Source organism: Taudactylus pleione, unplaced genomic scaffold (assembly GCF_031769625.1).
Source record: "Taudactylus pleione unplaced genomic scaffold, aTauple2 ptg000662l, whole genome shotgun sequence".
Classification (NCBI taxonomy): Eukaryota; Metazoa; Chordata; class Amphibia; order Anura; family Myobatrachidae; genus Taudactylus; species Taudactylus pleione.
Genome location: NW_028285064.1, coordinates 1,642,274 through 1,700,012, shown reverse-complemented (window position 1 = coordinate 1,700,012; position 57,739 = coordinate 1,642,274). Strand labels below are relative to the sequence as shown.

At 45.8% G+C, this 57,739-nt stretch overlaps 2 protein-coding genes across 6 annotated transcripts; one reads left to right on the top strand and one right to left on the bottom strand.

The window, feature by feature from the left end:
* Positions 1-3,926: 3,926 nt before the first annotated feature.
* On the bottom strand, positions 3,927-7,009 carry TMEM69 (transmembrane protein 69). The gene is made up of 3 exons (XM_088455601.1): positions 6,934-7,009; positions 4,776-4,850; positions 3,927-4,634 (listed from the first exon to the last, which is right to left on the bottom strand). The coding sequence occupies exons 2-3, from the start codon at positions 4,833-4,835 to the stop codon at positions 3,948-3,950; spliced, it is 747 nt and encodes a 248-aa protein (XP_088311727.1). The 5' UTR covers positions 4,836-4,850; positions 6,934-7,009; the 3' UTR covers positions 3,927-3,947.
* A 7,203-nt stretch (positions 7,010-14,212) lies between these two features.
* Positions 14,213-51,472, top strand: GPBP1L1 (GC-rich promoter binding protein 1 like 1). 5 transcript variants are annotated; one of them, XM_088455607.1, is made up of 12 exons: positions 14,213-14,345; positions 38,180-39,051; positions 39,935-40,054; positions 40,302-40,431; positions 41,283-41,575; positions 43,207-43,279; positions 43,591-43,784; positions 45,613-45,732; positions 46,623-46,784; positions 48,215-48,351; positions 48,923-49,025; positions 50,461-51,472. In XM_088455607.1, the coding sequence occupies exons 3-12, from the start codon at positions 39,995-39,997 to the stop codon at positions 50,611-50,613; spliced, it is 1,425 nt and encodes a 474-aa protein (XP_088311733.1). In that variant the 5' UTR covers positions 14,213-14,345; positions 38,180-39,051; positions 39,935-39,994; the 3' UTR covers positions 50,614-51,472. The 5 variants fall into 5 exon arrangements, with proteins under 5 accessions (XP_088311733.1, XP_088311734.1, XP_088311732.1 ...); XM_088455608.1 differs by having other exon boundaries at positions 39,932-40,054; positions 46,626-46,784; XM_088455606.1 differs by having other exon boundaries at positions 39,932-40,054.
* Positions 51,473-57,739: the final 6,267 nt, after the last annotated feature.

Here is a 57,739-nt window from a genome sequence, read left to right as displayed (position 1 = left end):
GTGTAGGCCTTGCAGGGGATGGGGAACGACAATACAATTTTGATGTTGTAATCATATTGTCTTTCCCTAGTGGATGTGCGGCTTTATGCACTAAATAAGTCACCTGTGGCCAAGTATGGCTGTTCTTAAGGTGCCTTGAGGGCCAAGTTTGGCAACATCTGTACTAGGGGGTATATTTACTAAGTGTGGGATTTTAGAAGTGGAGATGTTGCCCATAGCAACCAATCAGATTCTACTTAACATTTACATAGCACCCTCTAGAAGATAATTGCTAGAATCTGATTGGTTGCTATGGGCAAAATCTCCACTTCTAAAAATGTACCCCCTAGGTGTTCAGCTTTATTCCTGTTACTTTCAACCCGCTGCAGCGTGTGTCCATGTTGGAAGAGAGGTGTTTCTCTAACTGCACAGACCATGAGTAACAGGATTGCAAATTTGATCTTCAGAAATGCACAATGTGAATTAGAAAATTCATACATAAGGGCATATCCAGCTATGTAAAAGCAGCTTAATTAACTGCAGTGTCATTTAATTATTATTATTTTTTTTAACCCACATCAGACTTACTAGATGGATGAGACGGTGTCAGCGGTCTATAATTATGGTGAGGTAATAGCAATGCATCAGTGGATATTTAGGGTAACATAATCTTTGTTTAGTAACTTCATGCTCCATATTTAAATGTTTACGCTCAGAAACACTGTTAAAAAGTTTCCCATCCATAGGATTATAGAAACTTCCATTACGATTATTGACAACAGAGTTTGTTTATATCAGGTCATTTTGAATATCAAAAGATACCTGAAATTTACAAAAACATTTCACTATTAAATTTAGGTTTGCTTTGGGGTGTATGCAGATCTAGCGCTGGACCAGACTATTGTTTAACTACTCTTAATATTGTAAGTGCTGCTATACCTAGAACCCTAAACACTTGTTTGCTCTTCTCCCCGATTTACTAATTAAATTGATTTCAAGAGATACTTGAGTGCCAAAAGGTCCTCATTTCTTTAGACAGCCATCTGATAAGAGAGCCCACCCTCCAAGTACATCATGGCAGAAGAATCAGGGAGAAGCACATGCTTATAAGAGCCGGCAACCACCGTCATGTGACTGGAGGCCATGGTAACAACATGTTAGAAAACTAAGTTTATTAATAGCAGCATCTGCTAATACTGTCTTCTCACAAAGCACTAGTTCTAAAGGTGCAAAGAATTCCAGTCCTGTCACATAGTGGGACTGGCTGAGTGACTCTCCGCACTGTGAGGAATACCCCTTCTACTCCTCTCATTTCAATAATTTGCCCCATAATAGCAAATATTATTCCTGCACTGCTGTTCAGTACTTTCCAAGAACACCCTTTGTGTGCCATCTCCTGCAACTCCAGAAATACCGCCATCTTGCTCCACAAACACGACGCCTTCACAGAAATCCGGGTACAATTGTGCAAATCAAGGGTCCAGCGAATGTTCTGCGCTTTGTAAATGACCTTTTATGTGTCTTTACAGATTACAAATCACTCAAGAAATTAAAGAAAAGAGTTTGTATATCTTAAATTTTTTACATAAAACACTGGATTCATGGGGGTAATAATGAAAAAGCAAAGGAAAAAGAATCATCATATGGGGCACTCTTATTTTCCTTATTACATTAAAACAAACTTTTAATAATGATTATGGTAATACCAAAATATTCAGGGGTCTGTGGCAGATCAGGACCCTGTTTGTGCACAACAGGGATTCCTGAATGATAGATGTGCATTTCTCCAGGGGTGGGGTTTGATCACAGCTAAATGCCTTACATTTTCTGGTCAAGCTAACCAGTGTTCAAGCCCCACTCCCAACGAAACGCGTGTCTGCACAAACGTGATCTGGATCTGCCACGGACTCCTGGAGGTTTGTTTACTAAAGCGAGAGTATTTAGAAGTTGCCCATAGCAACCAATCATATTCTAGCCATTATCTTTTAGAAAGTGCTAGTTAAATGTTAAGTAGAATCTGATTGGTTGCTATGGGCAACATCTCCACTTCTAAAAACGCTCACTTTCCTCTAAGGTACATACCTCTTGTGCTTTCCTCAATTTCTGTACTCTCATGGGTTGTGTAACTCAGTTGTATTCTGCACTGTTTTACAACAGGGTTTAACCTGTAGTGACTTCTTCTAAAGCAGATATCACTCTACTAATGTCTGTGTGCCAGTATCTGCACACACGAGACAGCCGTAGCACATCCCAAGTTATCAGACCTCAGTCTGCATTTTCAATTCTCATACTTGGAATATGCTTGAAATCTCTTACAGGATACCGATGCATTAAACTTTGGGATCGCTGCTTCCATGGGCCGAATTCAATTCAGTGCGATGATGAATAGCGCAGGAGGGAGCTCCCGCAACTATTCAATACAACGCTCTGTTTGCTGACTCAGGAATTGGTTACGTCAGAGAATGCAGGTTCTCGCAACTTAACCTGGGTGTTCAGGCTCGGTAATCAGCATTCTCTGACTAAAGGGCCGGGCCCACGGCTGTTAGGGCCTCGCCAAGCCGGCAAACAGCTGCGTGCTCGCCACTTTTGTCGGATTTCTCCTCGCATCCCCAGGGGAGGGCAAGAACAAATCCTTTAGCCACCCCAACATTATGGTGTATTGAGTAGCTTCGGGAGATCCCTCCAGCGGCTATTCATCATCGTACTGAATTGAATTCAACCCAATGAGGCTTAAAATATTTAGCCCATGCTATACCTTTGGTTAGTTACTAATACCCCTGTTACACTTAAAAAAAAAAAAAACCCAGGGCCAGTGACCCAGCAATCTAACCCGGGTAGCAAACAGGGCTGGACCCGGGTTACTGGGCAGTGTAAAATGTGTAACCTGGGTTCCTTTTACAGCATAGGAACAGCAGACTCACAGGCGCTTGGAGAGTATGTCATCTCCAAGCACCAGAGGAAAACCTAACACTAAACCCATCTGCAGTATAAACGGCCCGACCCGGGCTGGAGCCGCAATGTGAGCGGGGTCTGTCCCAGGTTGGACCGGTCTTCCAAATCCTGGGTCAGACCTGGGATTTTGGTGTAAAAGGGGTATATAGATCATCGCTATTTTAATCTGAGTAATGTTTCTATTTTTGTTTTCTTCACCACATAACTTATTTAAAATTATTTTTCTTGTTACTTACACATTTGCTAAACTAACCTAGGGCATTTTGCATCTGTCCATCCTAATAGGAGTCATAAGGAACTGGGTCTAGTTTGCGCAGAGGGAAAAAAAAAAAAAACTTTCAAAATCTTCAGGCGCCAAACCAGTGGCGTAAGTTCATCCCAGGTGCCCGGAGGCAAGTTATCATTTAGTGCCCCCCTATCCCCCATATTTACAGCCCTAAGTGGGGTGAATATATTGTGGGTGATGGAGGAGGTGCCCCTTCAGTGCTGGCGCCCGGCGGCAGGCGCCTCCATTGTCTCCCATACTTATGCCCCTGCGCCAAAACAATTCATATCGCACGGTGCACACAGTATGAAGCCCAGTCTGTTTCCGCTGTCAGAGCCGCAGAGTTAAGGGGCACATCCACTAGACGATCTACTCCCTGTACAATCTCTAAACGATTTTCCCTTGATTTTTTTCCCTTGAAATTTTATCTTTCAGTCTGAACGATTTGCAAACGCTCTTCAATAGATCAAGTGAAATTGACCTGCAGGTTTGGTCGACTGACGAGACGATCAAACGACCAGCGGAAGCGCGCATCGTTGATCGTTAACGACCAAACACTGCACGATTTATAAACGATTTTTAAACGATTTAACGATAACTACGTCGTTATCGTTCAATCGCCTGCTAAAATCGTGTAGTGGATGCCCCCCTTTAAACATTGCTGCCTCCATACCGTAGAGCTGAAAACCCCCAGCACAGATCAACAGAATTTTCTTACTGATCTACCACAAATACACCGGAATAGTTTCTGTTATTTTGCTTTCTTTAATGATTTTTCTGGATAAAAAGAGGACATCAACAAAGTGGCTGTGATAGAGAAGAAAGCTACAAAGGAGAAAACCGTTTTGAGAAAACTCAGCCAGAATGGATAAGGGGCAAGCATTCCAACACCCCCAAACTGAAGAATGATTAAGCCTCCGATCAGCATCAACGCAGACACCCCAACATCCTCACAGAGGAGTAGAGATACCCAGGCCGTGTAAGGGAGCACAGCACCGAGAACAAACCCCAACTTGGGCGGGCTGCTATCAGGAACCATTACACCCCACCGAACCCCACCAAAGAAGCACAATATGCAGTTGGCGCAGGCCAGCTGCATAAACGCCAGCTCCGGGTGGTAACACTTGGTGATGCTCATAGTTAGAGGTACACCCACGAGGGGGATCAGCCCAACCAGGCTTAGAGACATTGCAGATTTTGGTGCCTGTTTCAGTTCTTGGGCGTAACTGCCCAGCAGAGACCTAAAATCGTCTTCAGGGTCTTCTCTTTTCTTCAGGTGCTGGCTGGAGGTGTGTAGGGCGAGTCTCGAGCGGAGACTGGTGGCTGAGCACCGCAGTATGGGGAGAGGAGTGGTACCCGGGGGTCTTTTTGTATAAAAATGGCGGGTTCTTCTGGAAAATGAAATTTGACCACATATTGGTGCAGTTACCTTAGAGACCTGGAAGAAAGAAAAATTTATTATTCAACATATTTTCCTTACAATTCGGGAGTAATTAAGATCTACAATTTTTCCAGAGCATAATCATTCATCGTTACACCACAAGTCTTCTCAAACTGGCTCCGATTTGTTTCTACATACCAGAGTTCCTTTCAGATGTAAGGCCAGTGGGAAACACACTGCTCTAAGACGCGGCAACATTCTGGGATCAGGTGCCTGAAAAATAAAATTACTACTGGGTGAGCCTCATACCTATGCCACCATTAGAGACCCCATCCACACCTCCTGGATAATCTCTGCAAGACCACAAGGTTTTATCATTGTTAATTCCACAACCTGTGAACATGTTGATAAATAATGCGGTGTATCTGGCCAACGAAACCTGTGACGATCGGCTCTTGTGCTAAGCCTCATAATCTGTGACACAAAAACTTAAAAAATAAAATGCTCGCTCTTGAGAGATGGTAAGAAAACACTGTGTTATGTAACAAATTGCAATTAGGGGGATTTAGCACAATGTGATGCTGGGCACCACCACAACGCCCAGCTGCACACGTATCGGCCAATTCCAGTAGCCCCAGCATCGCAACTTTTCCTGTGCATCTCTAAGGGTGGGTACACACTAAAACGACCGGCAAACGCGCCAGTGTTCAGGGCGATTTGCCTTCACCCTGGACATCGCATGATTGCCGGTACACACTTAAAAGATTTAATGAAAGACGGAACAATCAATGTTCTGTCCTTCATTAATATGTGCAGCCTCACATGCGATATCGTGTGATTGGCTTTGCAGCACGGCCAATCACACAATATCTCATGCGACCGCGTGCAAATCGGGCATACACACTGCCCGATTTCTCGTTCCGATTTGGCCAAACCGCGTCGATATTGTCCTGGTGTGTATGCACCCTTATGGCGCATACACACAGTCAGACTTGCTAAATGAACGATGAACATTTTGCCAACGATTTCATGAACGATTTCTGACAGCATTTCAATGAATGAAATCATCCAAATCTGACTGCAAACAAAGTCGATGTCAGATATCGTTATCTAACATGCGGGCACGCGCACCGTTGGTCAATGCATGCCCTACATGTCAAAGATATGAACGATTTTTACAATCGTTATCGTTCATATCTGATAAGAAATCTGACCATGTGTATGCAGCATTAAGCCTGCGAGGTAAAACTTGCAATGTAAATAGACGCAATTTGGCGTTACACATCGGCAAATCACGCCCATCGACAAGAATTTAATTAATTCCCTTCCCCTCCTGAGTGAATCTCAAAAAAGCTAAAATAAAAATGCATTTAATTCATCAATTTTCTTCCACTATCACTGTAAGAAGTGGTCACATAAATGAGGCATCTGTTGACTTTCTATAGCTTAAATGTTACTTAGGTTACAATAGGGGGAGATTTATCAAATCTAAGAGATAAATTACCAACCAATTAGCTCCTAACTCACTTTACAGGCTGTGTTATAAAAGTGACAGAGGTTGATTGGTTGATACTGTATCGCTCTCCATTCATTTTATCTCTCTCCAAGATTTGATAAATCTCCCCGATTGTGGCATGACAAAACCGCTAATAAAGGCGCTGAAACGTTGCTCTAAGAAGGTCTCTGTGTACCAAGTTATTTCAGCCCGGAGTGCAGCTATTTGGATGATAAAGTATATATATTTAATTTATTTATTTTTGTATGTAGTATAGTAACATTTTTATTTTTATCTGTGTCTACTCTGAGATTTGAGGTTGCGTATCCTTTATATCCTTTCCACATTCACCTACACAGGCACTTGGCATACATGCACAGCGCCAGAGGGCAGAGTTACACACTATATATATTTTGTAGACGCAGAGTAAGGATTATCATACTTTCCAGATGTTCCATTCATAGTGGTGGCCATTAGATGCACTGCTCGGGGACTAGGGCAGAACAATCTTAATGAACAGAAATCATATTTATAAATAACTTGATAGAAGGCTCCTTGTGCCAAATAACAAATACTTATGTTTCACCAAACTTGACTACTGATCGCACTCTTAACCATAACCAGTGTAGACAAACTGTGATTTGACTGTCATTGTGGAACTACAAGTGCCAGCATAACTCACCACCAGACTGCACCTGCTAAAGGCAGACAGGAGAAACATTGTAACAGAATATACACCCTGAAGGAGGGGAGCATGGCAGAGAGACTGCCCCCTTCCCCAAATCCCACCTGTGAGACCCAGGACCCTCAGCCACCAGCATGAAGGCTGGATACACAGTGTAAACCAGTCACCCTGCTTACCTTTACCCTGCAGCAGCAACCACACTGACTACTGCATTCATCTGGGAAAAGGTCAGCCAGCAGGAAGTCTGACACTTTTTATCACATCCTGTGGGCAAAGAAGCCAGTTCATGTGTGGGCAAGTCCTACTGAGCATGCTCAGTTCCCATAGTCCTTTAACTAGCATTCTGCAATATATATACAGTATATATACTATAGTAAATTTTACTTACTACTAGTGTATTTTGGGCGGTTCACCCAGCATAGTGTAGAGGAGAAAGCATGATAGCAAATCACTAGCTCATAATATTTATCCAGGGCTAACTGCAAAATTACAAAGAGGTGTATTTTATTTTTTTCTTATTAGTATGCTCACTCTCACTTCCTACTATGTTTAAATCGTTAATATTATTATTAACATTTATTTATACAGTGCTAGCATGTTCCATTGCGCTATACAATTCATGATACATTGTTTCTTACATATCACCTGTACTTCATACATATGCTTTTGCAGAGCTAAAACCTATCATGCAACAAGCTTTAGTCACACTTGCCCCCACCTCTAGCTCCTGTCAAAAAAGCCTAAAGTATCAGTATATTTAATATAGAAGGCTGAAAATGGCACCCAGCATAGCAATATAATACCCCTTTTCCACCTAAATTCCGGGTCTGACCCGGAGTTGGAACAAAGTTCCTATCCGGATCAGACCCGGAATTTTGCCGGCGCTGACTCGGGATATTCCCGAGTCAGCACCGCTCACACCACAGTCGGGTCTGCATAGACCCGGCTTTTGCGGAGTGAAAGTGGACGCTTGGAGATGACGTCATCTCCAAGCACCACTGAAGCCGGACCAATCGGCCGGCTAGCAGCGCACTCCAGGTCATCGTGACCCGGAGTGCGCTGTTCCCATAGCAGGGTTTCACGGGCTACGCCCGTGTTAAACCCTGCTAGTTACCTGGGTTGGATTGCCGGGTCACTCGACCCGGCGATCCAACCCTCTGCCCTTTTACACCAGGGAGCTGCCCGGGTTAACCCTTCAAAAACCCGGGTTTTAGCTCCGGTGTAAAAGGGGTATAAGTGACACTGTATAGCTATCCATACATGCAGAGGAACCGGTACCATCATTTCTATACAGTTTACAGTACCCATACATGTATAGCAGGAGTGGGTGACCTTTTTTCTGCCAAGGACCATTTGGATTTTTAGAAAATCATTCAGGGGGCCATACAAAATTATCTACTTAAAAATTAGCCTGCTATCTTTGGTTAACATTTTCATTAACTCACCCTCAATGCGATGGCTGGAACTGCTTCTCTTTGGTGAGGTGTGTGATGTTAGCTGGTATGGGCCATCATCAAATTAAAGGTGCCCATCCACCAGGCCATTAAGTTGAGCGATTGAACGATAACGATCGTTCAATTGTTTGCAAAAATATTTTTTTAAAAACAGTGATGCGCGTGCTCGCTGGTCGTTTAGACATCTATCATCGTGCAAACATGCTGGTCAACCTGAAGATAACAAGGTTCAGCATGTTTGCAGATGACTGATGAGCCTCAGTGCAGGCTCATCACAGACTGACAAATGACTGCACGATTACAATGTCGTAATCGTGCAGTCGTTTTCATGCTAGTGGAGTATAAAACCCCTTCAGAAGCTGTACCTGGAAGTGATGTTACTGAGGGCGGAAGTAGATGTTTTTGCCCACATTTTCCAGGAAAATGAGTGTAGCGAGCCTTGCGGGCTCGCTACACTCATCACGTTGCAGGCACAGTGGCTCACTTCGCTCGCCATAGGAATATATTCACCCTCTGTGCCCACTTGGATGGTAGGGAATGACGTTGGACACTGGCTGATGACGTCATTGTACACAAACGGAAGGGGATCTATCTCATTCCGTACTTTTCTTTGTGGGTTCCAGAAGCCAAGAGAGGAGGGTGAGGCTGTCTGTATGTTGCCAGGCAGAGTCTGGAGGGGCAGTCCCTACGGATGTGTGACTGGCAGATTGATAAGGCAGCCCTGGGGTCCTCCCAGTTATAACCAGCCTGATGACAGCACTGACTTTACACCCCAGCTGCCGTGCCACCACTGCTGCCGTTGATAGGGTGAGAGTCTTGCACGCCGCTGCACTAACAAGTCCAACGACAGCCCTGACACCCCCCCTGCGCTGCCTGCCGCGGACGCCGCTGAAAAACCTGCACTAATCAGCCCGATGACAGCCCTCACGCACACATCCCCGCCTGCTCTGCTGCCTGCCACCGCTGATTGGGAGAGAGCCCTGCTCGCCGCTGCGCAAACTCTGCTGCTGTTACTGAGGTGGACAGAGCCACAGCCGCCGGGCCGGATGATATCACCTTGCGGGCCGTATACGGCCCACAGGCCGGAGGTTCCCCATCCCTGATGTAGAGGAACAGATATCGAGATTTATGTAGTTTACATCTATTCATACATGCAGGGGAACATATACTTAGATTTATATACAGCGTACCGCACCCCCCACCTATGCCGCTGCTACGCCCCTTGCTGTGCCAACCGAGCTGCTGTATTTACTACATACTTGCCTACCCTCCCGAAAATCAGGAGTCGCACCCGGCCCCCCGGAAAGGCAGGCAAGCCTCCTGAAACGCCGACCCCTCCTGTCCCCCCCCTTCCCCGCGATTGTATGAGAATCCCCCACAGCGAGGGGCCGGTGAATCATGTCATTTTAGCCCCGCCCCCTGCTGCACAATGCATGTGTGATCTGTGCAGTGCTTCTGTGTATCTAAGTTAAAAGAAAGGGTTAAAAAATAAATGGCATGGGGTCTTCTCCCCCCAAAAGCATAACCAACCCTGGACCTCTGAGCCCGTTCTGAAGGAAAAACGGATGTAGGGTTCGCCCTATTATCCTATAACCAGCATTGGGCTGAACCAGTTGGGTGCTTACACTATAGCAGGGAGACATACAGCGTGGGGTCCCCTTGCCATAATATAAACCAGTCCCAAACTGGTCAGCCCAGGGCTGGCAATCCTCGGAAAGTGGGGACCCCGAAAATAAAATGGGGTCTCCCCTTCCCAAGGACCCAATTTAAAAAAAAAAAAAAAAGACAGGACACACTTGTTTTAACACTTTATTACACATTCACTCACCCACACTCACAATACATACTTACCTACTACCTGGTGCTGGTAGGCAGTGGCGTCACAAGGGGGGTGCGGGGGGTGCGGGCCGCACCCGGGTGTCACCCGCCGAGGGGTGACACCAAAGTGCAGACTCCCCCTCTGGTGACAGGAGCCGGGTGCTGCACTGTAGAATTACGTGCAGCACTCGGCTCCTGTCACAGTGAAGGAGCCAGCACTACAAACACACTGGTCCCCGGGGGCAGCCCGCACCTCCTGGACCCCCCGGAGACACTAAAACCAGGATTTGGGAGCGCGGCCCCGCCCCCACATGTGAGGCCCCGCCCACTTGTCCTGAGGCCTCGCCCCTTTCCCCGGCGCGCGTGGCTACGCCGCACTCCTGCTTTTACACCCGCACCGGGTGCAACTAAAGGTGAGGACGCCACTGCTGGTAGGTCCTCTTACCCATGTAGGCATCCTGGGGCTTGGCAAAAAAAAAAACATTACCTGATCCCAGCGGACACAAAAGTGGTGTATATACAGTCAGGTGCATAAATATTGGGACATTGACAGAATTTTCATATTTTGGCCTCTATTCACCACCACAATGGCTTTGAAATGAAACAAACAAGATGTGCTTGAACTGCAGACTTTCAGATTTAATTTGAGGGTAATTACATCCAAATCAGGTGAACGGTGTAGGAATTACAACGGTTTCTATATGTGCCTCCCACTTTTTAAGGGGCCAAAAGTAATGGGACAAACTAAACAATCCTAAATCTAAATTTCACTTTTTAATACTTTGTTGCAAATCCTTTGCAGGCAATTACAGCCTGAAGTCTGGAACGCATAGACATCACCAGACGCTGGGTTTCATCCCTGGTGATGCTCTGCCAGGCCTCTACTGCAAATGTCTTCAGTTCCTGCTTGTTCTTGGGGCATTTTCCCTTCAGTTTTGTCTTCATCAAGTGAAATGCATGCTCAATCGGATTCAGGTCAGGGGATTGACTTGGCCATTGCATAACATTCCACTTTTTAGCCTTAAAAAACTCTTTGGTTGCTTTTGCAGTATGCTTCGGGTCATTGTCCATCTGCACTGTGAGGCACCGTCCAATGAGTTCTGAAGCATTTGACTGAATATGAGCATATAATATTGCCCGAAACACTTCAGAATTCATTCTGCTGCTTTTGTCAGCAGTCACATCATCAATAAATACAAGGGAACCAGTTCCATTGGCAGCCATACATGCCCACACCATGACACTACCACCACCATGCTTCACTGATGAAGTGGTATGTTTTGGATCATGAGCAGTTCCTTTCCTTCTCCATACTCTTCTCTTCCCATCACTCTGGTACAAGTTGATCTTTGTCTCCTCTGTCCATAGGATGTTGTTCCAGAACTGTAATGGCTTTTTTAGATGTTGTTTGGCAAACTCTAATCTGGTCTTCCTGTTTTTGTGGCTCACCAATGGTTTACATCTTGTGGTGAACCCTCTATATTCACTCTTGTGAAGTCTTCTCTTGATTGTTGACTTTGACACATATACACCTACCTCCTGGAGAGTGTTCTTGATTTGGCCAACTGTTGTAAAGGGGTTTTTCTTCAACAGGGAAATAATTATTCTGTCATCCACCACAGTTGTTTTCCGTGGTCTTACGGGTCTTTTGGTGTTGCTGAGCTCTCCGGTGCGTTCTTTCTTTTTAAGAATGTTCCAAACAGTTGATTTGGCCATGCCTAATGTTTTTGCTATCCCTCTGATGGGTTTGTTTTGAGTTTTCATCCTAATGATGGCTTGCTTCACTGATAGTGACAGCTCTTTGGATCTCATATTGAGAGTCGACAGCAACTGATTCCAAATGCAAATGTCACACCTAGAATCAACTCCAGACTTTTTACCTGCTTAATTGATAATGAAATAACGAGGGAATAGCCCACACCTGTCCATGAAATAGCTTTTGAGTTGATAGCCCCTTAAAAAGTAGGAGGCACATATAGAAACCGTTGTAATTCCTACACCGTTCACCTGATTTGGATGTAATTACCCTCAAATTAAATCTGAAAGTCTGCAGTTCAAGCACGTCTTGTTTGATTCATTTCAAAGCCATTGTGGTGGTGAATATAGGCCAAAATATGAAAATTCTGTCAATGTCCCAATATTTATGCACCTGACTGTACATTGCAGTATATACACAGATTCCCTGGAGTCTTACAGGTCACCCATGAGGTCTTCTGCATCTTATCCATTAATGCATGCCCTTTCCTAGGCAGAAACAGCAACCATCCTAATATACAGCAACTCTGCCAAATGTAATTCTCATATCCAAGGTCCGTCCATCTTACATGCTGGCAACTTTCTCCGGACATTTAACATGAATCTTACTGCTGGTCTCCTCCCAAATAAGTATTTGGTTACCTGTTATGATGGCTGCCAGGGGAAGTGCTGGAGAAGAAGTGGTAGCCTGGGGTGGGTTCTGGACTATAGATAGACAGTAAAAAGGTTGACAATGTCTAGATAGACACCAGATGTTAGACAGTCAATAAGTCGACAGGAACAAAAGGTCGACACACTAAAGGTCAACATGTAAGAAGGTCAACATGTAAAAATTATCGACAGATTCAAATGGCCGACACAAAAATGGTCGACACATTTTTTTATTTTTATTTTTAATGTAGGGTTAGGCACCTGGAGGGAGGGTTAGGCACTAGAAGGGACGGTTAGTCAGGCACCTACCTCGATGGTTAGGCACCAGGAGGGAAGGTTAGGCACCAAGGGGAGGGTAAGGGTGAAGATTAGGGCTAGAAAACAAAAAAAATCACGTGTCGACCATTTTTTTTGTTTCAATCTTTTGACCCTGTCGACTGTTTGTACCTGTCGACCTTCTTACATGTCGACCTTTTGTCACAGCCGACCTATTGACAGTCTAACATCTGGTGTCTATCTAGACCATACATGCCTATTTTCCCAGGAGTCACGGGAGGCTTCCGAATTTTCAGGTAACCCCCAGCAGCCCTGGAAGAGTAGGCATATCTCCCACATCCCGCCCACTTCCTAGTAAAATGGGCAGGATGGGGAGATTTTACGTGGAATTTTCGGATCCGTTGGGAAGAGGCGGGACTAAATGATGCAAATGTCGTCATTTAGCCCCACCCCCTTCTAACGGACCCGCGAATCGCGTGGGATTTCTGTTAGGGCCTAATGACGACTATAGTCTGGCCCCGCCCCCTGAAGATGAGAGCAGCAGGTTCCCTCCAGCTGCTCCTGGAAAGGTTCCTGGAATGTCGATAAGTATAATCTAGACCAGTGGCATACCTCCCAACATTTGCAGGCTGCAAATAGGGACACCCGCGCGCCGAAGACGCGCGCGCTCCCGAAAAGGGCCGTGGCTACCTGTAAAAGGGGCGTGGCCTATCGGCATGCCCCGTTTACATCACTAAGGGGCGTGCCCAGCATCTTCGGGATGCTGGGCTGCCCCCGGGCTTCCCCTCCGTGCTGTGAATAGATGCTGTGCGCATAGCATCTATTCACGCTCTGCATACACGCTGCTTTGCATAGCAGAGCAGCGGTGTATGCTTCTCCCAACTTCCCCCCCATCGCGGGACACTGCGGCCCTCAGGCGGGACAACGGGACAGACCCAAAAAACGGGACTGTCCCGCTGAATGCGGGACAGTTGGGAGGTATGCACTGGTGTCAAACTTGGGCCCTTCAGCTTTTGTGGGACTACATATCCCAGCATGCCATGCCACAGTTTTAGCATGCCCTAATAGCAAAACTGTGGCACTGCATGCTGGGATGTGTAGTTCCACTGCAGCTGGAGGGCCCAAGTTTGACACCACTGATCTAGACACTGTCGACCTTTTCACTGTCTATCTCTTAAACCACACCCACCTGGGGTATATGCTCATTCAATCATATGAATAACATGGCATATTATACTAAAACAATATATATTGTACGGGAGCTAGGCAACATTAATTCTGACAGTTTGGCGCCGCAAATCAAAATAATCAGTCACAAGATGGAGTACGCGGCACCCTGGTGCCAACCATAAGATGGCGTGGAGTGTGTGGACGTTCAAGGGCCGTCTATACGGTATCACATGCATTACCCGTTGCTGCCGACGGAGGGCGCTGCGCGCGGAGACAGCATGAGAGAGGCGGGTCCCCGGACGCTCTGGACTCGGCGGCCGTCTCTATGGTCAGGCTCCGGGGGACGCCATTTTGGTGCGCGCTTTGTTATGGTTTGTGCAGAGAGCAGGAAGCGGGTAACGGCCTGAAGGGAGAGCAGCTGTTCCCGGTGTGACAGAGGCCCCGAGCGTCCAGAGCAGTGATAGGTCAGTGCACGGGCTGCCAGGTGGCTGGGCTGCGCCGACCGGTGCCCACGGGGGCTGGCTGTAGGGGGGGCAGTCACGTGGCACTGGTTGGGGACACTACCTCCCCCCCTCTCCGTTCCGTCCCTCCTTGTGGCCTGGCTATGGTGTGTAGCTGCTTACGTACAGCTAGGTGGTCTGTGTATACTGAGGTGTGACGTCACTGCTCCTATGCCCCCCAGCTAGGTCTGGGTATCTGTGATATATCCACACATGGGGGGCAGTGGCTGCCATATAGAGACCCCTTACATGATCCACATGGGGTGGGGGATGGTCAGGGAAAGAGTACCCGAGCCCCCCCCCCCCCCACTAGAACAGTGGGCACAATAGAGAGGGCAGGTTATCCCCCCGACCCATTCCAATGCTGGAGGTAGCAGAAGATATAATAGAGGGGGGCAGGTTACAGCTCCCAAGACATGGAGTTAACAGGTACACTATAGGGGGATAGGTTACAGACTCCCCAGCTTTTGAGATGGCAACAGGTACAACAGATGGGACAGGTGAAAGATCCCATAGCTCTGGAGGCTGTTAAAACAATATGAGGGGTTCTTATCAGTAAGATACCCCAGCTCTGGACACAGTGGTTGTAATAGACAGGGGCAGGTTGGAGCCCCCAGCTCTGGAGACAGCGGCAGGTTAGAGCCCCCTAGCTCTGGAGACAACGGCTGTAAAAGACAGCAGCAGGTTAGAGACCCCTAGCTCTGGAGGCAACGGCTGTAATAGGGGCAGGATAGAGACCCCAGCTCTGGAGACCGTAGGTATAGTAGGATAGGGAAGATTTGAGTCCCCCCTGGCACTGGAGGCAGTTATGATAGACGGGGGTAGGCAAGTTGCAGACTTTTCCCCCAGCTCTAAAGACTGCTGTCATAATAAATGCTGGTGTCTGACAGTTATATATACTTCCTCATATCACTAGTGACATATTGTATGTGATTTTGTTACATTTGCAGACACGGACTTTAGGGTGGCTGCAGGGTCCTAGGGAAGTAGTTGATACACTCCATGTGCTGTCTCCTCTGTGGGTCTGAGTAGTTGTGTTTAGTGTGTTTTGGGGAACTCCAGCAGCCACACCCCCTCCTCATTCTGTGTACTCGCTAGTGATGTTTTCACTACTTTTTCTTGCATCTAATTGTTTCACTTTTACCTTCTTCAAGAGAACACTCTTGAGCTAATGGGTATAGATTACTTGTCTTTCACACCATGTTTGCAGAAGGCACATTCTTAGCCAAAGTTGTTGTCTACCTATATGCAACTTTCTTCCATCCACTTCCAAACCTTTTACTGTTATGCATTGTTTATCTGTGGCGGCTGGAAGCTGCTGTATACATATCACTTGCTCTGGATTGGTATTATCTTTAGATATATTCATAGCAGTCAGTCCCAAACCCTGGACAGAGCTCACCCCTAGCCTTCATAGTAACATGGTAGTGGCTATGTTCCCCAAAATCTCAGTGAGAGTTTAGCCTCCACTCTGCACAAGAGGAGTTAGTGCTGAAAGGACATTCTGGGTGTTGTAGTCCCGCAGCCTTGTTTTGCCTGAAAAACCTGCTGGGGACAGATTTGAACAAAAATGGGTTTCTGCTGACGACAGTGCAAAATATATGTAACGAAAAACATTGGTTTCTGTTCTATACGAGTAATTTTGATTATTTTATTTTTGTTTATAAATGGATGATCTTCAATTTAACATTAGTCTTCGTAAGCTTTTTGAAAGTTACAAATCGAACTTCTATAAAGTGTGGAAAGGTCACGAAGTATAGAAGTACTCTGCCATTTTAGTTTTTTCTTTTGAGTATTTTGTAGTTGTGTAAAGTCTTTAAGTGTGTTTTTTTTTTTTTTTTTAGTGCAGTTAGGTGAAACGTTATACACCTATAACTTCTTTTACAGTTGTCACTTTTATATATACTTGTGTTAGTATACACCCACTTGCACTTGTGTACCTGGAATATGACAGCTAAGACACGTGAGGAGAATCTTCATGCTGTTCTGTACAGTTATGAATAATATACATTAGCTTATTTTCATATCATGTACATACAGTATGTATCTCCAATATAGTCCACTGCAGTCACCATGCTGTATACCTTGATAACACAGTACAGAACATGTAATATAACAAATAGTTTGCGGTTTGTAATAAAGCAGGTGTGAGTCTGTTGAGCAGTCATTCAACCATTTGTAATAAGTGCGCCTTTGATAAGGTGGTGATGAGTATAGACTGGAGTGTTGCACACAACGTACCTCCTTCGTATGGGAATTTGCATATTGGGTACACTCTACTATAGGCTAGGGGAAATTTACTAAGAATCGTGTATGGTTGATTTTGCATATTTCTGTGATAAAGGTGCGATGTTGCAAATTGGAATTTTACTAATGGTTAAATCGCATGTATATACCACATGTCAAACGCGACTTCACAGACCATATCGCATCAAAGCACCATCAAAACAAACAATCAAAATTACATTGGTACGGACCCAAATCATGAGTTTACTAAGAATAGGGTTTACCAAGTTGACAATACTCGCACCCAAATCACACTTCAATGCACAAAATCAATACACCTTTTGTAAAACATCACGTTGATATATAAAACCATTCACAGATGGTGTAATGGTTAGCATTACTGCCTCACAGCACTGAGGCCTTGGGTTCAATTCCCACTACGGCCCTTACTGTGTGGAGTTTGTATATTCTCCCTGTGCTTGCGTGGGTTTGCTCCGGGTATTCTGGTTTCTTCCCACACTCCAAAAATATACTGGTAGGCTAATTGGCTCCTACCAAAAATTAATGCTAGTGTGTATGTGTGTGCGTGTACATGTGGTAGGGAATATAGATTGTAAGCTCCAATGGAGCAGGGACTGATGAGTGGCGAAATATGCTCTGTAAAGCGCTGCGGAATATGTGTGTGCTATATAAATAACTGGTAATAAATAATTGGCCCCAACTCAATGAGGTTGCTTCTAAAAGCCCACAAATTCAGCTGCAGCACTCGCTTTCTGGCTGAGACAGGATACTCAGTTCTGTCTGTACACTCCAACCAACACAAATGCCACAGCCCTTCTAGTCGTGCCATGCCGTGACTCTGTAGTGCTGGACGTCTATTCGTGTTACTTTTTTACTTTTAAATGCGTCTTATTTGCAAAGCCATGCAAATAAGACACACAGCTTCTGCTGCTTAAAATGATATGCAGCATGCCTATATTATATGTGCAACTGTGGGTGTATCTGCATGCAAAATATTCCAGTACGTTAGTGTCAGTGGCTGTAACATACAGATGCACCCTCAGTCACACACAGAATATAGGCATGCCACATATCATTTTAATCAGCAGAAGCTGCTTGTGTGTCCTGTTCGCATCACTTTGCAAAGAAGACGCATTTGAAGGTAAAAAGTCACATGGCACTACCGAGTCACGCCACGGTATAGTGCAACTAGAAGGGCTGTTTAAAGCGCAAGGATGTAAGATATTTGTGGACATCTGTATGTTTGCGAATTTCACAGTTTGGCTTTGATTGCACAGCAAATTTGAGTTCCGTCGTTTCCCAGATTTGCATCTTTAGTTGCAACAAACACCCGATATGACTGATCTTGCAGATGCCATAACTCGACTAGTAACACCATCAAATGACAAAACACAAGCCAATACGATTCTTTATAAATGCGCGTCTTGCTGCAACAAAAAATGTTTTGGCGAGAATGGATTCCCAACATGATTCTTGGGAAATTACCCCCTAGATATGGGACAAATCCAGACAACTAGCCTTTTGGATATAAATTTCATATTTAACACCAAATTGTGTAAAGGCTGACTCTTCCTTTTAAAAACGTAATCCACGTTGTACCTCACCATATTAAAGTGCCCAATATATTGTTCTTTAAGTTTGGGTTTAAAATAAGGTAATAGCAATAATCTAAGGGCAGTTATTTAAGGTGTATAAATGATCAGTAAGAGGGATCTTGATTTTTAAAGTATTTGTGTATCTTATAGCCTGTGAGATGGTGATTTGCCCTTAACTCATGGACTATTACGTGTACTCCTAGACATTAAAAACGTTCTTTTTCTAATCCTACAAATCCTCTCACTATGACAGAACTTTAGATTCTAGCCGGTGAATGTATTTGATTGCAAACTACGCTCTAATTCCATTTTAGGCTTCTAATGTTTCTGAGTTAGTAATATTTCTCTCCTACCAGTCTTATGCTGGGCATACACTATACAATTATCTCTTCAATCTGGCTGGTTGGAATGAAAACCTGGTAATGTATGGGAGCAAATGACAATCGACCATTTCCTCACAAACACTGGAAAATGGACTAAAAATGGTTGTTCAGACAAATTGGTTAAAACAAACAAATGTAACCAATTTGAACAATTGTTTTGTTTTTTGTTGTTGTCAGTTTTCCAGTGTTTAAAACCATATAATCGACTGTCATTTGCTCCCATCCATTACCAGGTTTTCATTCCAACCAGACAGATATCTGCCAGATAATTGTGTATGCCCAGCATTAGTGCAGCTTTTGGTTGTGATATAGTGGCTGTCGCTGCCAGGTGGGTTAGTTGGCACATTCCCGCAATGCAGATTTTGTGCATATAACGTTAGGTTTACCCAGCTTCCATTATGTATTGTGGATTTATGGCAAAACGTCTGCTGTGTAGTGCAGTAGTTTCCAAACTTTTTTGAATCACGGCACCCTAGACTAGAGTATCAGCACTGTTTTCACAGCACCCCTAGTTGAGAGATTCATTATTTTTTATTTTTTTATTTTTTTTATAGTAAATTGTGTTTACCAGTCATCCTTAGGTTCAGTTATGTGGTGGTGGACAGGTTTGCGCTTCTGTTTGTCCACATATTTACATTAAATTGACCTTAAATAATTTCATTTAGTGCTGGACCTCCAGCCTGAGGCATCCCAGGGAGCCACGGGGCACAGTTTGGGAACCACTGGTGTAGTGTATTACTGTCCGATTAGATTGAAAGAAAGCCACAATGTCTGAGTGTTTGTTTGTAATCTAAATTATAATTTTTTTTTTTTTTCTTTAGTTAATTTAATGGAAACCTGAAAAACTCAACCTAGAGCTTAAAGTAATTCATAGCGGTGTCCTATGTAGGTAAAATCACACGCATGCAGGAGTGATAGATAGTATGCAAAATCTCTTTACATACTCGTTATATAAAAGGTCCAGTGGTGGACAGCTGGTGCAACCAATACAAAGTACAAATTGTACAAGACATGTTAGGCTGACGGAGAATGTGCAGAGAGGACCCGGCTGGTACAATCTAGAGGATTCCTATTCCGGCTTGTTATTTAAAGTCAGACTCCTAATCTGTATTCCAGGCTGTGGCATGGCACAAGCAGATAGTGCTTCTTATCTGGAACAGTTTAGTGAGCAGAAGTAAATTTTTTTTGTTGTTGTTTCTCTTTTATGACTGTATCATGTTTGTATTCTGTAAGTAGCGAGCACCATAAATAAACGTTAGTTATAGTTGTATGTGTTTTGTATATAAGGTGTATAGTTGTGTGCACTGAGCGATATAAGGTTCTAGTGCTGCTGGGTGTGTAGTGTAATTGCAGGCCATTCTCCTGCCTGCTCAGTAATGTGACAGACTATATCTTAATGTACAGTGTTAACCCGCTCGCCTTTCACGTTCAATACAATTTCTAAGATTACGTTACCTTAGTTTTAGGCCCGTATTCAATTGCCGGCGAAAAGTCAGAATCCGCAAAAAAGTATCGCGGATGACGTTATTTCGCCAGGTGGAAAGTTTCCACCGTATTCAGTTCCAAAGACATTTCGCGTACGCGGAAAGTCAATGCAGTGTATCGGCGGAAAAGTTTTGCCTGTGAATAGCAAGCGGAAAATGTGCAGAATTGCTTTTTTGGGGTGCAAACTTCGGTAAACCCCCCTGCGCCCTTAGGACAGTACCCCAAAGATAAACTGTCACATTTAAAGAAGACGACAACTTTGGAACACCCCACAAATGTACTTTCATTTTGGGGGCAAAAAAGTGCAAAGTTGGGGAGCAAACTTAAAAACTAGCAAAATAGACTTCAAGGGGGGTACCCAAGTATGGGATAGGTGTTTGTTTGAATGCAGGTGCTCGCGGCAGGTGGGTTTTTATCGTAATTTAAACTTCAGTTTAGCAACTTTAATAATATGCTAGCACCCATTTTCAAGTACCCCAAATTTTCTGTCAGTTATTTTCACAAAAAATACTCATTTATGCTAATCTTCACCATTTGTGTTAATGCGCTAATTGGCACCAATTGGCACAACTTAAGTAGTCCAAATACCTTCATTAGGGCTAATCGGGGGCATCTAGAGTGATCCCCAATGTTAGTGCAAACTTTTTGGGGGTGTCGGGCTGAGTTCCCCATTTTTAACAGGACTTTTCGCCGGGTGCCATTTTCGCGTCCTTTCTAATTGAATATGGCGAATAGCGGGAGCGCGCCTGATAATTTTCCGCATGCAAAACACGTGATGTAGGCGAAAGTATCGCGGTTGCGAAAATAATTGAAAGGCCCTAAGTCAGGATTCCAATCCCCTTTTTCTTTCTTTCTTTCTTTCTTTCTTTCTTTCTTTCTTTCTTTCTTTCTTTCTTTCTTTCTTTCTTTCTTTCTTTCTTTCTTTCTTTCTTTCTTTCTTTCTTTCTTTCTTTCTTTCTTTCTTTCTTTCTTTCTTTCTTTCTTTCTTTAATTTACGTAAGATCTGTAAGCCAGAATGTTGTTCTATGGTGACACAAATGACAATGCTCAAGGGCTGTTTTCTTTTACTTGTTTGGGGAAAGGGAGATGTGCAGTGGGTCTGTAATTATAAACTTTTTGCTTGTTTTTTATTTTATTTTTTTAAAAGATTTTGTTTACATTCTAAACTTGTGGATTATTAAAATGTTTATTATTGTGCCATCATATTAACTAACACTGTAGTGATATTATTTAATATATAATATCATCAGTTTCTGCCCCTTGCTGTCTAAACGCCTGAAACCAGTGGTTCCCAAACTAGGTGTCGTGTGGTGTTTCAGGACCAAATCCTATTATTTATGGTCCGTGCGATGGGCAAAACCAGTGCTGGTGGCTGCCAATCATAATGTATGTGGACAAGCAGAAGCGCAGCCCGGTGCACCATATAACTGTTATGGGGGACCCTGCTAGTACCATAGGGTGTAGAAGATGCTGTGGTCTTGCTGTTAATTTCCAAAAACTTGTTTGTAGTTTGCCTCCCCTCTGTACACCCCTCCACCAATCGGAGATCAGTTTTCCCTTTAGTGCCTATTTGTTTGTCATTTTGGCTGGAGTGTAGTTCACTGGGAGTGTATACGAGTGCTTATATAGTGCTCCTACTGACTGCCTGAAGGTTGGGGTGTCACCTGTGGCCGGGGACCTGTGCACATTGGGGGCGTTTGGTGCATTGGAAATAGTGGAGCAGGCCTGCATCAAAGTATTGGCAAACTCATTAAAATTGATCAAGGGGTTCTGAGCGTCCTTTGGTTGTAGATGAACAGACCAGGAGCCTGATTCATTGCTATTGCAACCGCAGTTGCGATCCGTAATTACGCACGCAGTCTCCTTGTGATAGTATGCTAATCCACTGCGATCGCTTTGCCCGTCACAGCACAACATAAGAACGCCCACTTTACCTTACACACATCCGTAATTGTTTAGCAAGACTGTGAAACCATCGCTAACATGGAGTACAATCACAGCCTCACGCACACTTGCACAAGCTCTGACCTTACTGGGGAATTGCTAACCTCGTCGCACGCTGTGAGTGCTTCAGCTGCATAAGGCATCTCAGTGGATCACCTATACACGCCCACTGCAACGGCGTTCAGGCGCACTGGCACGTCTGCGTTTCGGCGCCCCCCCCCCCCGCCCCATCACCTACCTCAAACTGCACTTGCTGTCAATCACTCTGCGATGGGTCTGCGTAGTCACTGGTGTAGTGTATTACTGTCTGATTAGACTGCATGAAAGCCACAATGTCTGAGTGTTTGTAATCTAAATTAGAATTTTTTTTTTTTAGCTGACTTTTTTTTTTCTTTAGTTAATTTAATGGCTGGTTTGCGCCCTGTGATGCATGCACAGAATGCAACAATCGGACGATTGCATGCGTAATCACAGTTGCGATCTGTAATGAAGCAGGCCCTAAGTCCTTTCCTTCCTCTTGTGACTCTTTCAGTTAGTATCTCCAGTGATAGAAGGTGAGTTTCCTTGGGGCTGAGACTGAGGACCTATCTAATCCTGAAATTGAGTCTGTCAAACCACTAATACTAAGGAGTCTGAGAATCCGAGTATTTCCTTGTATAAAGAGGAAAAGGAGCACGGTGTCTACGTTTGGACCATTTCGCTGGCATCTCAGGCCACAGAAAGGGGCACTTTACTCTGAGTCACCATCTAGAAGCCTACAGTTCAGCAATTGTTCGTTTTGGAAAAATGAGAGACTTTTTCAGGAGGTAATTAGATAGGTAAGAGGTTATGATCTGGTCCTTCCAGCAGCTGTTACTTTTCCAAACCCCTTCTGAGAGACCATCCTGTCATCACTGCCATAGAGTGGGACAAAATTCTTTCCTCCATGGATATAAAAAAAATGGATATGTCCATATGACAATCTTAGGCCCGTATGCAATTGGCCATGAAAAGTCGGGGACTTTTCGCCTGTTGTACTTTCCGCCGCATTCGCCAGTCAAATTTGGGCTACTTGAAAATGGGTGCTAGCATATTTTTGTGTCTTGGAAGTGCACTTAAAAAAAAAAAAAAAAAGTGAAAAATCCACCTGCTGCATGCACCTGCAATCCTAAAAACACCTGCCGCATCCATACAGCCCCCAACAAACCTATTTTGCTTCCTTTTATCCTTGTCTCACCACTTTTTTAATTTTCGCCCCAAAAATGACATGCCTTTTTTGGGGAGTTCCGAGGTAAATTGTTTTTCTTTTTTGGCTGACTTGTCCTTTTGGGCGGGGGGTGTCCAAAGGGTTCTGAATCAATTCCCAACATTTGCACCTCAAAATAGAGATTTTGCACTTTTTTCCGCCTGCCATTCATTGGAGAAACTTTTCTGCCTGTTTCAGTGCATTGAGTTTCCGCTTAGGCGAAAACGTCCTGAAATTGAATTTGGAGATAAGACGCAAACAGGCGAAAAGCAGCAGTAGGCAAAACTTTTTAGCCGATTACGGCTTTTCGCGTCTAATTGAATCCGGCCCTTACAGGGTTATCAGAGCCTCCTGTGGTTCGCAGTGGGGACTACCCATTACCAGTTCAGACCTCTGACCTTTAGCATGTCCATTTCACAGGTTTCCAGCAAAGTCATGGCGTTTGTAGCATCGTTTTTACATCCTACTGTATTTGCACAAGTTTCTGATAAACACAAACTCTGCCTTTCTTCTACTGACTCATTTGCAGCTGACAGAGGAAACGGTTGGGTTAGTATCAAAAGTCCATTCTTCCCCTGCCAAGCACATGCTTTTTCTAGGTCTCCTCCAGATATCAGTCTTTTTGTTACAAGAGAAGATTCTTTCTGTGAAGAAGCAGATGAATGCAATGCTTTCTGGCAGACAGGGATTAGTGCTCCAATGCATGAAGCTAATGGTGAGAATTGTTTCCTGCTCAGAAGTGGTGCAGATGCAAACCCACTTTTTGGCAACTCCGTTCTTTAGGCTGTCACAATCTACCTCTCAATCACTTCTACGGTGGCTGAGTAAACTTCATCTTGGCGAGGGTCACCCCATTTAAGTTTCGGGATTGGAACATTGTGACGACCATGGACAACAGCCTACAACAAAGATGGAGAGTGGTGATAGCACTCCTTTTATCTGCAGTGGCTTTGGTTTCTGCTTGAGGCAAAGCTTGTTATAAATGTTTTAGAAAAGGTGGGTGGACAACCTGGAAGCAGACTTTCTGAGCCAGCATGTCCTCATTCTTAACTGACGTTCTCTCTCCACTGGGAGGTCTTGAACCAGGTTGTGGAATTATAGGGGCAGCCACGGCCAAACAGTAGTGCTGGGCTGCAAGCTGGTCCTGCTTCCATACGTTGAGTATGTGGAGATTGGTTATTAAGTATTGTTTGGCTACTGTTCTCATTCAGTAAAAGGAAAATGTAGTGTGCTTTGTTTTTATAAACCCTCCGTCCTGCTTGGTGAGGGTGAAGCTGTCCACTCAGTTTCCGTAGGGATCACTCTACTTCTAAAACGGACAGGGATGGGCGTAATAAGGAGCCCGTCCATCATATTTAGGAGCCCGGGAAGCATGGGAATTCTCTAGGTAGAAAGATTTTGAGAAGGCTCTTAATCAACTTGCATTGACTGTTGTCTGCACTTATAATAATAATAAAAATGACTGTTTTGTGGGTGTTAATTGTGGACTCCATTATGCAGACATTAATCATTTGTAATTTGTTTATTTTCTTTCATCATTAGATGATGAGGAAATGCAAAGTGTTATTCTCTCCTCGCATCTTGTATAATTTATGCAAGTAGGCTATTTTGCAAAAGTAAAACCGTTCTGAGCATTTAGTTTTCTAATATAATATGGAGCTTTGTGTTGGCTCATTCAGGCCAAGGCTATGAGCGTTCTGTGTGATAGAGGGGACAAATAAAATGCATTCACAGGTTTTATGCCTTTGTGCAGATTATCTAATCCAGGGATAGGTGCACCCCCCCCCCCAAACCAGAGCTCCTCTTTGGGATAGAATGGACTGTTTTATTGTTATTTAAATATGCGATATTAGTGGAACTCTCTGGTGTGAGATTTCAGTGTCACTGTGTTCTATTGATGGCCATTTTCTTGAACATCCTCTTCCGTCAGATATTAGTGTCTTTGTAATAAGAGGAAACCATTGTCTCCTCCTGGCACATGCGTGGATTTGTATTTTAAGCTATTGCTAGACTGATGCATGATATTTTCTCATGTGAAATTGAGTGATTGAATGAATTAACCGTCGGCTACTACCAGCAGTTTCCTGAACAGTAGTTCTTGTACGGTGGCCCAAGTAATCCACATTACATGTGTCGCAGGCATAAGGTCATGGAAGGATGAGACTGGATAGTGAAACACTTTGGCTTACAACAGTCTCTACATATTTCACTGTAAATAGTGTTGAATATACTGTGGGGTTTTTTTTTTGGTTTTTTTCGTAATGGTTTGCTTTGTTTTACCAATACTTTTACATGACCATGATTAAGGAACTAATACTCAAGGAGTTTTGTTACGTCTAAATTGCCACTTACGAGCATTCTTCGTAGAAAATAATATGCTGTTGGTTGTGTTTAAAAAAAAAAAAAGTCAGAACCAGCAATCGTCTACAGATTCCCACATGAACTTGGCAGTGAACCCCAAATTCATTATAATACATTGCTCCTATAGAATACCACAGCAGGTGCAGCCTGCTTATCTGGCATTATTGGGTTATATTATAAGTATTAGTCTCTACAGTAGAGAGAGTCAACATTTCACGCTTTAGCTGCTGTGGAACTACTCATCCTAGCATGCCCTGCCACAGTATTGCTATTTGGGCATGCTCTGATGTGTAGTTCCACAGTAGCTGGAGGGCAGCATGTTGAATACCCCTGGTCTATAGCATTAGAAAAACGTATTCAAGTTTTCTCTTTCATCCACTAGAGGACACTGGAGGTGCTTACGCTGGGGTATAGATGTGTGGATAACTGGAGCCGGCACTTTAAATAATTTAGAAGTGTGAAGCTCCTCCCCCTCTATGCCCCATCAGCCCTCAGTTTAGAAAATGTGCCTCTAGGAGCTGGTCACATTATGCTGTGCTCCAGCAAATACATTTATTTTATTTCTTTTGTTTATTTATAGCATCTTTTACAGGTCCAGTAGGTACCCTTCGCCACCTATCTAAAAGGTGGAGTCCGGGTACCTGGCGCCCTGGTGTTTTAGCAACCAGGAAGGAGTGCACAGGGCTCATTACAAGAGCTTCTGTCAGCTCCTTATCGCCACAGCTAAGTCTTCACACAAGAAAAAGAAGACTGCTGACCTGCCGAGAGAGGCCTCCGGGGACACGCAGTTAGTAACATGCTGCGCATCCCCCGGCTCCTGCCCCCGCTGCCCGGCGCTGACACAGCATGCTGCGCTGTGTCAGGTGTGCATAGCGCTGTTAGCTCTACCAATGTCCCGCTGTCGGCGCTGCCCTGCGCTGTTAGGGAAGCTGCGTGTACACAGCGCTACACGCGGCTCCCTGCTTCTCCCCTCTCCCCGCTGATACATGCAGTGTAGAGCGTAGGGGGAGTTTATGGCCACATAGCAGCCATAATTGGAGCCCTTAGGGCATGAAGGGGGCGGAACCTAATCAGCGCGGGCTCTCTCTTCTATACGCGGCAAGCGGCTGTATTAAACAGCGTGGCTGCGTTTTTAACTAATACACTGCATCTCTCCCTTATACAGGGAGTGTGCAGCAGATCAACAGAGGCTGGATTCTCTTGCTCTACAACCTGGCTGCAGTGTGCAGATACAAATTAGGCACAGAAGGCTCTGCTACAGAGGCTGTGCATAATACACTGGGGGTGCAGGGAATCTGATCTGTGGGAAGGGAGTGGGGTGTGTCTCCTCCTCTGTGTCCCAAGCCAGCCTTCTGTTTTTTCTTTACTTCTGTATATACTCTGTCCCTCTGTGTGTGGTGACTGTCTATCCATGTCAAACAGAACAAAGGCGTCTCAAAAGATGTTTGTTTGTTCTAGGTGTAACAACAAACTATCCAAGCTGCATGCTGCTGGGTCCACGTTATGTGATGCTTGTATAGCAATTGATCCACCTGTGGCTAATACTGCCTCACCTGCGCCTACATGGGCCGCTGACATGGTAGGAGTAATGACGGATTTAACGTCTGAGTTAGCTGAGGCACGCAAGTCTCAGCCTCCCTGGGTTGCTGGGCTAACCAAGTCTCTTGACACCCTGGTACAGGTTATGGGTACAGCTGTGTCCGCACCCTCCACTTCCCTACAAGGACCGACACAAAAGCGTCCTTTATCGACTGTTCTCCAGTCAGAAGAATCTGACGAGGAATTCCTCGCTACGGAGGATACTGAGGAAGGGGAATTGGAGGAAGCATTACAGGACGATACCCCTCTAGAGTTAGAGTCCACTTCTCCCGGGGTGGAATCTCTAATTTTGGCGGTCAGAAAAATCCTTAACTTACCTGAGGATGTTATTCCTGCATCCCAGGAGTGTGAATTATTTCATGAACAACCAAAGAGCTCGGCGGTTTTTCCGTTCTCACTGCATCTTCATCAACAGCTCTGTCGCCTGGAAACAACCGGATAAACTGTTCCAAATTCCACGCCGGTTTCCTTCTAGCTACCCTTTTCCATCATCCATGATGGAGAAGTGGGAAATACCCCCTCCAGTAGATGCGTCCGTCTCCCGTCTTTCTAAGAAAACAGCACTCCTAGTACCGGGAGCTACAGTACTAAAACATCCTTCGGATCGTAAATTGGAGTCAACGCTAAGATCTATTTATACTGCGGTGGTTTGCTGGCTTGACCAGTTGATTACAGGTTTGGACTCAGGTACTTCCAGAGCAGAGTTACGCTTACTAGCAGAACACATCCGCGAGTCTGCAGTTTTCCTGGGAGAAGCGTCAAAAGATATCAGTCAGATTAGTGCTCGCATATCTGCTTCTGCTATTTCGGGCCGCAGAGCCCTCTGGTTGCGTGCCTGGCATGCGGACGCAGAATCCAAGCGTGCGGTGTAGGGTTTACCATTCAATGGCGACATGCTGTTTGGCCCAGAATTAGACAAATGGATATCCCAGGCCACGGGGGGTAAGTCTTCCTTACTCCCGTCAACTGCATCGGCTCCCAGAAGATCTTACACTGGACCTTCCTTTCGTGCGCCACATTCCTTTCGTGGTAGAGCCAGAAGTGCTCCCTCCCAAGCAAGAGGTGGCAGAGGTAGAGGTCGCCCATACACGGTTGCACGTAGACAGGAGCCTAAGCCAGCTGAGAAACAGGTGGCATGACTGTCTTCCATCCCACCTGGGACCATCTAGAGTGGGAGCCCGCCTGTAAGGATTTCAACAAGTTTGGAACCAGACATCTCCAGAACCGTGGATCCGCAGACTAATTTCCCTGGGGTACAGAATAGACTTCGAGGTCCCCCCTCCACCTCTGTTCTTTACTACAAGTCTGCCAATACTTGCAGACAAGGCCAGGGTTCTACAGGAGGCTATCAAGTCTCTAGTAGTATCATCTGTGCTAGTTCCAGTTCCAGAACATCAACGAGGTATGGGGTTTTACTCAAACCTGTTTGTAGTACCCAAGCCGTATGGCTCGGTCAGGCCCATCTTGAACCTCAAGTCATTGAACCTGTATCTGAAGATGTATCGGTTCAAAATGGAGTCTCTGCAGTCCGTTTATTGCGAGCTTGGAACCAGGAGAGTTCCTGTTATCCCTGGATATCAAGGATGCTTCTCTCCACGTTCCCAGCTGGGAACCACACCAAGCCTTTCTGCGTTTCGCCATATTGAAGGATCATTATCAGTTTCGGGCATTGCCGTTCGGGTTATCCTCGGATCCCTGCATCTTCACCAAACTCATGTCAGTCATGATTGCTCTCCTTCGGTCATCGGGAGTGAACATAATCCCTTATTTGGACGACCTGTTACTCAAGGCGCAGTCGGTAACTCTTCTTACAAGTCATGCCTTACTGACATATCCGACTCTAATCCAACACGGTTGGATAATAAACTTCAAGATAATCAAATCTCAATCCGTCCCAGAAGCTCCTATTTCTAGGCATGATCTTAGATACGGCATCACAGAGGATCTTTCTTCCAATAGACAAAGCCCGGGATATCCGGTTGTTAGTTCAGCTGGTCCTCAGACCAAAGAAGGTATCCCTCCTTCTTTGTCTGCGTCTCCTGGGGAAGATGGTAGCGTCCTTCGAGGCACTACAGTTCGGGCGGTTCCACTCCAGGATGTTTCAGCTGGACCTACTAACACAGGAGTCAGGGTCTCATCTGCTTCTACATCGACAGATCCGTCTCAGCCCAGCTACCGGAGTGGCCCTTCTCTGGTGGACACAATCAAACAATCTTTTACCGGGCCGGAGATTCAGGGTGTGGGACTGGATCATCGTAACAACGGATGCCAGCCTTCGAGGATGGGGAGCAGTAGTCCTCGATTATCATTTTCAGGGTCGATGGTCCACTCTAGAGCAAAAGTGGACCATAAATGTGTTGGAACTCAGAGCAATTTACAATGCTTTAAGAACTCGTCCGGTAAGAATTCAGTCCGACAACGCGACGGCCATCGCGTACATCAACAGCCAAGGAGGGACTCTGAGTCGCCTAGCCATGCGAGAAGTTACTCGGATTCTCAGGTGGGCCGAGAGGCAGTCAGTAATCCTGTCGGCAGTATTCATTCCGGGTGTGGACAACTGGGAAGCAGATTACCTAAGCCGACAGGATATCCACCCCGGGGAATGGAAGCTTCATCCAGACGTGTTCAACGCGCTGACACGTCGATGGGGATGTCCTCAGGTGGACTGGCGTCACGATTGAATCGTCAGCTCCCGGTATATGTTTCAAGAACTCGAGACCCGCAGGCAGTGGCAGTAGACACTCTGACAGTTCTGTGGAACTACGACTTGGTTTACCTCTTTCCTCCGATTCCAATTCTTTCTCGACTGCTAAAAAGGATAAAACACGAGTTCGCCTCTGTCATTCTCGTGGCTCCGAACTGGCCTCGGAGAAGTTGGTTCATCAGACGATCTGTGGCCCCTTCCTCTGCGCCTGGATCTGCTACTGCAGGGTCCTTTAGTACACCCCAACCAAGCGCAACTGCGTTTAACGTGGTGGCTCTTGAAACTGATATCCTAAGACGCAGAGGAATTCCAGACTCTGTCATTGCCACCATGCTACGCGCCAGGAAACCAGTTTCGGCTGCGCATTATCACCGCATCTGGCGTTCTTCTATCTCGTGGTGTTCCAGTCGGGATCTTCCATCTAGGACTTTTCGGTTGTCCCGGTTTCTGCTTTTTCTTCAGACTGGTCTGGATTCTGGCCTTCGTCTTGGAACTTTAAAGGTGCAGGTTTCTGCCCTTTTCCATTTTCTTTCAACGGAAATTGGCCCTCATTCCTGAGGTGCAGACGTTTCTTCAGGGGGTCTTGCGTGTGCAGCCTCCTTTTGTACCTCCGATAGCTCCCTGGGACTTGGTGCTTTTGTTTCTTCCGTCGTCCATGTTTGAACCTTTGGAAGAGGTTGATATTAAGTACTTGTCTTGGAAGACTGTCCTCCTCTTGGCTCTAGCTTCGGCTTGTAGAGTTTCAGAATTGGGTGCTCTGTCCTATAAGCCACCTTACCTTGTGTTTCATGCTGATAGGTCGGAACTCCGGATGGTAGCCGCCTTCCTTCCCAAGGTAGTGTCTGCTTTTCATATTAATCAGCCTATTGTGGTACCGTCTTTGGTGGAGGACTCTGGTGGTTCTTCTACCTTGGATGTGGTTAGAGCTCTCGCATCTATGTTGATAGGACTGCTTCCCTCCGTAAGTCTGAGTCACTTTTTGTCCTTTTATGATGCGGTTCGGAGGGGTTGGCCAGCGTCTAAGCAGACCTTGGCACGTTGGATCCGACTATTAATCAGGCTTATGTTGGTGCCGACCGCCGGCCTCCTTCGTCCATTTCGGCTCATTCCACACGTTCTGTGGGTGCGCCATGGCGGCCGGTAGAGGAGCCTCCATGTCACAATTGTGCCGTGCAGCCACTTGGTCTTCTGCGCACACGTTTGTTAAGTTTTACAAATTTGATACGTTCGCAGTTTCGGCCGGCTTGTTCTGCAGGTGCCGCAGAGCGCTCCCGCCCGTGGGGAATACTTTGGGACGTCCCCAGCGTAAGCACCTCCAGTGTCCCCTAGTGGATGAAAGAGAAAATGGGATTTTGGTACCTACCGGTAAATCCTTTTCTCTGATTCCACAGGGGACACTGGACGCCCACCTCTGCGCTCTTTGCCTGCCTGTTCGGTTTGTTCCATATGTTGTATGTTTTGATTGTGTGTTCTCTCCCTTTTTACTGCGCTTGTTCTCCATCTCCTCTTGGTCTTCATTTTCTAAACTGAGGGCTGATGGGGTATAGAGGGGGAGGAACTTCACACTTCTAAATTATTTAAAGTGCCGGCTCCAGTTATCCACGCCTCTATACCCCAGCGTAAGCGCCTCCGGTGTCCCCTGTGGAATCAGAGAAATGGATTTACCACTAGGTACCAAAATCCCATTTTTTTTTTTTTTTTTTTTTTTTCATTTATTGTGTAAATTTGCTTTTCAATAGCTTTAAGGTGTAATTAGCCCCCTCTTTGGATATCGCTGGAGGAAAGATCTGTAATGTTCAGGGTACTGTCCTGTGCCCTTGTCTTGTGGACTATAATGTTCTCAGTCTTTTCTGTAAGGTTGTGGCTGCATATAGAAGCAGATTAAATACATAAAACACAGTGATTGCTAGCGAGCGTTTGAGTACAGTCCAATGGGCTCGATTCAACTGCCAGCGATGTAAATAGCGCCGGGCGATAGCTCCCAGAGCTATTCAATTCTGCTCTGTGTTTAGTTGGAGAATGCCCGTTCTCGCGACTAAACACCCTGTTTAAGGCGCGAGAACGGGCATTCCCTGACGTAACTTCCCGGCGCGATGCTGTTTTCCAAGAGCGAAGGGCAGAAAACAGCCTCGCGCCTGGACTTCTGTCGGATTTCTGCTCGCATCCCCGGAGGGGTGCAAGAAGAAATCCTTAGTCTGGCTTAGCAGCGCAGTGTATTGAATGGCTCCGGGAGCTGATTCCCGGGGCTATTCACTTCGCGCAGAATAGAATCGAGCCCATTGACTTAGGTTGTGGGATGGACTGTTGCTGAAATGTGGCAGCACTCGCAGAGCAACTTGTGAAAGTTTTCTTCCTCCTTCGGTAGAGTGATGACCTTATTTTTTGGGTGTAGATCAGTTTTGAGGAGATGTGCTCGCCTATTTTTTTTTTTTTTTCCCATTAGGGAGTGGGGGAATTCAATTGTTTTACGTGTGCACAATTGCGCCTTATTCAGGTGATATTCAGGTTTTTTCACGTATGTCGTGCACAAATACACGGGGATTAGCTGCATAAAGTGGCTAAATCTGTCTAAAGTCCTGGTTGGTGTTTGTATGCCCCAAAAGGACTTTTTAACTCTTTCTGCTCGCCACCTCCGGATTCTGCGAGCAGACATCAAGTTATTGTGCCCGTCAGCAGCAACAATTTAACAGCTGCCATCAGGTGTGCAATACTGCTACGGGCGGTGACGAGAAATGAATTCGCCCCAAGGATGTATCATTTACACATTGGAGATTGCAAATAGATCATCCTCTTAATTAGATTTCTTATCCTCACCAGGGCTTCTGGTTTACTAGGGAAATTCCACATGACACATTAGAGAATAAGATGGATTGCCCCGTTGTGGAGAACATTTTGTTCTTGAGATTTGTCTCTCCCAACTACTACTGTAATCTTTATAACCAGAGTCTGGAACACACTTTCATTTCCAGCAGATAGATATCTTTTCTTCTTCCTACTTCATGGCAGCCATTACTCTGAGATTATATCCCTTTCCTTTAGTCCTGGACAGGAAGTTTTTTCATCCTCTAGGGTCCGCCCACTTTAGGTATATAGGTCCCCTCCCCCTATCCCTCCTCACTCTTTGTAGGTAGTTTGTTGTTTTGTTCTAAGTAGGGCTTACCTCATAGATTTTGTCCCCAGTAAATGTGCCTATGGTAGCACCCTGGGGAGAGGCTGAGGCTTATCTAATGTATACCGAGGGTGCTCAGGGGCCCATCAGTGTTTTCCTGCTGCCGCTACATGATTTGGCTGCCTGTCTTTCCTTCCCCACGTGGTATGGTGGCCTGAAGTGCCGGGGAGACTTGGCACACAGAAGCGGTGCAGAGGACGGCTAGCGGCGGGTGAAATTCGTCTACCCAAAAAAAGTCTGCGTAACCTAAATTGCGTTGTCTTGCTGAGAAGCTGTAAAATAGTATCTGGTGTCTGTCTTTTTATAGGTGCATCTATGTATACTGGCTAGGCAACATTTTCTGTAGTGTATTAGGATATATTATCTCTGATGTCTGCATCTTCATCTGATGGTGAAGAAAGAAATACTTATAAGGGAATATTCAATTAAGTGCGAGTTTACCAAGTGTGTTTTTTTTTCCCCCCCGGCGCCTCCAGAGCACGTCTAATTTTTCCTAAAATCCATGTTTTAAGGAAAAAATTTTGCCACTTGCTCTGGAATCCTTTGGACACCCCCCACTAATGACTAATGCTGGGCATACACGGCCAGATAAAATGTCTATCAGACCGACAGACATTTTATCTGGCCGGCTGCCAGCCGCAAATGTCGCTGGCATACACTGTGAGATTTCTCTCACAGTGTATCAGCCCGACATCTGCGCTCCGCCCCCGGGGGAGGAGACATTTCCCTGTTCCTTCCGTAGGAAGGAACACAGGAAATGTCTGTCTGTCGGCTGCAGCTGGGCATACACTGCCCGATGCGGCCAACAGTTTAACGGGAAATATTGCATCAGACGTGCATGCTGGACAATCCAGCATGCCCGACCGAGCAATATTTAACCCTCGGTCGCCCCCCCCACACGCTACAATTATCGCGGCGATCTGCCAATAGCAGGCAGATTGCCCCGATAATTGTAGCGTGTATGGCTAGCATTAGTGATTAGACGTTTCCAATTAGCATAAGTAGACCTTAATTACTCACCTTTTGCAGCACCGTCCTCCTCCGGTTCTGTTATCCAGCGTCGCAGATAGCTACCATGGACAGGTGCTACCCCTAGCCCTGCACCCCCTTCCCCCACACATTACCTACACTACACCACCACCGCTAGCCCTGCACCCCCTACACGTTACCTACACTACACTACTGCCACTAACCCTGCACCTCCTCCCCGCACACACTACCTACACTACACCCTGCACCTGCTCCCCCCACACATTACCTACACTACACCACCACCGCTAGCCCTGCACCCCCCTCCCCCACACGTTACCTACACTACAATACCGCCGCTAGCCCTGCACCTCCTCCCCGCGCACACAACCTACACTACACCCTGCACCCGCTCCCCCCACACATTACCTACACTACACTACCACCGCTAGCCCTGCACCCTCTCCCCCCACACATAACCTACACTACACCACCGCCGCTAGCCCTGCACCCCCTCCCCCCACACGTTACCTACACTACACCACCACCGCCGCTAGCCCTGCACCCCCTCCCCCCACACATTACCTACACTACACTACTGCCACTAGCCCTGCACCCCCTCCCCCACACATTACCTACACTACACTACCGCCGCTAGCCATGCACCCCCTCCCCCCACACATTACCTACACTACACTATCACCGCTAGCCCTGCACCCCCTCCCCCCACACATTACCTACACTACACTACTGCCGCTAGCCCTGCACCTCCTCCCCGCACACACTACCTACACTACACTACCGCCGCTAGCCATGCACCCCCTCCCCCTACACATTACCTACACTACACTATCACCGCTAGCCCTGCACCCCCTCCCCCCACACATTACCTACACTACACTACTGCCGCTAGCCCTGCACCTCCTCCCCGCACACACTACCTACACTACACCTGCTCCCCCCACACATTACCTACACTACACCTGCTCCCCCCACACATTACCTACACTGCACCCGCTCCCCCCACACATTACCTACACTACACTACCACCACTAGCCCTGCACCCCCTCCCCCATACACTACCTACACTACACCTGCACCCGCTCCCCCACACATTACCTACACTACACCCTGCACCCGCTCCCCCCACACATTACCTACACTACCACCGCTAGCCCTGCACCCCCTCCCCCATACACTACCTACACTACACCACCGCTGCTAACCCTGCACCCGCCCCCCCCACACTACCGCCTCCCCCCCATTCACTGCATACACTACTGCCAATAACCCTACACACACTACCGCCACTAACCCTACACCTTCTCCCCCCTACACTACACCACCGCCACAAACCCTGCACCTGTTCTCCCCCCCCCCACACACACTACCTCCTCTCCCCCCACACTCTGCATACATTACTGCCAATGACCCTACACCCTCTCCTCGCACACACTACCGCCAATAACCCTACACCTGCTCCCCCCCACTACCTACACTACACCACCGCCGCTAACTCTGCACCTGCTCCCCCCCCACACACACACTACCGCCTCTCCACCTACACACTGCATACATTGCTGCCAATAACCCCACACTCGCTCCTCGCACACACTACCGACACTACACCACCGCCACTAACCCTGCTCCCACTCCCCTCACACAGCATCGGCAGCAGACTGAGTTAAAAAAACAATTCCTCTCCCCTGGGATTTTATCTGCAAACATGCTCGCAACCATTTTTTTTTTTTACATTTATAATAGGATACCCCAAGTATTGGGAGCCCACATACCTGCAGTAATCCAAAATTGGTTGCCATGTCCACAGAATTTTTTGCAGGCAAAACCTCGCAGCAAATTGGATATGCCCCAAAGTAAGTGTTCTGTCTCTAGAACCACTAGCAAAGCTAAGGATGAGTGGCAGACTCCCTTCAAAATCATTGTATATGCAAGACAATCTATGGGCTCGATTCTATTCTGCGCAAAGTGAATAGTTCCGGGAATCCGCTCCCCGAGCTATTCAATACACCGCGCTACTAAGCCCGACTAAGGACTTCTTCTCGCACCCCTCCGGGGACTCGAGCAGAAATCCGACAAAAGTCCAGGCACAAGGCTGTTTTCTGCCCTTCGCGCCTGGAAAGCAGCATCGCGCCGGGAAGTTAGGTCGGGGAATGCCCGTTCTCACGCCTTAAACAGTGTGTTTAGTCGCGAGAACGTCTCCTGGAGCTATCTCCCAGCGCTATTTACATCGCGGGCAATTGAATTGAGCACAATGTATGGGTTGAAGCAATATAAGTGTCGCTGAATATTTGTTCTTACACCAGCGCATTTCACCTATTCACTGTGTAGGGTATTGCCGTATCAGGGTTAGTAGTGTTGTGTGGACAGGTCAGGCTGGATGATCATAGATCATCCATAGGTCACTGATTTCTATGTGAAAAAATAAACCCGTTTAGAGCTCTTGTAATGTGCTGGACAAGTGGCCTAAATACTGCTGCTCTGGCTGTTACTGTGTTGTGCATTTGTCACTTGTGTGTTAATGTGTCAGTCCTGTTCTTACATGTCCAGGTGATGTATTAGTTATATAATGAGCTAGTTACACCCTTGCTTCTGCTCTTGTCATCAGTGCTGTGAGACACACTACAGTGGACCGAATAAAGTAGATAGCATAGGAGCCAGGAGGGTCATGCACTGACCTCTACAGAAATAGCTGTTGTAAGCTCCAGCCGTCATTATTCAGGTGGTGCATTGGGATTTGTCCAGCATTGAGGTACCGTGTATTCCACATTGTTAGCTGTGTATTTTAGCATGATACCTGCTTTTACCTGAACCACCTTTTCACATTGATGACTTTTTAGGGTTCTGAATAATATTTCAGGATAGCGGAGGCTTTCTGCAGTTTCAGTGGTGCATGCGTCCTTCTAATGTGCGCTTCTCTGTATGTATACACCACCTATGTGCCAGCTGGTACTATACTTACGAGTAACTGTCTGTTAATTGGTCTATCCTCTGAGTGTAGGCCCGGGACGATCACTGTAGGGTATTGTGGTGAACATGTTGGGTAATGCTGGTGCGCCCAGTTAGTCGCTGTCACATGGTGGAACGCAGACTCTGAATGGAATAAATACCTGATTGTCGCATAAGGTGATTTTAATGCAGAATTTGCCATTCAGTAGGCTTGCCATTGGTTCTCCTTCTGTTTAATCCCAATCAAAGGTGGGACGTTAATTCATTCCACTCCATATCTTGGGGTTTGTACTAGTTATATTTAACATCGTTTGGTGACGACCCTGATCCGAAAAGGACATAAAATACCTAATCTCAGTCTGGATAGAGGAATAGCAGTTTATATTTGTCATACACCTTCGGGATGTAGTTATGAGACTGGCCGCCGGTCTCAATCCCAACAAAGAGATCCCGGCAAGGGATTTAACATAGGCGTCGAAAATACCGACGCCTATGTTAATCCCCACGCCGGAACCCAGAGAGGACGCCGGACCGATCGTCCTCAGCCGGGGCAAGTATACACTTAGCCGGGGATGGGGGGTTGTTTTTAGGGACCCCCGGGGGGGACTTAAGGTTAAGCTCCCCCCCCATGGAAGGTTAGGGTTAGCTAGGGGAAGGGGGGGCTTACGTTTAGGCACTAGGTGAGGGAAGGTTAAGGTTAGGCACCCCCCCTGGGAGGGTTAGGTTTTAGGGTGTGGGGAGGGGGGTTAGGTTTAGGCACTAGGGGGGGGGAAGGTTAGGCACCCCTAAAGGAGGGTTAGGGGAGGGAGGGATAGGGATAGTGGACTTGCCTACACTGTTGAGATTTCAAACCATCGGGCTGCGACAGTCGGGATTTGAACTGCCGGGCTGGGGTCCAGCAGGTATGACATACTGATGTCATACCTTCACCAATACAATTAAGTAAAATGATGTTTACAGTCCTTTTTAATAACGTTACCTCTACATCCCACCAATCCCCACTTACTGCAATGTGTAGTTGATTGATAAATGTCCATGAAAAAGACTTGTTCCATTCTTTGTCACCGATTGTTATAACATCCAGTTTTGTGTATTAATTTAGTGATCTAAAGAGAAAATATAAAACCGTATAAAATTTTTCTTTTGCAGATCCTGCAGCCCCGAGTGTGTGACGTGAAGAGAGGGGCCACGAAATTCCTATGCAATGCCACGTTACGTGTCCTGAGTACATCGCTAGTCGCCAAGGCCTCTGACCTACATTTCTGATTCATTTTTTTTTTTTACTCAAATTTTTGCACATGTCGATTAGGGATATGACAGAATTTTTGGGTCTACTCTCCCGTGTCAGCATTTAGAGCCTCTCTGTCCTGCGACTATGGCGGTGGGTGTTTTATGCATGTGAGCCCCACACTCTCCACTAGGTATTTTTCACGATTTTTACCTTCCGATTGCTAGCCGTCATTTTCATTTTTTAGAAATTAATGAGGGCATCAACCAGGTGTAGAGGATTGGCACAAGAGCGGACTTCCAGTCACAAAACCCTGGCTGTATTTTTGTAAGAGATTGAATGGGTCCTTTTGTATGAGCCCAACACTTTTCCGCATTGGCTACACACAAGAACACACAAATCTGTTTCATGAGGTGAATGTGGTATTTGGAATTTTTTTTTTTTTTTTTCTACTTTAGTGCTTTTTTTTTTTTTTTCCTTATTACTCAGTTGATACCATTCTACCAAATGTGAGCTCTTTAATTCACTGGCTTTAATTTTTTTTTTTTTTTTTATTATTATTATTTTTTTATTGTGGGTTTTTGTGTAAACCGTCAAAATGAGCACTTAAAAAGTGACACGTTTGAGATAAAAGGACAAGCTGGCATGTAGAAACGGGGTGTTTACCCTGCCAGTCCTCTTGAGGGGCTGCCCTTACCATCCCCTCTTGCCTAACAAAGAGTTAAACATAACGAAGACCTCCCAACTGCCCTACAAAACTGGAAGAGGCTGCCCTGCGTGCTCAGACTGAGGGGTAAGAAGATCATGTGTGTGTGATTTGTTGGACATAAGCCTCAGGATTATGTAAAGTTTTAGTTTAGCGGTTACCGTTTATACTACAGTCCTAGGTGCTTACGACATGGGTGAACAGAATAATGCATTTAGGAGTCCCTTTTTGTTAAATTGCCACATCCCTCTGTATTGGGCTAGCGTGTGAAGAAAGTCTGCATGGGGATCCAGTCACGTGGTCATCAGTTACCATGTCGACATCGCTCAGTATGGCGACAGTCACCATGAAACACCCTCTGTGTCACCATGTGAAATGTCGGTAATCTCACAATGCCAAGGGTTAGGCTGCGGGGTGGGGTTAGGGGCAGTCTGAGTCTTTTTGGGGGGCATGTTAGCATCAGGCACTGGGGAAGGGGGGGGTGTTGGGGGCTCTTAGGGATAGGGTGAAGAATACTTACTGGAACGCTGTTCCTTACGTGAACACTGGGAGCCTGGCTACGCGGCTAGCTGAGACACCACTAGAACACCATGGATGGTTTGTCGCCAGTCAATCATGCCAACATCCCTGATGGATGTCGACCATGGTTGCATTTCGACCATGTCGACTTAAAAACTGTCGACCTAACATTCCAGACCCGTCTGCTTGCAGTATCTGACTGAGGTGGCAATATGGGGTGTACGTAATGTTTTGACACATTTTTTTATAAATGCTATACTCTGGAAAGAATTATAACTGTTCGCCGGCAGGAAGTACAGGACATAGTGGGAGCCATGATTTCTAGAGCTGTTAATCATACATGCTAGAACGTGTTCTCTACTATAGAGTAGAAGTAGGCATTATATGATTGTACTAGGCCTGAGTGCAGACAGGGCCACTTAAAGGAGCTTGTGTGTGTGTCTTCCAGCAGACCCTGCCTTGGTCATGAGGATTAATGCCTCAATTCACTGCTAGAAGATCTACAACCTAAATGGCGCAGCATGACTTTGTTCCTGCTTGGCTTAGCTTCTCCACACCTCAGTCCACCAAGGTAAAAAAAATACTCCCCCCTAACACTGTTCATCCTTCCCACTCTACTGTCTTACTACTTATCCCACAGCCGGTGCACAGAGAGGTCTCCTCATCATCTGCCTTTGTTAGTTCCTCAAGATAACTGCTGACCTAATGATTAATGCATCTTGTACATAATAGTTGACAAATTTCTTTGCATATGAAAGAACGATTTATAAATATGTAGATTTTAATCATGGCTCTGAGCTTGTGTTTCTCTGGCGTAGTCCTCTGCAGGCGTTGTTGAGAAACATGGAGAGCACCTACCTAGGGGTGAGGGCCGTCTGGGGGTGAGTCGTCGGAGACACAATTCATCTGATGGTTTCTTCAACAACGGACCCCTCCGCACCGCAGGAGGTGAGCCACGCGAAGCTTCGGCCTCCATGCTTCTATTTTGGTATTTAAAGTCTATTTCCATTGTTGTCACAATGTAGGGTCCCCATCACTGACACATTGTGGAGGCATATTGCGGACTGAACCAATATTCACCAGTGGGTGTTGATAACCCATGTCTCCGTTTCCCAGTAATTTGGTTGCTATCCCTTTGAATGTTGCTTTAGCCCGCAAGCTAACTGACTCCACTACATTTTGGCTCTGGTTTGACGTTAAAGAGAACCCGTCACGTTTGAGATAATTGTATTCGGTCTCCTGTCGCTTGGGGGAGCGAGTAGAAAACGAACGTGTTTTGTATCAAAATGACGGAATTCTGCGCTACCCTCACTCCCGGGGTTCTTTTCTTTCAGCTTCCCGGCCTCACAAAGGACGTATTAGAGCAGCGTACAGTTCCTCTTTCCAGCCTAGGGTATCGGCCTCTGTTCTGGTGCCTCTAGCACACTCAGCTGATGCAACTGCTGATATACAGATCAGTGTGCTAGAAGCACCTGAGATCGACACCCCAGGGAGGGAAGAGGTGCTGTGTACGGGTTGTGACAGGTGCAGGGTGCTAGAATGAACACTAGGCAATGTAGAAAAACTGCTGACTCTGCCTGCCATACAATCTCCTGAAATGGGTATGAAATCCCGGCAGCAGGATGCCTGCCGTCAATATATACCGACAGCGGCATCCCAATGCTCAGGATCCCTAATGCTAACCCTCCCCGTGGGGTTTATGTGTCTAATAGCACAATAGGCCTGTACAAGTGTGAAGGAGTCCTCTAGGTCTGCTATTAGGAGCAGTTGATGTAATATTTATATTTTGTCCCCATCAGACTCGTGGCACCAGCCATCCCTTTTGCGCCATGATTCTGTGGACTCTGGAGTCTCAAAGGGCACCAACCAATCGTCACAACCAGGGTGGCATGGGTCTCACCGGGGTCAGCAGGATGGTGCGGTGCAGAGAGGAGGAAATGGCGGTAGTGGGACAGGCAGCGCTGGCCATCGTCACCGGAACGGCAGCGCCCTCTCTCGTAAGAATGCTGCCCTGCAAGACAAGCAGCCGGCCGAGACCCGAGAGGAAAAGAACGCGGATAGGAAGAAGCTGCAGTTCGAGGAGGAGGACTTTGTACGTGGTGATAACTGAACCAATAAAATGACACGTTTGGTGTCTGTCCTTGTGACGATCTCAAATGAAGACTTACAGGGAAATTATTTTCCCATCCTTTTATTTATCCTGATGTCTGTGTATAGTGTACCGTAAAGGCAATGCCTACACGCCAATGTCAATACGTATTTTCATCTAGAGAAGTTCCGTGGGAGGGAAGGGGGTAGTGTGCCCGGTACACAAACTCCTAGCAGTGAGAATAATCAGCCGTGTCCGATAAGGGATTACGCTCTGCTAATGATCTCCATGATTTCTTAGTGGAGGGATTTAGTATTTGAATGGAGAGGTCTGAAAATAGAAGAAAGCACTAATAGATGACAATGTGATTGTAGTTCATTATTAATAATAATTATTTGCAGAATGTTAGTACATATGGGCATATCAATCAGAAACAGGTTAACCCAGGGTTCCCCTCCTTGGCATACTGTGGATCTCTCTTCCTAGATGCAGTATAATGACACAGTAAGGGGGGGAATTCAATTGTTTTTCGCGCACTACTGTTCGTAATGGGCGCCCAATGGAGCAATTCAATTGTTGCTCTGATCGGGCACACAGTATTCTAACCACACAGGTTACTTACCATTAACACAACAAAGTGTTACAATATAAGTATACTAGACTTGGCACATGCAACTTGTTTGCCCAGTGCTCCGCCCCCTGTTCTGTCTCACTCCACCTCTATCAGCTGCCGAGCCCCCTGCCCTGTCACACTCTCATACTTGCCCAGTTCCCGGTAGTCCGGAAAGTCGTCGTCCTCTCTGGCCATGGGCTGTCTTGTTTCCCTGGTAGTAGGAGCTGTTGGACGGACGGCGTGCACCCAGGCTCCCACTGCGTATGTGTTTTGGAGACTAGACAGCCCTTAGAGAATTATTATATAGATATAACAAAATCTAATCTATTAAATACATTAAACATATAATATAATACATGCAATATTAATCATTGGCATACAGGTTCTCCCATATCCAAATATTCCGAAATACGGAATATTTTTTAGCATGACTGAGACAGTGAAGGCTTTGCTTTTTGATGGTTCATTGTACACAAACATTGTGTAAGGTACAAAATTATTAAAAATAAAGTATAAAATGACGTTCAGACTTTGTGTATAGGGTGTATATGAAACATAAATGAATTTCATGTATGTACACAAACTTTGTTTTGAGCCACAAAATGATTGACAATATTGTATAAAATTACCTGCAGGCTGTGTGTATAAGGTGTATATAGAACATAAATGCATTCTGTGTTTAGATTTGGGTCCCATTCCCAAGATATCTCATTATGATATGCAAATATTCCAAAGTACGGAATATTCCGATATCCAAAACACCCCTGGCCCCAAGCATTTTGGATATGGGAGACTCAACCTGTATTTAATTATGTAAATTAAAATTAATTTGCAATGCTTAACCACAGTTACTCTAAGATTTAAATAACGTTTTAAAAATGCTTGGAAATCTAGAGTTATTAAACCCCATAGTATTTAGCCTAAGAAATCCAGTATAGCACTATGTAACCCCAGCTTGTACCGTGCTGTTGTCTTCTCTCTGTGCTCTGTTTCATATCATTATCCATTTGTTTTTTTTCAGCCCTCATTAAATCCTGAGACTGGGAAGCAGGTCATTCAGAGCAAGCAGACTGGGACCCCTACGGGAGTTTGGGGTATGTGAGACAGGAAGATGTAATGCCGGTCACCTTTGTAATTGGGCGGTTTAGCACCTGTACCAGCTAGAGCAACTGGAGCAGAGACCATGTGATACAATGTAACACTAATCTCCTGATAGTAGTATTTAAAGTAAGGGCTTAAATTCAGGCAAATGTTAATTTGCGGTGTTCATTGTTACATTTGGGAATTATTAGTTCTGTATTCAGCGGTGCTGTTGGTAAATGAGTTTGGTGTCCTAAATATAATTTGGTACAGATATCCATGTAATCCCATTATGTAAGTGTTGTAATGACTCTGGCTCTTCCAGAAAACCCTCCTAGTGCCAAGCAGCCACTCAAGATGCTGGTCATCAAGAAGATCTCTAAGGAGGACCCATCCGCTTTCTCTGCTGCGTTTGCTTCGCCCGTGCCTCACCTCTCCAACGGCGGCAACAAGACCAGCCCCTCTGGGCCAATCGTGTACAAGAACCTGGTCCCTAAACCAGCCACCTCCTCCAGCAAGGTGGGTAGGAATAGGGTGTTTTTCCCCAGCATGTAAAGCAGTAGGACTATCTGCCATACACACAGCTTGGAATCCATTCTACTTACGATCACTTTAGTGCCCGCGCGACATCTGGCAAGTGCCTGTTGTTGCTGATCAAGCGACCAGTCTGCATAAGGAAACGAACATAAACCCTTCAATGTTGTCTATATATCTTCTGAGGCTGAGCTTTAAATAGTCTAAAAAAATGTAGTCTGTACTCCCTACAAAGTGGGAATGTGGTGTTCTACTAGCTGGTTTGAATCCTTTCAATTCTGAAGGGGAGAAGTACTAAGCTGTGGAGAGTGATAAAGTACCAACCAGTCAGCTCCTAACTGCAATGTTACAGGCTGTGTTTGAAAAATGACAGACAAAGCTTTTTAGTACATCTACCCCAGAGTCTCTTAAGTTGGGTACACACTAGACTTTTTTTTTTTTAATTTGTCGATTTCTGACAGATCAGAACGACATTGTCCAAAACGTCCATTGTGTACGCACTATGCGCGCTCCCGCCAGGCCATCCGTTGCGTCTTCAGATCTGCTGTACCTGCTGCTCAATCTGGGTACACTGGTCGTCTAAAGTGTGCCCAGCTTTAGTTCATCCCTACACTTTGGGCCATATTCAATTTGGAGCAAAAATTTCGGAATTTATCGCCGATGACGTCATTTTCGCCTATTTCAATTATCCCCGTATTCAATTACATTGACTTTTCGCCGTAAAAATACGGGGATAATTTTTCACTAGCCGTTAGCTGGTGAAAAAAAGTGCAGAATTGGGGTTTAGGGGTGCAGGCTTAAAAAAAAGTAGCCTGCACTCCTGCGAATGTCCCTTAAAAAACTATCTCTGTGAAAAAAAAAAAGTAAAGGAAGAAAAAAAAAAAAATCAGGGCACCCCTGCAAAAAAAGAATAAATTTTGGGGTGAACAAAATGAAAATGCACTTCTAAAATAGGTAACTTTAATCCAGAGGGGGTCGGAAGTATGCGGCAGGTGTTTTCTTCCATGCGGGTGATAGTGGCAGGTGCATTTTTGCAGAATTTTGAAGAATAATTTATGGACTTAAAAATCTGCTTGCACCCATTTTCATGTACCCCAAATTTGATTTTTTTTTTTTTTTTTTAAATAACTGTTACTGCTTTTCTTCACCACTTCTTCATAGCCGCAAAAAAGCACCTGCTGCGGCTATTACAAACCCCGACTTCCTTCAGCAGGAAAAAATTGTTCCCATAGTTCCATTTCTGGGCCTCTTTAGGGGGGTCCCAGGCACATTTCCCGAAAATTCACTTTTTTTTTTTCCGCAGGAATACTATTTCGCCGGGCCCCTTTTTCGCTTCTTTTAAATTGAATACGGGGATAAGCGGCCACACGCCCGATACTTTATCCCCACTCTAACCTCCGATGTGGAGGACTTTATCCCCTCTCTAACCTCCGATGTGGAGGACTTTATCCCCACTCTAACCTCCGATGTGGAGGGAAAAGTCCAGCACGGACTTTTCTCTCCCATATTGAATAAGGCCCTTTTGTCTTTACATGACCCCAGTTCCCATGATGGGAAATTATAACCTGACATCCCGAATTCCTTTGATCTATTTTTATTGCTGCATCTGTACTGTCTTATCCTCCTTTTTCCATATTGATCTACGGTGTTCTGTCATTTGTCTCTTTTAAAGGGAGAAGGAAAACAGAGCACTGAAAGTATTCCATAAGTAATATACCTGTTACCAATGCTTCAGTCTTTGCTGTAAGCAGATGTAATTTTCAGGGCGAAGCCTCCATGGTGCATTTCTGAGATCATCTTGTCTTTATTCCAGCCCGGTCCGTGGAAGTCCAATGGTCGGGAGTCCAAATCTGCATCCTTATTTTACAACAGAGATTCTGCTTTCACTAGCCCAGTGTTGGCGCCAGCACCTGTGTTGTCATCACCCAAAGAGGTATGGCGCAAACAGTCACATGCTTGGTGTGGCCATTCTCTGTACTTAGGGCCTGATTTAGGTTGGATCGCAATGCTGCGTTTGCACGCACCCGCTCGCTGCGGGAATATGCTAATGAATGCATTCGCACGGCAACCGCAGCACTATACCAAGACTCCGCCCACTTCCCATGACATGCATCCGCAAGTCAGCGGGAACATCGGTAACATCGGACCCATACTCACAGTTGTGGTTGACCATGACCTGCCGCACAAACTGCTAAACTTCCTGTCGCCAACCAGATGTCTGGCAATGAATGCAATCTCGGGCTTAATTATGCACGCCCCTTTAACAGTGCTCAAGCGCACAGGCACGCCTGCGTTCGCCCGATCATCCCCCCACTCTCCACCCCCAAACGGTCACTTCCTGTCAGTCACTGTGCTTACTACGATCGGTTCGCACACTGCGATTCATGCGCAGAATGCAAACATCGGACGGCTGCGTGCGAATGCAGCCTTGCAAACCAAACTGAATCGGGCCCTTAGTACACCCTTCCCGGTTCTTAGGCTAAAATCTCAGTGTCTGCGCCTAGAATAGCCCTATGTCCTTAGACCGCCATCTCTGTTTCTGCACCTATAACAGCCCTTCTGGTCCTTAGACTGAAATCTCTATATCTGCGCCTACTATACCTCTGGTTCTCAAGCTGCAATCTGGATATCTGCACTTAGTACAGCTCCCTGGTGCTCAGGATGAAATCTCTGTCTGCACCTAGTACAGGCCCCTGGTTCTCAGACTGAAACCTCTGTTACCTGCGCCTATGTATGTTTTTATTGTGACCTGTTGACCTTCTAACTTATTTTAGGATTCTTACCAAAGCGAAGCAATTTCTTAATGTTTTTCTTTGGTTTTAGCAGGGCACGTCCAGTGTTACTCCACCGCTGGAGCTCAGCATTTCACGGCTAACCCGCATGATCCGACGTGTCCCCGACAAGAAGAGCGAGTTTCTGAAGGCGCTGAAGGATGAGCAAGATACGGATCAGGCTGAGGACAGGGATGGCGATAAACTGGAAGATGTAAGAGAGCTGCACAGTATAGGTGCCACTATTTTTCTGTTTCTCTTGAGTTGTGGAACTAGGAAGTATTTAGGTTCTAGAAGATCATGCACTCGCACATACAGTCAGAGGTACCCCGATTAGCAGGGGCTTACATACGATTCCTGAGGAGAATGCATGCGAGAAATACTAGACATCTAATAAAAATACTATACATCTAATAGGTATTGTGCTCTTACAACTTTGCCTGTTGCTCTTGGTTTATACTGGTAAAGCTGGGTACACACTTAACAGATTTATCTGCAGATGATGGTTGTTCATACACACTGACCAATCATCATGTGTCTTCTGGCTGTGGGTCCCGCTGGCTGTGGGGCATGTCGCTTCCCCCCTCCCAGAGGCCTCTACAGCAACAGCACGATACCTCGATATATATCTGCAGATCTATTGGGCATTGGCTGCGCAGCAGAGCCGACCTGTAAACGACGTCGTTCCGGCATAACGCTGGTACGCATTAGCCGATGGGCAACCGATATATATATTGATTGGCCAATATATCTGCCAGTGTGTACCCAGCATAGCCACCTCCTATCTAGCCTCCCTGATTTCCACCTCTCAACTCCAATCTGTCCCCAATGCTGCTTTCTCTCCAAACGTTCTACATCTGCTGCGCACCCCCCCCACCCCTTCAGAACCCTATTCAAGTTTCTCACACACCCTCACCCATTTACATCTCTGACCTCCTCTCCCTTCACACACCTGCCCACCCACTCCACTCAACAAATGCATGCCGCCTCTCCTGCCAACTGATTACTTCCTCCCACTCCCGCCTCCCAGGATTTTGCCTGCTCCCTTCTTTCTCCCTATCAGTCTCTACTCCCCTCCACAAATTTTCAAATGGGCTCTCAAGACCCACTACTTCATTAAAGCCATCCAGCTGTCATCCTAACCCACTGCTCCATGCTCCTTCCTCCCTGTCTACCCCATCTGTCGTCTTACAAGCAGGACCCTCTTCCCGTCATGTGCTTCTCCTTCCCTTACTCATACTTTCATCTACTCCTAAATCCCCCACAAGGGCACCTAACGCTTAATTGCTTACGCCCTGCTGCTTGTTGAATGGTATAACCATTGATGCAGCAATGTTTATAAACAATGTCCTTGTCCTGCATTGTTTCAAAATGTAAATCACTGTTTCCTTCGTTCATGTACTCTGCAGGGCTGTGGAACCCTTGTAACGACATAATAATAATAAAGGATAATATGTTCCTACTATTCACAATTGTAAATCAAGTGCAGTTCTACACATGACCACCAGAGGGCACTGGTGGAACACTGGTGTTAAGCATTGCAACTGAAAAATAAACACAATGCAAAGTTCAGCTCCTAGCATAGTTTACATGAATTTCACTTGTTCTAGACGTTAACCGTGAATCTTTTTTTTTTTTTTTTAGGTGCAAAATCAGAGCCCTTCTGATCTAAATGACACTGATGGGGAGCACATTGAGGAAGTCCGACCTCACAACGGCATCCCTGGTTCTCAGGAAGAGAGTAGGGATCGGCTGTCATACTCACTGGAAGCAGAGCACAGGTCAGAGCAGAGTAATGGTCCCTGTTGGTAATAAATGATTTATACCTTGATTCAGCCACATGGGAACAGCTCACCCCATTTGTGTCCACTTACTGTTTACAAAAGCCCATGTTTTGTGATGTATAAACACCAATGTATGCCTTGCTGTCTCCTTGCCTTATCATTGCATCTGGCCTAGTACAAACGACTCCACTTCCGGCCTGCACTAATTAACCAAATGTCGCTTTAGGAAGATTTAATGTGGTTATTTGCTTCGTTTTTGTCCATTTTACCCTATATTTATTTTTAAAAGTGAGAGGGTTCCATGGTGGTTTAGTTGTACAGCAGTTACGGTGGGTGCAGTGTAATCAGCCCCCACACATAGACTCGTACTGGAGAAATGCACATTCTGTTATTGAATCAGAGTTGGGGCATTAAAATTAATTTTTTTTATTATACTTTGGGGCTTAAGCTGTATTAAAAATAATAGAGACCAAGTCTGTGAAGGTGTCAACATCTCAGCCGCGTTCCCATTATAAGAATATGACTTTCCAAGTTGACGTTTTATTTTTCTTCTTCTTCTGTTTCCCAGATTATTGAAAGAAATGGGATGGCAGGAGTCTCCTGAGAACGACGAGGACTATCTGCCTCTGACCGAAGAGGAACTGCGAGAGTTCCAGATTAAATCGCAGCGGGTGAGTGTGTCACAGGCCCTGGTTCTAGCCTCTGCTCCCCTTCTAGCAGTGACCTCAAGGGTTACAAAACCAAGCTTTTCCTGCTGATTTAGTAACATCATCATTTGCATAGACTGCCCACCTAATCGGTATATATATTACACAGTATCGTTATTTGGTGCATTATATAGCTGTGCACTGTCCCCTCATGGCTTTCACTTAGCACCCATTACAGCGTCTAAATAAATGTTCAAACAAATTATTACACAAAGTAGCTAAGTGTATTCACATTAATGAATGTAACCACCTTAGTCTGCCCCTTACTAGAGCGGTTACAGCTGAGCAGTGTGACCGTAATATTAATCAAATAAGACTGCTTTAACTCCTGCATCAAAATCGCTGAATAATCTACACTTTTTACAATATCAACAAAATCCGTCCCTTTTTTTAATTTCCCCATATAGCGTCCACTAGATTTGGGCGATGCAGGTTATATCCACATTCCAGACTATGAGCCATATCCAATTAGCCCCGAACACCGTTCGGGCGCTAATTGATCCCCGCAATCAGCGAAAAACGTGGATTTTTTCGCCGATAATCCATGATTTTCGACGATATATTTATTTTTTTTCTCCCTATCCTATTCGGGCAAATTAATAGGATAGTTCGCCCGTTAACACACAGGGCCGCAAGCTTAATCGCGGCTCCTATGTGCTCTCGCCTTTTTCTTGGGCGAAAAAAAAAAAGCACTTATCGTGGATTATTTTTTGGGACACATCAGGTCCCGAAAAAAAAAACCCGATAAGTGCCGTTGTCAGGCTGACTTTGGGACTAATTGGATAGCTCCGAGCGAGCAGTGGGCAAGCTAATTAGCGCCGCGGCTAATTGGATATGGCCCATACTGCAAGCAGAACTGCAGGGTGACCTGGCTAGTGACCAGTGTTGAGGACATGTGACCCCTCTAGGTATCTGTAGACGGGCATAGCACCTGTGTCAGCATTAGCTATATGCCACCCAGTGTTAGTTATTTGATCATTTATAATCTCTGCAATTTTTTTTTCCAATTGAGAATAAGTTGAGGCTGTGTAATTTCAGATTTTTAACTTTACTGTGTTTGGGGGAGGTTGACTATGTAATGGAGGCTAAATATTGCCATTCAGAGTATGTAAAAAGTTCTTTGTATCGCTGATAATTAGCTTGTGCCATGCGCTCTCCTCTTATAGGCGCATTAATTGATGCTGATAATGATATAAAGGCCTTTTCTATGGCAGAGTCTCTTTCTGCTTTAAACATTCAGGATATACACAGCTAGTGGCACACTTTTGCTCAGTCAAAGGTGAACATTCTTTACAACTTTCATTTTTGTATATAGAAATTGTGACTATAAAGACAGCCCAGGTGTATAAAAATGTAGCCAATATTTTCTATTGCACTCCCATGTCCTCTTGTCTTCCAGCTAAAAAGCAACGGCATGGGACAGAACGGCTTCCTGAGGCAGCCGAGAAGATGTGCGCTGCTCTTTGCTTGGCGTTGCCCTTTGACCCCTGACCCTAGCGAGTGCTCGGACACCGACACAAGCAGCACAGACACTTCAGATGATGAATCTTGATCCCGGAGAGACACTGCAAAACCGCCTGGTCCCAGTTGTTCACTGCACTACGCCGTGTGCGTGTGTACAGGATATAGTCTATGGGGGGGGGGGGGGAAGGGGGGAGATAAAACACTTTGTGTTTTTCAGTCTCGAGCTCCCCTGCTACCAGAGCTCCCCCCGGCCTTGCTTCCAAAGTAGCTGTTGAGTATTTTGTGAAAAACAGGAAGTGAAGTCACAGCTTTTCAGGGGGTGGGGCTCATTTTGTCCTTTCTATGCTTCCTAGAAACAACTTGTTTTTGTATAAGTATAAGCTCTGGAGCCTAGAGGGATGCGTTAAGATTTTTGTGTTTTTGTTTTTTTTTGTTTGTTTTTTTGTTTTGTTCCTTCTTGTTTTTAATGGAGTCTGGCATACAAATCATCGCAGTTGACAAAGCTTCTAACAGTATTTCAATTTAAATCAAAGTTAACCCTCTAAAATCAATCACTGTTTGGTAAACCTTCACCTTTTTCAATTGTGATCATACCGATCGAGACGTTCTCTCGATGTTACGCTGCGCTAGTCATGGCGGGTACTTTGTCTTCGAGCAATCTAGCTTGTATTTTGTTTTATTAAGGGGGAATAATTTTGCATCTGTAAAATGTTCAGAGAAATTTTTTCTTTCCTTTAATTTTTTTTTTTTTTTTTCTTAAAGCCTTGACATTCAGGGTGGATTGTAAAATAAAACAAGATTTGGGTATAAATAACCATTCTTGGGGAAGATTTCAGAAGATTATTTTGAAAACCTTATTTACAGATGATAGAAAACTGGTTATCTGTGTGTGGGGGCAACGTCAGCACAGCAGCTGATAACTTGGAATAAATATTTTGCATCAGTTTGCCAAAATCGAGTTGTGTCTTACTGTGTCCCAAACCTGTCTGTCATTCTATCGGACTGGTACAATAAACCGTCTATAAGAAGCCTGGAAGAGATGTTGTTTAATCTCTACGGCATGTTGTATTAATGGGGTATGCTCTTACCCAATTTAGGATTAGCGCTGTAACATAATAATATGCTTCAATAATAAACTCTTTGCCTGATGGTGCCCGGTAAAGTTTCACTGATAAAAATTTAAATATCTTCATACTTCAGGTGACTATAAAAGTATGGGTTTCTGCGTGCCCCCTGCAAAAAAAAAAAAAAAAAAAATGGTATAGGTGGTCCAAAAATTGCAATTGTTTTCCACCTAATGGGCCGCCGATGGAGCCCTTGGGCGCGATAGCCGACTGCACCGCCATTACTGCTCCCACCCTCCAGCGGTGTGGTGAAGAAATGTGCGGTAATGGTTTTGAGGTGCCTAAACTGCTTTTTGGGTGCCCTAACCAGGACTTACAGGTTTAGCTGCCTTATGCAGCTAAACCCTGTCTTTTTGGGGGCGATAAAGCGTGGGCGCCCACAATAAAAAATATAATTTCCGCCACTTTAGATGGGAGATAGGGCGCTATAAAACAATTGAGTCGCCCCCTATACGTATAATATACATTAGTCATCTTAGAAACGTATACAGATTCATGTCATGAAAACGGCACACCTGGTAGGGATACATTTCTCCAGGGTCCATAGGAGATCCACAGGGATACCATGGGGGGGGTGTGGTTGGAGAGATCCGGGCACCAAACATTCAAAGCTTTAGCTCCCAGGATGCACTGGTCCTCCTGCAAATATACCCCGCCACAGGCAGACAGTTTTTCGTTTGGTGCCGGCAGGACCGGTCACACTATTAGAAGGGGACTGCATAGGCGGCCTCAAGCTTTATTTTTGAGTTCTTTAATTTTATGTTAATACTGAGCAAGCAACAAGGCGTCCTAATGGTCGGCTGCTCCGGCTACCTTCGCCAGTGCCGCAGCATCGGTGCGTGGTCTGGTGATTATGGCGGGCACCATTTGGGTTCAGCTAGCCGCTCCACCAGGGACCCAGGACTACAGACTGGGAAGAACAGGTAAGTCGTTGCCCCGCTTCCAGGGATTTGCGTGTTGTGCAGTCCTTACCTCCGGTGGTGGAGACCTGCTGGAGGACGCTGCACTGGGGCGACTGGTACGCCCACTAAACCACCGGGGAAGTTAAAAGCTGGCGTCGGGGACCATGTAGCGGCCAGTGGCACCTGGCGATTTATGCAGCAGCGGGGAGGTAGGCTCTCCCCCAGCCCAGAGCACGATCCCTCACAAGGTTTCCCGCCTCTGAGCTGCTCCTCCCTATATGAGACGCTCAGCAGCCATTAATCAGGGCTATTCTGTACAGGTCTTGGGAGATTCGGGTCCAGTCTCCCTATATACCTCTCCCTGGGGCCAGGTTATACAGCGCACAAATCCAACAGCCCTTGGAGGCTTGAATAGTTGACTTAGTGCCCATTATAAGTATATTTATATGCAATGTATGTGACTTGTGCTAGCTCTGCTGTTGTGATAGACTGTCTTAAAACTTTCTGACTGTCGGTTATATCTATCCCTGCTGCTCTTATTTAAACCCTCAACTACCAGGTGTGTAGGGGTTCATTATTACTTCACATTTATTGGATTTATGAAGTATGTCACTCTGTATTACTAGCCATACACTGATTGTGTGCTGCTGGCTGGTTATCACTATGTCTTCTAAGGGTAAACAGGAGCCTGAGGCTCCTGTGCTGGTTACATACAGATCCTGTTCAGCGGGCTTGTCCCCTTAGGATTTCATGCAGGATGGTCTGTGTTGTTTGTTATGTATCACCTCCTCAGTCCACCGTACCAGCCCCCTGTTCAGGAGCCACCTTGGGTGTCTTCCTTATCCAAGGTTATGATGCAGCTAGTGGACTGCTCAGTAGCCCCCACCATAGGGTACCCACAGCTTTTACAGCCTACTATGTCTGTACCCTATATGCATCCTCCTTGGATGATTATGCCCACTCAGTTCAGAATATGGCTCAAACGACTGCAGTCTATCAGCAAAAGGGGGACCGCTACCAAAGCACATAGGCGGACTGTATCATCCTCTCAGTCCACCCAATTTTCAAATTCTGATGCATCATCTGAGGAGGCAGATGATGCACAGGGTTCTCTGGGTCGCTCTCGGGTGAGGAGAACAGTCATTCAACAGTGGATGTCCCTCCTTTAGTAAGGACGGTTAAATCAATCCTGAATATAGAGGAGGATGAACCGGCCGCTAACCCCGATATTTAAACGTCAAAAGGTATTTAAGGCTGAATTCCCTCAATCGAAACAGCTCACTGAGCTCTTGGGGGAAGCTTGGGGTACTCCTGGCAAATGGTTCCAGGTCCCAAAAAGACTAGCGTCTTTTTATCCTCTCCCTACTAGTGAGTGTACTAAGTGGGAAGTCCCTCCTGTTGATTCGCATGTGGCACGCTCAGTCAGAAGTTCTACGCTGCCTTTACTGTCTACATCCTCCCTTAAGGATGCCATGGATAGAAAGCTGGAAACTTGTTTCAAGTCAGTCTACTCGCTTTCTGGCGCTGTCACTAGGCCGGCTATGGACACGGCTTGGGTGGCTAAGGCTATCGAAGGATGGACAGAGGCACTGGAAGAGAGACTGCATCAGACGCTACCAGGGAACAACTGTCCTACATCTCCCATATTCAGGAAGCGGCCTCTTATTTGAAAGAAGCTGTGTTTGGATACAGGACTCCTTGCCTCTAAGGCATTTGCGACCTCGGTAGTCGCCTGCTTGGGTCCTTTTGGCTATTGTTCGGGAAAGCGGACACTGGATCCAAGAAGGCACTCGACTCCTTACCTTTCTCTGGATACAGGCTGTCCTGTGCAGAGTTGAACAAAATTGTGACTACCGTGACAACTTCAAAATCTGCCTTTCTGCCATCAGCAGCTGCTCCTAAGCCTAGGCTGTCCTTCTCAGTCCTTTCTTCCCCAGGATAAGGCAAGAGGACAGGCCTTTCCCAGGCAGTCTAGTTCTCACAAGACTACCAAGCCGCGATCCAAGCAGTTTTGGTCGGCCAGGTGTCCAGCTTCCAAGTCTGACAACAAACGCTCTGCGTGATGGGGCGGGCCGCCTCCTGGGGGATTCCAGGCTGGGAGGCCGACTTCTTTGAATTCCGACTCTTGGCGTCAGACAACATGAGACTTCTGAGTTCGAGAAGTGGTCTCTCGGGTATGTCTTCACCTCTCTGAGGCGTCCTCCCCAGTAATTATTTTGTACAGGTCCCCCATCACTCTTGTCAAGGCCATTCACTCCCTGCTGCGTTTAGGTGTTATAATACCGGTGCCTTCGGCTCAGAGGAACTGGGTTTTGATTCCACTCTTTTTGATTCAGAAGCCGAATGAGTCTCACCGGCCTATTCTGAATCTCAAACCCCTCAACAATTGTATTCGAGTGCCCAAGTTCCGCATGGAAACTCTTCGATCAATTGTCCTGGCATTGGAGCCTGGGGATTTCATGGTTTCTCTGGACATTCAGGATGCATGCCTGCATGTGCTTATTACTCCAACCCACCAGCGGTTCCTACGGTTTGCTGTTCTGCAGCAACATTACCAGTTTCGGTCACTGCCCTTTGGTCTGTCAACAGCTCCTCGGGTCTTTACCAAAATAATGGCAGGTATGGCGACCCACCTAAGGCGGCAGTGAGTCAGAATCCTGCCATACCTAGACAAACTCTTAATCTTGGCACATTCACTGGTTGTATTACAACGCCATCTCCAGTTGACAGTTGACAGTCTGCAAACACACGGCTGGCTCATCAATTGGAAAAAAGTCATCCCCATTTACGACACAGCGGATGCTACATCTAGCTAGCAGGGCTCCTCTGACCCCAGACTGTTGCCAGGACTCAAGGGGACAGATAAGTTGGATCCCCGGCGCCTATGTGCAGTCTTTCCTCCGGTCTCCGTAGGTACTGATGTGGACAACTGTTCGACCGGGACTCCACTAGATCACCAGGGCATTACAAATACTGGCGCAGGGCACAGATTAAGACCAGGGACCCAGTGGTTGATGTCGGCACAGGAGAGAAGTCCCAGCTCATGTCACCATTCCACTGCGGTCTTTCAGCCCCTGAGCTGCTCCTCCCTCACCTTCCGCCCCCTCGGAGACTCACGGCAGCCATTTTCTGCATTCAGATCTCTGGGAACGCTGCATCCGGTATCCCTGTATACCTCTCCTAAAGGCCAGGTCATACAGTGCTGTTTCCTACCAGCCACTGTGGTCTGTGTAGTTGAATTTTTAGTGCACACTAGTGTTATATTGAATGCTCTGCTATGTGACTTGTGAAAACATAGACAGCAGCGCTAGCACAACTGTCAGCTTATACCTTTCCCTTTTAATTATAACCCTGAATACTGAGGTATATATTTATGAGGGCTATAACAGACTGTTATGCCATATAGTACATAAATATTGGGACATTGACAGAATTTACATATTTTGGCCTCTATTCACCACCACAATGGCTTTGAAATGAAGCAAACAAGATGTGCTTTAACTGCAGACTTTCAGATTTAATTTGAGGGTAACTACATCCAAATCAGGTGAACGGTGTAGGAATTACAACGGTTTCTATATGTGCCTCCCACTTTTTAAGGGGCCAAAAGTAATGGGACTAGCAACTCATGGACAGGTGTGGGCTATTCCCTCGTTATTTCATTATCAATTAAGCAGGTAAAAGGTCTGGAGTTGATTCTAGGTGTGACATTTGCATTTGGAATCAGTTGCTGTTGACTGTCAATATGAGATCCAAAGAGCTGTCACTATCAGTGAAGCAAGCCATCATTAGGCTGAAAAATCAAAACAAACCATCAGAGAGATAGCAAAAACATCAGGTGTGACCAAATCAACTGTTTGGAACATTCTTAAAAAGAAAAAACGCATCGGAGAGCTCAGCAACACCAAAAGACCCGGAAGACCACGGAAAACAACTGTGGTGGAATCCGATTGAGCATGCATTTCACTTGATGAAGACAAAACTGAAGGGAAAATGCCCCAAGAACAAGCAGGAACTGAAGACATTTGCAGTAGAGGCCTGGCAGAGCATCACCAGGGATGAAACCCAGCGTCTGGTGATGTCTATGGGTTCCAGACTTCAGGCTGTAATTGCCTGCAAAGGATTTGCAACAAAGTATTAAAAAGTGACATTTAGATTTAGGATTGTTTAGTTTGTCCCATTACTTTTGGTCCCTTAAAAAGTGGGAGGCACATATAGAAACCGTTGTAATTCCTACACCGTTCACCTGATTTGGATGTAATTACCCTCAAATTAATCTGAAAGTCTGCAGTTAAAGCACATCTTGTTTGTTTCATTTCAAAGCCATTGTGGTGGTGAATAGAGGCCAAAATATGAAAAGTCTGTCAATGTCCCAATATTTATGCACCTGACTGTATGTCTGGGTTGTTCATGGCAATGTGCCAGAGTGTGTGCTACAATTATCCTTGCAGCTATGTCTAGCAAAGGCAAGAATAACAAGAAGCCTGCTGCTCCCTCTCTGGTGTCTTGCAAGTCCTGTTTAGCAGGCTTTGCTTCAGAGGATCTCATTCTAGATGGTCTATGTGCATCTTGTTATACGGCACTTGGCCCCTCTGCCCCGGCATCCTCTTCTCAGGACTGTCTCTGGGCTTCTTTTTCACAGGTGTTTGCAAAAATTGTGGACCACCTAGCGGTCCCTGTGGTAGCTCCCCCTATGAGATGGGCACAGCAGGTACTCCCTGCAAATCCTTTGCCTCCCGCATGGGTAGATGTACTTTGTACCTCAGTTTGGAGTCTAGCAGCTACCTCTACAGACTTTCAACAAATGCTGCGTAAGGAGAGACCCTTACCTAGTAAACCTACTAAGCGTGCTGTGTTATCTTCCCAGTCCATTCATGAGTTATCATCTGGGGAGGCAGAAGACGCAGACCTCTCACTCTGACTCCCCCTTGGCAATTGAATATACCTGCACTTGTAAGCGCAGTAAAATCTATTCTTCAAATAGAAGAGCCAGAACCCACTCCTAGGGCAAAAGAGCCACTATTTAAACGACGGAAAGTAGTTTTGCCAGAGTTTCCTCACTCGGATCAGCTTTCTGATCATGTGTGTGTGAAGCATGGAATATGCCTAGTAAAAAGTTTCAGCTGCCTAAACTCTTGATTTCTTTATATCCTCTTCCAGCTACTGATTGCACTAAATGGGAAACCGG

Excerpts from the sequence above, each read along its gene's own strand:
- TMEM69 (XM_088455601.1), bottom strand. The coding sequence starts at position 4,835 with ATGTTGCCGCGTCTTAGAGCAGTGTGTTTCCCACTGGCCTTACATCTG. Across the intron at positions 4,635-4,775 it reads TACATCTGAAAGGAACTCTG|GTCTCTAAGGTAACTGCACC; the intron begins GTATGTAGAAAC and ends TCTTTCTTCCAG.
- GPBP1L1 (XM_088455607.1), top strand. The coding sequence starts at position 39,995 with ATGGCGCAGCATGACTTTGTTCCTGCTTGGCTTAGCTTCTCCACACCT. Across the intron at positions 40,055-40,301 it reads CCACACCTCAGTCCACCAAG|TCCTCTGCAGGCGTTGTTGA; the intron begins GTAAAAAAAATA and ends TCTCTGGCGTAG. Across the intron at positions 43,280-43,590 it reads GACCCCTACGGGAGTTTGGG|AAAACCCTCCTAGTGCCAAG; the intron begins GTATGTGAGACA and ends TGGCTCTTCCAG.